The sequence below is a fragment of the Mustela nivalis genome (assembly GCF_964662115.1).
Source record: "Mustela nivalis genome assembly, chromosome: 3".
Taxonomy (NCBI): domain Eukaryota; kingdom Metazoa; phylum Chordata; class Mammalia; order Carnivora; family Mustelidae; genus Mustela; species Mustela nivalis.
The window spans coordinates 29,858,565-29,930,653 of NC_139022.1; the positions used below are offsets into that span (position 1 = coordinate 29,858,565).

The window sequence follows — 72,089 nt, forward strand, 5'->3', positions numbered from 1 at the left end:
AAATAGAATTCTATTTACATTAAAAAATCATTCTCACCATTATAAAGTATGATTTATTTACAGATGCAATTGTGGTTTGAAGACACAAATCAATAAATGTGATAAGTCAAAATAAAGAGGATGTTAGCCATATGATCTTCTCAATAGATGTAGAGAAAAATATTTGAGGAAATACAGCATTCATCCATGTAAAAACTCTCAACAAATTCAGTTTTGAGGAGCATGCCTCCACATAAAATGGTCACATTTGAAAAATCCATGGTTAACAAAATACTCAATGGTGAAAAACTGAGATCTTTTCCTCTCTGATCAGGAAAAGACAAAGATGTTCATTTTCACCTCTTTCATTTAACATAATCCCGGAAATTCTAGCCACAGCAAACAAGTAGAAGAAATAAAAAGCATCCAAATTGGTAAGGAAGAAGTAAAATTGTCACCCTATAAAGATGACATGTTTCTGTATATAAAAACCCTAAAGACTCCAACAAAACATTATTAGAACAGGTAAATAAATTCAGTAAAGTTCAGAATGTAAAAGTTATAGAAATGTTTTATTTCTATACAGTAATAACAAAGTAACAGAAAGAAAAAATAAGAAAGCAATCACATTTATAGTCACACCAAACTATCTAGGAATTTTTAAAAATATTTTATTCATTTTGAGAGACAGAGAGAGAACATGGGAAGGTACAGAGGGATAATCAGGCTCCCTGACTGACACAGGGTTCAGTCCCAAGACCCCAAGATCATAACCTGAGCTGAAGGCAGATGCTTAACTGACAGAGCCACCTGTATACCCCAATCTAAAAATAAATTTACCAACAAAGTGAATGACCTATACTCTGAAAAATATAAAACATAGATGACAGAAATTGAGGATGACACAAATGACATATTTCATGTTAAAGGGCTGAAATAATTAATATTGTTAAAATGTCCATAGAACCCAAAGCAATATACATATTCAATTCAATACCCATCAAATTCATTTTTCACAGAACTAGAACAATTCATTCTCAGATTTATGTGGACCAACAAAAGACTTCAAACAGCCAGATCAATCTGAACAGAGAACAAAGCTGGAGAATTCACAATCCCAGATTTGATGCTATACTACAAAGCCATAGTAACCAGAACAATATGGTAGTGGAACAAAAAATAGACATATAGATCAAGAGAACAATATAGGGATCCCAGAAATAAACTCACATCTATGACAAAAGAAGCAAAATAAAGAATGGACGAAAAAGAGTCTTTTCTATAAATGGTGCTGGGAAAACTGATCAACTAAATGCAAAGGAATGAAACTGGGCTACTTTCTTGCACCATACTCTAAAATAAACTCAAAATGGATTAAAGACCTAAATGTGAGATGAGTAACCATAGGTATCTAAAAGTTGTAATCTCTTGAACATCAGCCTTAGCAACATATTTTTGGATGTGTCCTCAAGCAAGAGAAACAAAAGGCCAGATAAGCTGAACAATGTTCTAACAAACTAAATTAAAACTAAACAATGATAAAAAATATTTTGCAGAATTGAGGAAACTATCAACACAATGAAAAGGCAACCCACTAAATGGGAGAAGATATTTTCAAATGATATATCCAATGAGGGGTTAATATCCGAAGTGCATAAAGAATTTATACACCTCAACATTAAAAAAGAAATAAACTGGTTAAAAATGAGTAGAGGACTTGAACAATTTTTCCAAAGAAGACATACAGATGGCTAACATACAGATGAAAGGATGTTCAACATCACTAATCATCAGGGAAATGCAAATCAAAACCAAAATATAATAATATATTAGCCCTATTGGCTAATACCAAAAATCAAAGAATAAAAAGTGTTGATAATGATGTGAAGAAATGGAGCACTTACTCACCGTTGGTGGAAATGTAAATTGGTGAAACAGCTATGGAAACATTATGAAAATTCCTCAAAAAACTAAAAATGGAAATACCATATGATCTAGTAATTCCATTACTGGATATTTAACCAAAGAAAACCAAAACACTAATTTGAAACTACATTCACTTACATGTTTCCTACAGCATTATTTATGATAGCTAAATTTTGTAAGCAACCTAAGTGTCCATTAATAAATGAGTAGAAAAATAAAATATGCACACACACACACATAATGTAACATTACTCAGCCATAAAAGAAATCTTATGTAATCTTGTTTTTCATGACTGTGCAGTGATCTCAACATGGATTATGATGAGTGAAATAAATATGCCTAGAAAAGACAAATGCTGTATGATTTCATTTACATGCAGATTCCTGAAAAAAAAAAAAGAAACAGAAAACAAAGAAACAAACAAACAAGGAACATTTATAAATATAGAAATTAGTGGTTGCCAGAGGGGAGATGACTGGGGGTTGGGTGAAATTGGTGAATGGGATTAAAATGTACAAACTTTCTGTTATAAAGTAAATACATTATGGGAGTGTAAAGTACAGTGTAGGGGATATAGTTAATAATATTGTAATAACATTGAATGGTAACTACACATATCCTGGTGACCAATGTGTAATGCATAGAATTTTTAAATCACTCTATATACACCTCAAACTAATGTGACATTGCACGTCAACTGTGCTTTAATAACAGCAATGAAAAGACAGGCAATGGGTTTTAAAAGCCTCTTCAAAATAACTCAAATGTTAATTTTACATCGTATATGTTTTATCAGTATAATAAAATATATTAATATAAAAACTGATTTTACATCCCTGTTTGAAGAAAGACCCCTTACATTTTATTAATTCTTTAAATTTACAATTCTTATAGAAATAATGACTATAATGGATAAAAAATTATTCTATGGTTTGTCTCCCTCCCAATCCCATCTTCTTTCATTTATTCTTCTCGTACCCACTTAAGCCCCCATGTTGCATCACCACTTCCTCATATTAGGGAGATCATATGATAGTTGTCTTTCTCCGCTTGACTTATTTCGCTAAGCATGATACGCTCTAGTTCCATCCATGTTGTCACAAATGGCAAGATTTCATTTCTTTTGATGGCTGCATAGTATTCCGAGACAAACCATAAGTGACTCTTAATCTCACAAAACAAACTGAGGGTTGCTGGGGGGAGGGGGTTTGGGAGAAGGGGGTGGTATTATGGACATTGGGGAGGGTATGTGTTTTGGTGAGTGCTGTGAAGTGTGTAAACCCGGTGATTCACAGACCTGTACCCCTGGGGATAAAAATATATGTTTACAAAAAATAAAAAATTATATTAAAAAAAAATTATTCTATAAAAATGCAGTTATTGTTTTTATAAAAACTTCGAGTTCTTTCACATACTTAAAAAATTAATTAATTAAATGGCATCATACTTCCAGACAAAAATAAATAATACATTTTTCATATCCTGATTCAATATAATCTTTATTTTTTTTAATTATTTTCCTTCATGTGGGAGGGCCTGGTGGTGGACATTGAGGAGGGCACGTGTTGCATGGAGCACTGGGTGTGCTGCATAAACAGTGAATCTTGGAACACTGAGAAAATAAAATAAAATAATTTTTTTATTGCTTTCAAATCTCAACTTTCCTTTTCAGTTTAATTCCTTTATTTATATAATAAATTGCAGTTTTTAATTTCCCACTTCAAAATTTTTGTTGGCAGGATTAACATATGTAATAATTGTTAATTAAACATTTGAAAATTTTTGAAATACATTGAAAAAATTTAAATTGCATATTCTGTTTATGAGAATTTTATTGTGGGTATTTTGGTCAGTTGGATAGTAAGATTTTTTTTTTTTAATATGAAGTGATCTCAAGACCGTAATTCTCTATTGAATCTCTCTAAGTTTAATTGGTGGGTTGGGATCATAGTCCCTGTGGTGTAACCAGTATAAATAAGTCATACCCTAAATCTAGCCACATTATCCCTATAGGGAGACCCTTTTCTACTCCATTTCCTTTCATATTTTCTCATTGCTTTTGATTTAAAATGTAGAACTTGTATCATTCTGTCAGTTTTACTATTCTGACTCCTAAATACAAAAAAGTAGGTGAAGAAGCCAAACCTTGGCATATTACTAAGGGGGTATATGCTTCCTTTTCTTCTTCAATTGGCATTTTCACATTGCTTTTTCCAGGAATTTTCATTTTTTTTCTATTTGAATTATCCAAAATTTATAGCTGGAATCACACAAAAATTCAAGCCAAAAGGGATCATCCAAGAAGAGGCTGGATCACTGATCAAAAAGGCTGGATCATATACCTGGATTATCAGGTATTATGATATATACTCTATGAATTATAATTGTTTAAAGAAAAAAATAGCAGGATTCTGTATGTAACATTTACATAAATTTTAACTATTAGAAATAACAATCACATTGAAATTTAGATGTGAACTTGATGACGTATTGCAGCTACAAATTATACTGGAATTTAAATATGTCCCTAAACCTGACTCATCTGCAATGCAAGTCAATACATGTTCATGACCATGTCAGTCTGAAGCATCAAAACATAATTTTCTTTTCCAAGTTTCCTCCAGATAAAATGACTAGATGGGATCATGTCAAGTAAACTGAGCCACTACAATCCCTTATTTTAAAGAGCAGACTTTAGTATACCTGAACTAGTAGATTTTATACCAATTGATTAATTTAACATTGTATAAATATTCTCTATAAGCCAGATAATGAAGCATAATACAATAACAACTCCTTTTGTGCCCAGTATGATTGTGCTGTAAAGAAGGATTTTATATTATTAAGATAATTATTATTGTAGCAAAATATCTAAAGCTTCATTGTTTCTATGTCTGATTTTGGTCATCACAGTGTCTCCATGGGGCCGCTTAGTGCCCCCCACATGATGAATTTTTGCTGATTGTAGATCATGAAAAGCAATATAGTGACATAATTGTATAAGAGCTAAAATATGGACAAAGAAAACTACTTTTGATATCAGAAGATTGGTTATTCTTCTGAGTTCTGCCATTATGTTTACCTTTTTATACCACAGGATTAATCAACAAAGCTAACTGGCTACAGGCAAATTAAAGTCCTCAATATGTCTAGAGACTTTAAGACTCTTGAATAAAGATGCATGGCCTCGTAGAATTCTTTCATTCACTCTCGTAACATGACTACCACTCAGCAGAGCTTTGCAATGAGTTCTAGACAAAGAGTTTCAAGCTTAAAGGACAAGCAGCTCTTGAACGGTGGGAAGAGATTAGGAGCTTCAAATATTGGGACATAGAAAGATTGTTGTTATTTCAAGTGTGATTGTCAGATTTTATTCTGAACAAATTACCTGGACTTGACATCATACAAAATGTTAAACTGATATAAATCAGAATGTTTATTTTTTAGAATTCCACTTAAATCAAAAGTACACATATAGTCATTTTTTTTTAAATGGCAAAGGACTTTATTTTGGTTTTGGCTTTGTTTTTTTTGTTTGTTTGTTTTTTGGGTTTTTTTGAGCAAAAACATTTTTTTAATATAATTTTTTATTTTTTATAAACATATATTTTTATCTCCAGGGGTACAGGTCTGTGAATCACCAGGTTTACACACTTCACAGCACTCACCAAAACACATCATTTTAAAGATAAATGAAGTAAATGCAGCCATGAAATAAAGCAATAGCCCACTTACCTGAACAGACACATCACAGTGTAAAATTGACATAAAAATACACCTTCATATATTCAAAAGACATTACATAGAACTTCATGCATAATTTGAGTCTTTCATTCTCATTTTTCTTACTTATATAAAAGTGTGTGTGTGTGTGTGTGTGTGTGTGTGTGTGTTAGGAAAAGAAAGAGTGAGAGATCTTAGTGGCTGGAAAATGGAGCATTTCTGTTTAAAGTTAATACTTTATAAATGACAGGAGGTAGCAATAGAAGAAAGGGTCAAATGGCTGAGAACAATTTACACAATATCCATAGCCGTAATTTCTTAACATAAAATGGAAGGATGACCTGAAACAAATAATACATTATATGTTAATAAAAAATAATAAAAAATAAAAATAAAAAAAACAAAATAAAACAAAACAAAAACAGTTAAACCTGAAGATTGTAGAGAGTACCAACTATGCTCTGCTGAAAACAAGCCTGAAACCTTTTAAGGCTGATTGTATAAAAATATTTCAATTTATTTTGCATATTTAAAAAGCTATTCTTATAACTATACTTCATAATGTTATTTAAAGTTTATAAAATTTAAAAAATGGGAGAATTATTTTACATCACCTTGTTAATAATATAGTCACTATTTCCCTTCAAAATGATTACTTGAAATTTTAAAGAAATTAAAAATTAAAAGAAAACTAAAGAAATTAGTTACCCAAGAAATTAATTTACATAGAAATTTGTTTCCAACCAGAATTGGGTAAATGTTTTTGTGATGGTATGTTTTAATTACTTTCACTTTATATTCTGCAGATTTACCCTTTCTGATTGTAATGAGACTTCATAAAACATAATATAGTTTAACATATAGTTAAACATCATATAGTTAAACATCATATAGTTTAAGCTGATTACAATTTAAATTTGATCAAATACAAAAAGTCTATAATTTTACTTTTCTTCCTTACATTTGACATTATTGTTGCAATTTACACTTTTAATACTGTGTAACATATATGTAGGTTATCATATATGTAAGTATTTTAATGTTTGTCTTTTAACTTTGTACTAAAGGTTATAGTTTATTACAATATTAGAAAATTCAGAATTTTACTGCATATTTACCTTTACCAGTGAGTTTTATATGTTCATATACTTTATGTTGTTAATTAGCATATTTTATATTGACTTGAAGAACTCTCTTCAGCATTTCTTATAGTGAAATTCTAGTGACAATCAATTCTCTTCACTTTCTTTTTGGTAAGGGTGGAGTTTTTAAATTCTCTTTCATTTCTGAAGGGCAGTTTTCCAGGTAGATTACTATTTTAATATATCATTTCATTATATCTTGGCCTACCAGGCCCCTGTTGAAAAATCTGCTGATAGTTTTATAGGGGTTTCTTTGTATGTGATGAGTCTCTTTTATCTTATTTATTTCAAAATTTTGTTTTTCTCTTGTCACATTTATTTTTATTATATTGTATCTCACTGAACATTCAACATGACTTAAATCTCCTTGGGAATCTTTGGACTTCTTACACCTGAATGTCCATATCCTTACTCAAATTTTGGAGGTTTTCAGTCATTTTTCTCTAAAAAGAATGTTCTCCTTTGCCCTCTGAGACTCCTATTATTATATTCATATTGTGTACTTTAATGTAGAAACTTTGCACTTTTTCTTTTTTTTTTTTTTTCAATTTTTACTCCTCTGGTTAATTTCAAATGACTTGTTTTCGGGTTAATAATTTATCCTTCTTGATCAAATCTCTTTTTGAAGCTTGCTATTCAATTTTCCAGTCAATCATTGTACTCTTTAGTTATAGATTTCTTTTTATTTTTGTTTATGATCTCTTTTTCTTTGTTAAACATCTCATTTTGTTCATTTACTACTATTTTCCTAATTTAATTTAGTCATCTATCTGGGTTTTCTTTTAGTGTACTGAACTTATTTAAAAGAATTATTCTGAATTCTTTGTCAATCAGTTCATAGATCTTTCTTTAGGATGGGTTATTGAAGCTGAGTTAGTTTCCATGAGTAGTGTCATGTTTCCCATCATCTTCATGATCCTTGCATCTTTATGTTGGTATCTACACATTTGAGAAAGTGGCCATTTGTTACATGATTCACATGTTCATTTTGACAGAAAAAGATCTTTACCAGTCATCTCAAACTGGTGTTCCAGTCAGGCTAAATTATAGTATAGAAAAGAGGGGCATTCTATAGTATAGAAAGAGGGGCATTCTACTAAAGTCTCTGGTTTGGTGAAGACAGTGAATCTTGAGATTAGCTAAGAACTCTATCTAAATTATGGTTCAGCAGATCAGCTGGCTGGGTTCTGTGATCTGGCACGTCTACTACCAAGGTTTATGGCTAGGCCCTCTGGATGGGAGAGATCACTGGCTAGTCACGTGGGCTTTCCAGTTAGACTCTATAGTACACCATAGCAGTTGGCTGGGCTTTGCACTCAGGCGGGACTACTGACTGGACTCCCTGGACAGGCAGGGATGTATGCTGTGATTCTTGCCCAGGCAATGCCACTGGCTACATTCTGCAATTTCTTGGGAACTCAGGCTGAGCTATTTAAGAATCAGTGTGACTGGTTAAATTCTGTGATCATACTGAGCCACAGCCTGGATTCTGTAATCATCCCTGGTCAGGCAATATCCCAGGTTTGACCCCCATAATAGGTGATGTCACTGGCTGGGCTATGTTTTCACAAAGACTACATTTGAACATAGCTACAGATGGACTAAATTATCAGGTAGGTCCACTGGTTGTAATTGGTGGTCCCAGGAAAAATGAGGTTTCAGGCTATGTCCCACATTTGGGTGAAACTATAGACTGGAATAAGTAGTGTTGTCCTCTCTCCTCTGTAGTCAAAGACAGTCACAAGGCTTGGAGCCACAAATGGACAGGACCACTGATTAAGGACCTTAGTCAGAGAGAACTGCTGATTGTACACATTGACCATATATGGGATTGTAGTTTAGCTTCATAGATGGTTGAAGCTGCTGCCTGGGATTTTTGTCTAGGTAAGGTTGCCAGCAATTAGATGGTTTAATCACAAATTCATATGCACCAGTTGGTGGGTTTTACACCTTTTGTGTGTGTGTGTGTGTGCGTGCGCGCATACAAGGGATATACTAGCTAATCTAGCCCTACCAATTCCCTCAGCATTCTCAATGACATGAGAAAGAAATGGGGCAGGTGACAAACGCTCCAGAACTCCAAGGAAGTTTAATTTCTGCCTTGAAATCTCTATTCTCTTTCTTTTTTTTTTAATTATTTTTTATTTATTTACACCAAAACAGTATTCATTATTTTTGCACCACACCCAGTGCTCCATGCAATCCATACCCTCTCTAAAACCCACACCCTGTTACCCCAACCTCTCACACCACCGCCACTTCAAACCCCTCAGATTGTTTTTCAGAGTCCATATTCTCTCATGGTTCATCTTCCCTTCCAATTTCTCCCCACTCCCTTCTCCTCTCTATCTCCCCATGTCCTCCATGCTATTTGCTGGGCTCCACAAATAAATGAAACCACATGATAATTAACTCTCTCTGCTTGACTGATTTCACTCAGCATAATCTCTTACAGTCCCGTCCATGTTGCTACAAAAGTTGGCTCTTCATCCTTTCTGATGGAGGCATAATACTCCGTAGTGTATATGGACCACATCTTCCTTATCCATTTCTCCATTGAAGGGCATCTTGGTTCTTTCCACAGATTGGAGACCGTGGCCAAGGCTGTTATAAACATTGGGGTAGAGATGGCCCTTCTTTTCACTACATCTGTATCTTTGGGGTAAATACACAGAAATGCAATTGCAGGGTCATAGAGAAGTTCTATTTTAATTTCTTGACGAATCTCCACAATGTTCTTCAAAGAGGTTGAACCAACTTGCATTCCCACCAACAGTGTAAGAGGGTTCCCCTTTCTCCACATCCCCTCCAACACATGTTGTTTCCTGACTTGCTAATTTGGGCCATTCTAACTGGTGTAAGGTGATATCTCAATGTGGTTTTAATTTAAATCTCCCTGAGGGCTAGTGATGATGAACATTTTTTCATGTGTCTGATAGCCATTTGTATGTCTTCATTGGAGAAGTGTATGTTTATATCTTCTGCCCATTTTTTGATATGATTGTCTGTTTTGTGTGTGTTGAGTTTGAGGAGTTCTTGATAGATCCTGGATATCAACCTATTGTCTGTACTGTCATTTGCAAATACCTTCTCCCATTCTATGGGTGGCCTCTTTGTTTATTGATTGTTTCCTTTGCTGTGCAGAAGCTTTTGATTTGGATGAAGTCCCAAAACTTTACTTTGGCTTTTGTTTCCTTTGTCTTTGGAGACGTAACTTGAAAGAAGTTGCTGGGACTGATATCAAAGAGGTTACTGCCTATATTCTCCTCCAGGATTCTGATGGATTCCTGTCTCACATTGAGGTTTTTATCCATTTTGAGTTTATCTTTGTGTATGGTGTAAGAGAATGGTCGAGTTTCATTCTTCTACATATAGCTGCCCAGTTTTCCCAGCACCATTTATTGAAGAGACTGTCTTTTTTCCACTGTATATTTTTTCCTGTTTTGTCAAAGATTACTTGCGCATATAGTAGAGCATCCATATATGGGCGCTAGACTGTGTTCCACTGGTCTATGTGTCTGTTTTTATCCCAGTACCATGCTGTCTTGGTGATCACAGCTTTGTAGTAAAGCTTGAAATCAGGTAGCATGATGCCAACTCCTTTATTTTTGTTTTTCAACATTTCCTTAGCGATTTGGGTCCTTTCTGATTCCATACAAATTTTAGGATTATTTGCTCCAGCTCTTTGAAAATTACTGGTGGAATTTTGATTGAATGACATTAAAAGTATAGATTGCTCTAGGCAGTATAGACATTTTAATAATGTTTATTCTTCCGATCAAAGAGCATGGAATGGTCTTCCATCTTTTGGTGTCTTCTTCAATTTTTTTTTTCATGAGTGTTCTGCAGTTCCTTGAGTACAGATCCTTTACCTCTTTGGTTAGGTTTATTCCCAGGTATCTTATGGTTCTTGGTGCTATAGTAAATGGAATCGATTCTCTAAATTCCCTTTTTGTACTTTCACTGTTAGTGTATAAGAAAGCCACTGATTTCTGTACGTTGGCTTTGTATACTGCCACATTGCTGAATTGCTGTATGAGTTCTAGTAGTTTGGGGGTGGAGTCTTTTGGATTTTCCATATAAAGAATCATGTCATCTGCGAAGAGAGAGTGTTTGCCTTCTTCATTACCAATTTGGATACCTTTTCTTTCTCTTTGTTGTCTGATTGCTGTTGCTAGGACTTCTAATACTATGTTGAACAAGAGTGATGAGAGTGGGCATCCTTGTTGTGTTCCTGATCTCAACAGAAAGGATGCAAGCTTTTTCCCATTCAGGATGATATTTGCTGTGGGTCTTTCATAGATAGATTTGATGAAGTTCAGGAATGTTGCTTCTATCCCTATACTTTGAATTGTTTTAATCAGGAATGGGTGCTGAATTTTGTCAAAAGCTTTTTCTGCATCAATTGAGAGGACCATTTGATTCTTCACTCTTCTCTTATTAATTTGTTCTATCACACTGATTGATTTGCGAATGTTGAACCATCCTTGTAGCCCAGGGATGAATCCCACCTGATCATGGTGGATAATCTTTTTAATGTGCTGTTCGATCCTGTTTGCTAGGATCTTGTTGAGAAACTTAGCATCCAAATTCATCAGTGATATTGGTCTGAAATTCTCCTTTTTGGTAGGTTCTTTGCCTGGTTTGCGGATCAGGGTAATGCTGGCTTCATAGAAAGAGTCTGGAAGTTTTCCTTCTGCTTCCATTTTTTGAAACAGCTTCAGGAGAATAGGTGTTATTTCTTCTTTGAAAGTTTGGTTGAATTCCCCAGGGAATCCATCAGGTCCTGGGCTCTTGTATTTTGGGAGGTTTTTGATCATTGCTTCAATCTCGTTACTAGATATTGGTCTGTTCAGGTTGTAAATTTCATCCTGGTTCAATTTGGGGAGTTTATAGTTTTCCAGGAATGTGTCCATTTCATATAGTTTGCTTAGCTTATTGGCATATGACTATTGATAATAACTTCTGATGATTGTTTCTCCTTCCTTGGTGTTAGTTGTGAGCTCTCCCTTTTCATTCATAATTGTATGAATTTGGGATTTCTCTTCTTTCTTTTGGATTAGTGTTGCCAATGGTTTATCTATCTTATTGAAGCTTTAAAAAACCAGCTTCTAGTTTCATTTATACGTTGTACTGTATCTCTGCTTTCTACCTTTTGACCTCAGCTATCATCTTGATTATTTCCCTTCTTATGTGTGGAGTTTGTTTGATTTGTTGTTGATTCTCTCATTATTTAATGTGTAGAGACAGCTGCTGTGTTCTGGATTTTTTAATTTTTTGAGAGAGGCTTGGATGACTATGTATTTCCCCCTTAAGACCGCCTTTGCTGTATCCATAGGTTTTGGACTGAAGTGTCTTCATTTTCATTCGTTTCCATGAATTGTTTCAGTTCTTCTTTGATTTCCTGGTTGATCCAAGCATTCCTAAGCAAGGTGGTCTTTAGCTTCCTGGTGTTTGAGTTGCTTCCAAACTTTTCCTTGTGATTGAGCTCCTGTGTCAAAGCATTCTGATCTGAGAATATGCAGGGAATCATCTCAGTCTTTTGGTATCAGATGAGTCCTGATTTGTGACCCAGTATGTGGTCTATTCTGGAGAAGGTTCCATGTGCACTTGAGAATAATGAGTATTCTGTTATTTTAGGGTGGAATGTTCTGTATATATCTATGAGGTCCATCTGGTCCAATGTGTCATTGAATGCTCTTGTTTCATTATTGATATTCTGCTTTGATGATCTGTCTATTTCTGAGAGAGGTGTGTTAAGATCTCCTACTATTAATGTATTCATATCAATATGATTCTTTATCTTGATTAACAGTTTTCTTATGTAATTGGCTGCTCCCATATTGGGGGCATAGATATTTACAATTGTTAGATCATCTTGGTGGATAGTCCCTTTAAGAATGATGTAGTGTCCTTCTGGATCTCTGACTACAGTCTTTAGTTTAAAATCTAATTTATCTGATATGAGAATCGCTACCCCAGCCTTCTTTTGAGGCCCATTGGCATGAAAGATGCTTTTCTATCCCTTCCCTTTCAGTCTGGGTGTATCTTTAGGTTCAAAATGAGTCTCTTGTAGACACCATATTGATGGGTCCTGTCATTTTATCCCATCTGCATCCCTTTGCTGTTTTATGGGTGCATTTAGGCCATTCACATTGAGAGTGATTATTGATCGATACATTTTTATTGACATTGTGTTATCTTTGAAGTCTGTCTTTCTGTAGATTGTCTCTATATTTCTGTCAATTCTATTCTTAGGATTTTTCCTCTTTTATATAACCCCCCCCCTTAATATTTCCTGCAGTTTCGCCTTGGTGGTTGCATAGTCTTTTAAGCCTTGCCGTTCGTGGAAACTCTTTATCTCTCCATCCATTTTGAATGTCAGTCTTGCTGGATAAAGTATTATTGGCTGCATGTTCTTCTCATTTAATGCCCTGAATATATCTTGCCAGCCCTTTCTGGCTTGACAGGTCTCTATGGACAGGTCTGACATTATTCTGTTGGGCTTTCCTCTGTAAGTAAGGAGCCTCTTTGTCCTAGTTGTTTTCAAGAGATTATACTTACAATTATGATTCCTCAATTTGACTATTAGGTGCCTTGATGACTTTTTGGAATGTATAAGCTTGGGTGGAGACCTTTCAACTTAGTACATAAACGCTGGTTCTATTCGCGAAATTGGAAAAATTATCATGAAGAACTTGTTCCACTATATCTTCTAGACTACTTTCTCCTCCCCTTCAGGGATTCATATAATTGTGACGTTGGAACGTTTCATGGCATCATTTATTTCCCTGATTCTGTTTTCGTGGTTTCTAAGCTGTTTGTTCCAGGCTTACTCCTGATCCTTTCTCTCTATCTGTTTGTCCTCCAGATCACTAATTCTATCTTCTCTCTCAGTTACCCTAGCTTTGAGAGAATTTAGATTAGATTGGAACTCATTGAGAGTATTGTGAAGTTCATCCCTGGTAGCTTTCAGTTCAGCCCTAATGTTGTGAACATCCTGTCTGGTCACTTTCAGTTCTGCCCTAATCAATTCCGTTTGGTCATCCATGGCTTTCTCCAACCTTTCATCCTGTCTGGTCGCTTTCAGTTCTGCCCTAATCAATTCCTTTTGGTCATCCATGGCTTTCTCCAACCTAGCTATTGCCTGGATAATTGTTAGCCCGAATTCTCTTTCTGACATATTATCTATGTTGATAGCTGTTAGCTCTGTTGCAGAAGACTCATCCCTGTATTTTTCTTCTGTTGGGCATTCCTTCTCCTAGTCATTTTGGTGAGAGATGACTGAACAGATGTAGGTGGATGTATCGACCATGGTGCAGTCAAGGTGCACCCTGGAACGCTTCTGAGCAATCAGGACTCCCCACCCAAATGAAAGAAGAAAGAAAAGAAAAAGAAAAAGAAAAGTGAGAAAGAGAGAGACAGAAGAAAAAAGGGATGGTAAAAGAGAAGTTTCAGCCCAAATGTGCCCCAAGGTAAGATTTATGAAGTATACAAACAAAACAGACAAACAAAAAGACTGATAAAAGTATATGACAAAAGAAAAAAAAATATATATATATATATGCAAATAAAGGAATCACCTCGTCTAAAGGACGAACCCCAAGTTCGTCCCAAGTGTAAAGATTTATATACTATCAGGACAAACACAAAAACACAGAAACAGTGGTGGAGGAAAAAGTGGTTATAAATTCTCGGTGTTGCGAGGAAGGTTGTTTTGATTCTTCCCGGATGTATCTTGATATCTTTGTTGAAGGAATCAACTTTCCTAAGATAAAGGGGGATAAAAATTGGTTTACCTATAGGGATAGCATTGATTGGGGAAAGGGGATTACTTTGAAGTTTAACTCTATATGAATATTAGAAAATAAAAATAAAAAGGAATAAACTAGACTAAACTAAACTAAATTTTTAAAAAAATGAAATTCAAAATATAGAAATGCAAAAGGAAAACACAGGTGTATGTATCAAAAAGTTCAGGTTAGAATATTATTATGGAATTTGATGTGCTGGACATTTCACTGTGACGGCAAATACGTTAAAAAAAAATCTATATAAAAAAAAATGAACCAGAATAGTGGGAACAAGTTAAAAATAAAAGTTGTCCTATGAAGTAGTGGTGGTTGTTCTCTTGTAGTCTTTTTTTTTTTTTTTTCCTTTTTTGGTTGGATTTCTGGGGGAGGGGCCTGCCACGTGGGTTTTCAGTCAATGATGTTCCCTGAGTTAAGTCCTCCTGCCCCCCTCAAGGGAGTGGGCTCTGAGGAAACTGGTTTTTTTTTTTTTTCCAGGCTTTTGTTCTCTGGCAGTTTTTATGTTTTTTCACTTTTTTTTTCCTCTCACCTTGACCGCTTTTGATGGTTTTTTAGTTTTAGAGGAAGACAAACTGCACCCTGACATCCCTCTCAGAGAGAAGGCTCAGTCTGGCTACCGAGCCCAAATGAGTTCCCCCTTGGCTGCTGACAGAGCAGGTCCTGAGTCATGGTCCCTGGGGACGCAGGATCTTTTGCTTGTACCCAAAACCACGGCAGCGGAGGCTGTCTGGGTAGCTCCAGAGTGCCAGAGACATTCCAAGCAGCAATTGCACACTGAGATTTACCACTGGACCCGGCTGGGAGTGCCTGGTCTTTCTGGGTCTAAAAGCGCCCGGCTTGCACGCACCAATTTCAGGGGAGGCTGTGGGTCGCGCTCGCATTTCAGGCTCTGAGGATGGGGCCCAGGTCCGAAAGCACCAGGCTGGGCCTTCGTGCACCTCTTTCAGGGGAGAGTTTGGGGCACAAGTCTTAGGGTCTGAAACAATGGCGTGGGTCAACAATGTGCAGGCCGAGCCTTTGTCTACCTCTTTCAGGGGAGAATGAGGGGTGCGCGCATCTCAGGCTGTATATAGCAGGGCTTGTGCGTTCTGTCATCTGGCGAAGCTCCCAGCCCCTCACAGGAGCTGGACCCCTCGCGTTCTCGGGCGCGCTGTTGGCTTAGGGACCAAGACCTGGTTTCTCCGCTGCCCTCTCTCTGGCTCAGCACCAGGGGAGGCTGTCCTGGGACTGGGGCCTTAAACCTCTGTCCCTAGCCGCCCCAATTCCCACAATTTCCCCCCGCCCCATGATTCTTTGCTCTTTTGGAGTGCTTTCAACCAGTCTCCAAGTTAATGCTGGTCCCAAGATGCAGGATACTCTGGCTCATATTAGGAGTATTACTATCCAACTGATCATCTCTGGTGGCTCCCTCCCCCTTTTGTTTATCTTCTGATATCAATCTGATATCAGTCTGTTCCCACAGTTCCACTCTGCTTTACCTGCCCACTGGCGTCTTTTGCCCCTGTAGAGATCCAGATGTGTATAATTCTGATCTCAGGCTGATTTCATGGTTGATCGGAGTTCTTTGGTAGGTAATCAGCTCACTTTAGGGTACAGGTTTCAAATGCACCTCCTCCTACTTCCCCGCCATCTTGTCCCCCCCCCCGAAATCTCTTTTCTTGACTATAGAAATCATAGGCCAAACAGTAGTGTTTACTGGGGAGGAATGGCAGAAAGTTAAACTTCTACTCTTCTTTTTTTTTTATTTTTAAATTAAATTTATTTATTTTCAGCATAAGAGTATTCATTATTTTTTCACCACACCCAGTGCTCCATGCAATCAGTGCCCTCTATAATACTGACCACCTGGTACCCCAACCTCCCACCCCCCGCCACTTCAAACCCCTCAGATTGTTTTTCAGAGTCCATAGTCTCTCATGATTTACCTCCCCTTCCAATTTCCCCAACTCCCTTCTCCTCTCTAACTCCCGATATCCTCCATGCCATTTGTTATGCTCCACAAATAAGTGAAACCATATAAAAATCTAGTGTAGATGGTTTTGGTTTGCATGCTTTAGGGGGCTGTTTCAGTCTCACTCCTGGGTTTTGAGTTTTTTATGGCTGTGTTGTTGTCTGTGGATAGTTGTTAATTCATATTTCTGTAAGGGAGACTAAACTCTGGTGTCAACTATTCCATCACCTTGCTGATGTCACTTCTAAATGATTTTGTATATCCCTTTAAAAAATTATTTTTTAACTTCTACATTGGTGTGGGCATTGTGTCAAAAATTGGGGAAATACCAGTGATAAAAATAGGTAAAATGCCACAATTCTTATATTTACATCCTATTATGGAGAAGAGATAATAAAGTCATGATAAAAATATGAGAAATGGTTAATGTGAATAAAAATAAAACAGGGTAAGGAGCATATGACAATTTAACATTAACTTATAAAATAAAACTTCTCTAATAATCAAATAATGGAGAAGAGACCTAAATGAATTGAAAAAATAAAAAAGACCACAATTTATCTGGTGAAAGAGACTGCCAGAGAGAGAGAATAGTAATATTTTCTCTTTACTAAGTATGTTAAACCCAATGATACTTATTGATATATCTAATAAATTTATATTGTATTCTCTTGCATTATACTAATTTATATCATTTTATTGCTTTATTTTAAAGACTTTTTTTTACTATGGGGTTCTATGTCCATATAACTAATTTTATATATTTGTTCAGTTTTCTTTTAACAACACATTCATAGGGTATAAATTATACTTTATAAAGAGTAACATGCCCTTTGTTTTATTTCTCTTTATGCGGTTTGTACTGGTTCCCTAATATAAACAAGATAAACTACCTTTCAAATATCTTTTCTCTTTTTTTATCATCCAATCCTGGCTCATATTTCCTAGTGTTTGTTACTCTCTATCTTTAAATATGCTTCGTCTTTCACTACTTGATTTATTAACCCTAAAATTTTTTTTACTGCCAAATATTAACCGTGAAGCAACCATTCAGTTTAATCTTCATTATTTTTTTCAAATTCTTTCCTGACTCAAGCTAATTCCCATTTTACATTTCTCTGTTTTCTGACGATGACCTCTTCTGGACAAGTCATCAAATCTCTGACTCTTATATTTCAGCCTTATGATGTTTTCCCATTGTCAAAACTACTTTATTTAGAAATTTTTTTCTGGTTGTAAATAAAGTTTCAGTATTGTATTAGGATTTAAATCAGGCTTGTGACAACAAATTTCAGATCAATCTACTTGTTCTCCTAAAAAGTTTGCTAATTATTTTTTGTTGATGTTTCCTTTTCCCTATAGTATTTTTGGTAAGAAAATGCATTTTCATATGTTATTATTTAAAGATTTAATTTGCTTTTACCATTGTTACCAGTTAGATTCCATAAAGTTGCTGTCATGGGGGAATCCTTTCCACATTTCTCAAGCTCTACTGCTTTGTCATATTCACTCCCACAATTTTCTCCATGTCTTATATCTTTCTAATTTCTTGTTCTTAAATTTAAGTGTAGTTTACACACTAAATTACATTGGTTTCATGTGTAAAATATAGTGATTCCACAGATTTATACATTATACTATGCTGATCACAAATATAACTATTATCTGTCATTTTACAATGTTATTACAATATCATTCACTGTATTCCTTATGCTGTCCCTTATGCTGTCTCCTGTCTTACTCATTTCACAACTGGAAGAATGTTTATCTCCCATTCTTCTTCACTCACTTTGCCAATTCCTTATGTCCTTGCCTTCTCGTAACTATGTTTCTTTCTTCTCTGTATTAAGGTCTGATTCTGGTGTTTTTTTTGTTTGTTTGTTTAATAATGTATTGTTTATTAATTTATTTTAGAGTACACCCACATATGAGTGAAATTGTATGGTATTAGTCTTTCTCAGTTTGAGTTATTTCACTTACCATGATGCCCTCCAGGTTTATTCGTGGTGATGCAAATGACATGATTTCTTCTTTTTATGGCTGCATACTATTCCTGTGTGTGTGTGTGTGTGTGTGTGTGTGTGTGCACTATATCATCCATACCCATGTCTCTATTGATGGACACTTAGTTTGCCTCTGTATCTTGGCTATTTGAAATAATGTTGCATTTAGCACACTGTTTTCCATACTGGCTACACCCATTTGCATTACCATCAGTGGTGTACAAGGATCCCTTTTACTCCACATTTTTACCCACACTTGTTTGTTCTCTGTTTAACACTAGCCAGTTTGACTGGTTTGAGGTGATAGCTAACTGTGGTTTTGATTTTCATTTTGGGATGATTAATAATGTGGAGCATCTTTGTATATGTCTATTGGTCATCTGTATGTCTTCTTCAGAAAAATATCTATTCAGGTTCTCCGCCATTTTTTAATCAGAATTTTTTCATTTTGAGTTGGATAAGTTCTTTACATATTTTGGATATTAATTCCCTATGAGATATACCATTTGCAAATATCTTCTATTCAATAGGTTGCTTTTTTGTTTTGTTTTGTTGGTTTCCTTTGCTGTGCAAAAGCTTTTCATTATGGCAGCTGGGTGAACCTGGTGGTGGGTATTATGGAGGGCACATAATCCATGGAGCACTGGGTGTGGTGCATAAACAATGAATCTTGGAACTCTGAAAATAAATTAAATTAAATTTTTAAAAAACTTTTCATTTTGATGTAGTCTCACTAGATCATTTGTGCTTTTGCTTACCTTGCCTCAGGAGACTTATCTAGAAAAATGTCATGACCAATTTCAAGGAAATTACTGCCTATTACTTCTTCTAGGATTTTTATGATTTTAGGTCTCACATTTAATCTATTCAGATCTCACATATTTCATCCATTTTGAGGTTATTTTCTGTGTATGGTATTAGAAAGTGGTCCAGTTTCATTATTTTGCATATAGCTTTCCAGTTTTCCCAGACCATTTATTGAAGAGTCTTTTTCTGATTGTATATTCTTGTCTACTTTGGTCATAGAATAGCTAACTATATAATTGCATGTTTACTTCTGGGCTCTTTATTCTGTGCCATTGATGTATGTGTCCATTCTTTATGCAGCACCATACTGTATTGATTACTATACCTTTGTAGTATAAACTGATTTGTGAACTTAAGATATTTCCAGCTTTGTTTTTCTTCCTCAAGATTGTTTTGACTATTTGTGGTCTTTTTGTTTCCATACAAAGTTTAGTTTTATTTGTTCTAGTTTCTGAAAAGTGTTGGTATTTTGATAGGGATTGCTTTGTTAGGCAATATGGACATTTTAACAATATTAATTCTTCCAGTCTATGAGCATGGAATCTCTTTCCATTTATTTGTGTCATATTTGATTTCTTTTACCAGTGCTTTATAGTTTTCAGAGTACAGGTCTTTCACTGTCTTGGTTATTTGTTTTAGGTATTCTATTATTTTGGGGGCTATTATAAATTGAGTTCTTTTCTTAATTTCTCTTTCTGCTATTTTGATATTGGTGTATAGAACCACTATCATTTTCTGGGTATTAATTTTGTTTCCTGCAAATACACTGAATTCATTTCCAGTAGTTGTGTTTTTTGGGGATTTTTCTATATATAATATCATATCATCTGCAAATAGTGACAGTTTAACTTTTTCCTTACTAATGTGGATACCTTTAATTTTTTTCTTGTTTGATTGCTGTGCCTAAGACTGCCAGTATTATGTTGAATAAGTCATGTCTCACTTCTCATTACTTTATTATCCCTGGCCATGACTGGTAAGGTGATCTCCTCAGTTTTGACAATCCTTCCTCTTAGCTCCACCATCTCCTTCCCAGGCTCTCTCCAAGCCTTTCTTTTGATGTATCTTCTGATTGCTCTTTGCATTTTGCCTATCAGACTTCTGCACAGGTATTCACATTAATGGAAAAAAAAACCTCTTCTTATTAGGAAAAATAGTTTCTGATATTTTTGGAGTGCTGCTTCTGTCAGTGACCTTGAATGTTGCTCTTCTTCTTTTCTGGAACTTCTGTTCCCATTTTTGCTTTTCAGCACAGGTTTTTATGAATCACAGTACCTTTTTTTCTCTATTACATGTCATTTGCATTTGGTCAGTTTTATTTGTCTCCTGATTATAATGAAGATGTCATTTGCACTTTCTTTTGTAACTCCTTGTCGTGAATGTTTGGTATATATTTAAAAATTAAAATAGAATGAGTAAGATTATAATCTTATAATTTTATGAGATTATAAAATTAATTAAAGTTGTGTACTAGCAACCTCCTTACTTATATTAGAAAAGTTTTACTGTTTGCCTCTGTGAAGAAGGAGCTGATTGAAATTAGGGGGCACCTTGGTGTCTCAATAAGTTACGCATCTGCCTTCAACTCAGGTCATGATCTCAGGGTCCTAGGATTGAGCCCCGTATCACACTCTCTTTTCAGCAGGAAACCTGCTTCTCCTTCTCCCTTTGTCTGATGTTCCCACTGCTTGTGTGCTCTCTGCCTTTCTGCAAATCAATAAATAAAATAAATGAAATAAGAATTTTAAAAGAATACTTTTCTTTATTATGTTCAATCAGCCAGCATATAGTAATACTTTTTTAAAAAGTGTACAAAAGATTTTCACTAGGTACTTCTGCAGAGTTCCAAATAGTAGAAAACGATGGTGACTGGGAGAGAGAAGTAGTGCATATGACAAGGAAACATTGAAAAAATACATATTTATACACCCACACATATGTGTATATGTATATAATTAAAAGAAAAAATTTTCTGAGTATATGATTAGTTAGTATGTATATCCCTCATTTTATTAGCAAAACTAATAACTAATATGATAAGACATAAACAAAATGCCTGTAAGATCAAAGATTTTTTCACTTTTTCCTCTAAATTATTCCATCTCAAATAAAAACTTTTTTTTGATAGCTACTCTAACACAGGAGAATTTTTTACTATTTGTGCCTTACCTTAAGAAGGAAAATTATGTTACATAGTTCTGAACTCAGATAAATTTCTATATTGCTGTAATAAGACAGTTATATAAACTATATAGGTTTAACATTTCATCATTTCATCTTGATTAACAAAGATATACACAAATAAACATTTCTTCTTTTTTTTTAATTTTTTTTCAGCATAACAGTATTCATTGTTTTTGAACCACACCCAGTGCCTCATGCAATCCGTGCCCTCTCCAATACCCACCATCAGGTTCCCCCAACCTCCCACCCCCAGCCCCTTCAAAACCCTAAGATTGTTTTTCAGAGTCCATAGTCTCTCATGGTTCACCTCCCCCTCCAATTTCTCTCAACTCCCTTCTCTCCATCTCCCCTTGTCCTCCATGCTATTTGTTATTGAGAGCACCAGAACTAGAGTAGGTTTCATTTTGAATTCCATTTTCTCCTCTTTTGCATGAAAGTCTATAGCTTTGCTCTTAATGATGCCATGCATCAAATGTTAAGCCCCTAATGTCCATTGACCAGCTTTGGCTAAATATGTGTAAGTCTTCATTTTAACTAAATTTTCTCATTGATTTTCACTTGGATTATGATGTAATTTTATGCATGCATGCAATTATAGATATGGAATAATATTTGGCAATATAACTTTGATAGTAGTCTGAATATTGATCAAGATATTTGATTACATCTTAAAGTAAAATATTTGCATAAAAAGAAAACAGGAGGTGAATTATTCTCCTGCATAAGTAATTTTAATATTCAAACATATCACTTAAAAATTAACAAAATATGCAAATACATTTAAAAAATGCAAATAACAAACAACTTCCACTTAAAAATAAATATTAAAGCAATTATTTTCACAAATCACATTAGAAGCTAAAAATAATAAAATATAATTTGTTCATGGTAAGTTGACATGAATAGTTTTCAATCATGTCTGGAAGAAACATTGATTATACTACATACATAAGATTGGCAAGCTTAATTAATGTCATACATTTTGTCAACTAGTTCTATTAGGGAAAACTTTAAAGTAAATAAATAATACTTTAAAGTAAATAAAGTATAAGTAATTGTATTTTTTTACAATGTTATCATTTATGGTAATAAATAATAACCAACTTCAATTACATTTAACAAAATAATTGCTAAACAAGTTGTTTCTTCAGTGTACTCGGCAGTTAACAATGATATTTGGATAAAGATAGTATAAGTCAATGTTATTTTTAAAATTTAAATATATTATTTTTCAAATATTATGTACTAAAACATAATGTGTTCAAAATAAATTATAAACAAAAATAATAAATACTGGGTGACTATAAATACCATTGAAATATTTCAAAAATTAATACTCAACATTTGTTTTTTGTTTGTCTGGGCAATTCATTTATTATTTATTTATTTGTTTGTTTATTTTAATTTTTATTTGACAGAGTGAGTGAGTGAGTGAGAATGAGAGAGAACACAAGTAGGGGGAGAAGAAGCAGACTATACACTGAGAAGGGAGCCTGATGTAGGGCTCAATTGTTTTGGTAACTCTATCTCTCCTTCTTTCTGAATGATATCTTTGCTGGATAGAATACTCTTGGATGCAGATTTTTCCCATTCTGCACTTTGAATATATGATGTCACTCTCTTGTGGCTTGCTAAACTTCTGTTGAGAAATCTCCAGCTTCCCTTGTAAGTTAGGACTTCTTTTTTCTTGTTGCTTTTAAGATTTTTTTCTTTAGCACAATATTTTGCAAATTTAATTGCAATATGTCATGGTGTTGGCCTGGTTTTGTTGAGTTTGATGGGAATTCTCTATGCCTCTCAGATCTGGATGTCTGTTTCCTTCCCCAGATTAAGGAAGTTTTCATCTCATTTCTTTACTTAAATTTTCTGCCCCTCTTCTCTCTTCTTCTTCTTTGGGACTCCTATAATATGAGTTTTACTATGTTTTATGGAGTCACTGAATTCCTTAAGTCTATTCTCATGTTGCAGAATTCCTCTGTCACTCTTTTGTTTAGCTTCATTATTTTCCGTTTTGTCTTCTGTATCATTAATTCATTCATCTGCTTTTTCCAGCTTGCTGTTCATTGCATGAAACCTGTTTCCAAGAGAAAGTATTGTGATGGTGTTTTCATTAGTGCTGTTCCCATTTGAAAGAGGGATACATGCTCAAGGAAACAGATGGAGGAGGAATTTTCCATCAAACAACACACATTGAGAAAAGTACTATCAGTCTTTACAATATGAATGCTATAAAAGGAAGATAATTATATTAGATAAACAGTACAGTTTACCGTTGTTTACCTTATTATCGTCTTTCCCTAAAATATTAATCCTTTTATAAATTGAAGTCTACAGGACAATGGAGGAAAGCAACAACAGTTCTGAAAAGGGATTTCTTCTTCTGGGGTTTTCAGATGAGCCCCAACTAGAAAGGATCCTTTTTGTCATAATTTTGCTTTTCTACATCTTGAACATCCTGGGGAACACTGCCATCATTTTGGTATCTTGTTTAGCCCCCAAACTCCACACCCCAATGTACTTTTTCCTCAGCAATCTCTCTTGTGTGGACATTTGCTTTACCACCAGTGTTGCCCCACAGTTGCTGGTTACCATGAATAAGAAAGAAAAAAACATGAGCTATGGTGGATGTGTGGCCCAGCTCTATGTGGCCATGGGGTTGGGCTCCTCTGAGTGTATTCTCCTGGCAGTCATGGCTTATGACCGATATGCTGCTGTCTGTCAGCCTCTGCAATACACAACTATAATGCATCCTCAGCTCTGTGCATCCCTGGCCAGTGTAGCATGGCTCAGTGGACTCATAACCTCCTTAATTCAATGCTCCCTTACTGTGCAACTGCCCCTTTGTGGTCATCACAAACTGAACCATATTTTCTGTGAGGTTCCTGTGCTCATTAAGCTGGCCTGTGTGGACACAACTTTCAATGAAATAGAACTCTTTGTGGCTAGTATAATTTTTCTAATTGTACCTGTGTCACTCATCTTAGTCTCCTATGGCTTTATAACAAAAGCCATGCTGAGGATAAAATCAGCAAAAGGGCGCTGGAAGGCCTTTGGGACTTGTTCTTCCCACCTGATTGTGGTCATTATTTTCTATGGAACCATCATCTTTATGTACCTTCAACCAGCCAAAAGTAGCTCAAAAAACCAGGGAAAATTTGTCTCTCTTTTCTACACCATAGTCACCCCACTCTTAAACCCCATTATCTATACCTTGAGAAACAAAGATGTGAAAGGGGCCTTGAGAACACTGGTAATGAGAAATGTTCTTGTTTTAGAAAATATATGACTGTAGATATAACATTAGTGGGCTATTCTTAGCTCACAGATTATTTGTTCTAAGTACTGGGTTGTTTTTAAACATTGCCATAAGGAATAGTAACAGACACAGAATTCTGTAAGAAGCTAAAATACTCAAGTCACCGTGGTTTTTCATTCTTTCCAAACATTCTTTGAATGAATCCAAGATCTTATGTTCTATCAACTTTTCTCTTCTTCAACCATGTTATCAAATCAATTTTCATGCACAGATTGTTTTACGCTGGAGTCCATGTATAGCTTGTAAACCTCTGCTTATTCCTAAAAGCTCAACTGAAATGTTACTGGCACTCCCTAGCTTTCTGGAATTATCATTCACCTTACCTTTAAAAAAATTATCATAATATATGTTCCCATGAAATATGAAATATACTTTATTTCTATATTTTCAAACACTGTGTGTACATATAAACACACATAATATATATGTTGTATATCATGTGTATATATGTATTTTTCCAAGTTTATAACATATTTATGCATATATATGACATAATCTATAACATACATATTATATATATGTGTGTGCATATATATATAATATTTATATATATACATATATATAAAGTAAACTTGGAAATTATATATAATATGTAACTGTTTCACCATTAGTTTAAACTAGAGAATGGACAAATTTCACTATGTTGGCTTATTTGTATTATAAAAAACATAAACCTAATTCAGAATTGTGATACATTGATTACATTTGTAATGTAAATTATGACTTTTTTATTAAAAAAGTGAAATGAGTAAGCTTTTATTAAGTTGATCAGTTCACATATTATTTATTCCCCTTCTCTTAAAAAATTTAGAAATTGAGTGAAAGTGAAAGAAAAGTGTGCCATTCTTTCTGTCTTTCAGTCCAAAGAGAGTGAAATTTGTTAACTTGCCAAATCAAGTACTTTAACAGAATTGTGCAGCTATAGGAAAATTAATTTAATCTACAATCTTTTACTTTCTTTTTTTATTATGACACAGCAAGGCAAAAAGAAGCATAAAAATATCAATGAAAATAAAAAGCATAATTCATACAGAATTTGTGTGGGCTTTCATATGATTTAAACTTGCAATGACAAAAAAGAAAACAGGATCATTTAAAATTCTTCATATCAAAATGACGTTGTCAGTCTACAAGAGCTGAAGAGAAAATTTTGACCTGTCTCTACATCCAAAGACAAGTTTAAAGACAAAAACGCTGCACACATAAGAAAAAAAATCAGAAAAATTTTCTAAATAAATTAGTTAAGACCTTTATAAAGATACGTTGTGAAATTTATACCCTTTAAACACCTTGATGGCAACAAAAATAATGAATATTAAATTTATGAGAAAGAAAAATCATAAAAGACTAGTTGAATTTGCCTTCTAGAATTTTCAAATATGAGTAACACACACACTAATGGGAGTAACCTAGTGGGAACAGAGTGGGACATGTTAAGGGACACAATCTTTCATTTATAATACTCAAGATGAGAAGAAGTTGTATAAATGACCTTTTTTATAGAGTCATTACTTCTTTATATCCAGAAAAGCATGGCAAAAGAAAACACAACCCACATGTCAAAGTTTGTGGGAATGCAAGCTGGTGCAACCACTCTGGAAAACAGCATGGAGGTTCCTCAAAAAGTTGAAAATAGACCTACCCTATGACCCAGAAATTACACTACTAGGTATTTACTCTAAAGACACAAATGTAGTGATCCAAAAGGACATATGCACCCGAATGTTTATAGCAGTAATGTCCACAGATGAAAGGATAAAGAAGATGTGGTATGTGTGTGTGTGTATATATATATATATATATATATATATATATATATATAATGGAATACTATGCAATCATCAAAATAAATGAAATCTTGCCATTTGTGATGATGTGGATGGAACTAGAGGGTATTATGCTTAGCGAAATAGGTCAGTCATAGAAATACAACTATATGATCTCCCTGATATGAGAAAGTGGAGATGCAATATGGGGGGTTTAGGGGGTAGGAAAAGAATAAAAGAAACAAGATGGGATTGGGAGGGAGACATACCATAAGAGACTCTTACTCTCACAAAACAAACTGAAGGTTTCCAGGGAGAGGGTGGTGGGGTTATGGACATTGGGGAGGGTATGTGCTATGGTGAGTGCTGTGAAGTGTGTAAACCTGGCAATTCACAGACCTGTACCCCTGGGGCTAATAATACATTATATATTAATAAATATATATATATAAATAAAAAAATTCTACTTAGAAGACAAGATGGCAGAGAAGTAGGAGAAGGCCCTGTTTCAACCTGTACCCTAAAGTGAGCTGATTACCAACCAAAGAACTCTGATCACCCATGAAATCAGCTTGAGATTAGAATTATACACTTTTGGATCTCCACCAGGGCAGAAGATGGCAGTGGACAGGTAAAGCGGAGTGGGAACATCGGACTGATATCAGAATATAAACAAAAGGGGGAGGGAGCCACCAGAAGTGACCCATTGGAAAGTAATACCCCAACACAAAAGTGCCCTGTTATTAGGGACCAGCACTAACTTGGAGTCTGGTTGAAAGTACTCAAAATGAGCAAAAGATCTTAAGGGGAAATTGGTGGAATTGGGCGGTTAGGGACAGGGACATAAGCCCATGGACCCAGGACAGCCACCACTGGCAAGGAGCCAGAGAGTGCAGCGAGAAGCCAAGTCTTGGTCCCTGAGCTGCCAGCCTGCCTGAGAGCCTCGGGTGGCAGTGCCCGTGAGGGTGAGGAAGCCTGCGGTGGATGCCAGCTGGCAGAACGACAGCTTTTTGCACTCTGCATGTGTGCTGTTAGGCAGGGTCTGAGTCATGGCCCACAGCCTCCCCTGAGAGAGGTTCATGCAGGTGCCAGCTAGCTGGTGCTCTCTAGGATGCAGAGAGTCTGAGCACTCTCAGCCCTGGCCAGCATGAAAATAGTGCACTGTCTCTGCTTCAGACCTCTCTGGTGGACTGGAGCTGCCCAGACAGCCAAGGCTAGTATTTCTCATGGTTTTGGGTACAAGCGAGAGTTCCTGTGACCCCAGAGACCTTGATGGGGGACGTGTTGTGCCAACAGCAAAGGGGGAATTTATGTGCTCTGGAGCACCCAGAGGGGAACAGACTGAGGCTTCTCTCTGAGATAGAAGTCTGGGTACAGTTTGCTTTCCTCTAAATCTCTTAAGAACTGACAAAAGCCACCACAGGGAGAAAAAATAAACAAACAAGCAAAAAACCAAAAAACCCTCCAGAGATCAAAATGCTTAAAAACCGGTTTCCTCAGAGCCCAGGACTCAACTCTAGCAAGAATCCCTGAAAAACCATGTGGCAGGCCCCTCCCCCAGAGAGCCAGTCAAAAAAACAAAAGACAGGAGGAAAACCACCACTACTTCATAGACACAACTTTTGTTTTTAATTAATTCCCACTATTCTGGTTCTTTTCATTTTTTAATAATTTTTAACCTATTTACCATCACAATGAGATGCTTAGTACATGAAATTCCATAATAACCTTTTAACCTGAACTTTCTTTTCTTTTTTTTTTTTTTAACGATTCATCAGTTGTTTATTACACCCAGTTCTCATCACATCACATGCCCTCTTTAATGGCCATTGCCCATTTATTCCCTTCCCCTAAACCCCTCCCCTTCTGTAACCCTCAGTTGTTTCCCAGAGTCAAAAGAGTTTCTCATGGTTTATCTCCATCTCTGATTTTTTTCCCTTTCAATTTTCCCTCTCTTCCCCTATGATCCTCTGCAGTATTCCTTATATTCCACATATGAGTGAACCCATGTGATAATTGTCTTTCTCTGATTGATTACTTCACTTAGCATAATCCCCTCCATTACATCCATGTCAATGTAAATGGTAAGTGGTCATCCTTGTTGGCTCAGTAATATTTCATGTTTTTGCAAGGATGTGGAGAAATGGGAAACTTCTTACACTGTTGGTGGGAATGCAAGCTAGTACAGCTACTCTGGAAAACAGTATGGAGGTTCCTAAAGAAGTAAAAATTAGAGCTACCCTATTACCTAACAATTGCACTACTGGGTATTTACCCCAAAGATATTCAGGTAGTATATAAATGTAGTGAAAAGAAGGACATATGTTCTCCAATGTTCATAGCAGCAATATCCACAATAACAAAACTGTGGAAGGAGCTGAGATAGCCTTCAATAGAAGAATGGATAAAGAGGATGTGATTCATATTTACCATGGAATATTAACCTGAACTTTCTTGATACATATACCTCTGTTTTGCTTTTGCTTTTCTATTTTTTAATTTTTTTAATTTAATTTAATTTTTTTTAATATTCATATAGAGATAAGCTTCTAGGTGATGCCCTTTTTCCAATCAATGCTATTCCTATAGGTAAACCAGTCTTAATCCCCCTTGATCTCAGGAAAGTTGAGTCCATTAACAATGATATCAAAATACATCCAGGAAGAAACAAAATAACCCTGCTCACAAACACTGAGAACTTACAACCATGCTCCCATCATTTTTTTCTGTCAGTGTTTCTGTGTATATGTTTTTATTCTGGTAGTATATAAATCTTATACTTCAGGTTCATTTTGATGGGGTTCTTTTATTTATTTATTTATTTATTTATTTTTATTTTTTCCCTTCTCAACTACTTTTGTCAGACTTTTAGTTTCTCTGTTTTTGTTTGCATATTTCAAAAAACTTACCTTTGGGGCCCATTTGGGCTGGGCTTTCTCTTTTGTTTTATCTTTTTTTTTTCCCATCTCTCTCCCTTTTTATCTTTTTTTCTTTCTTTTTGGTGGGGCCTCCTGATTGCTCAGAAGCAATCCAGGGTGCACTGTGCCTGCATCACAGTTGACACATTCAGTTACACATCCATTCAGACATCTCTCACCAAAATGATTAGGAGGAGGAATGCCCAACAGAAGAAAAATTCAGAGACTGGGACCTCTCCATCAGGGCTGCTGGATATGGACATGCATATTATGTCAGAAATGGAATTCAGGCTAACAATTATCCAGGCAATAGCTATATTGGAGAAAGTCTTTGATGACGCCATCAGGGATGATGTTCACAATTATCTCAATGAGTTACAACCTAATCTAAATTCTCCAAAAGCAAGGGTAACTGAGACAGAGTAGAATTAGTGATCTAAAGGAAAAAGTGATAGAGAAAAAGGATCAGGAGGAAGCCTGGAACAAACAGCTTAGAAGCTATGAAAACAGAATTAGGGAAATAAGTGATGTCATGATATGTTCCAACATGAGAATTATTAGAACTCCTGAGGATGAGGAAAGAGAAAGAAGACTAGAGGATATTGTTGAAGAAATTCTCCATGAATATTTCCCCAATCTGGCGATTGGAACCAGCATTCTTATGCTAGAGGCGAAAACGCTGCCCCCAAGATCATAGAACCTAGAAAGAACTCAAGACAGCTGATTGTGAAAATGATGAATCATAATAGTAGACAGGAGCTCTTGAAAGCACCTAGAGGATAGAAATCCCTTATGTATAGAGGAAAACCCATCAGAATAATGTCAGACCTGTCCACAGAAACCTGGCAAGCCAGAAACAGCTGGCAAAACATATTCAGGGCACTAAATGAGAAAAACATGCAGCCAAGAATATTTTATTCAGCAAGACTGACATTCACAATGGATGGAGAGATAAAGAGGATCCAATACCAGCAAGGTTTAAGAGTATGGGACCACCAAGCTGACACTGCAGAAATATTAAGGGAGGTTATATAAAAGAGAAAAAATTCTAAGAATATCATTAAACAGAAATATATGGAGACAATCTATAGAAACCAAAATTCACAGATAACATGATATCAATAAAAATATATCTTTCAATAAGCACTCTCAATGTGAATGGGGAAAAAAATGTGCCCATAAAACGACATATGGTTGCAGATTCAATAAAACTACAGGACCCATCCATATGTTGTCTACAAGAACCCATTTTGAACATAAGGATACATGTAGACTAAAAGTGAAGGGATGAAGAAGCATCTTTCATGCCAAAGGGCCTCAGAAGTAGGCTGGGGTAGCAATTCTCATATTAGATAAATTACATGTTATACTAAAGACTGTAGGAAGAGATACAGAAGGACACTACATAATTCTTAAAGGGTCTATCAACAAAGAAGATCTAACAATTATATATATTTATGCCCCAAATATGGGAGGATCCAATTACAGAAGAAAACTTTTAATCAAAGAGTCATATTGATATGAATACATTGATAGTAGGAGGTTTTAACATGCCACTCTCAGTAATAGACAGATCATCAAAGCAGAAAATCAATAAAGAAACAAGAGCATTGAATGACACATTGGACCAGATGGACCTCATAGATATATAGACAACATTCCACCCAGAATGGTGGAATGCAACAGAATACTCATTCTTCTCGGGTGCACGTGGAACCTTCTCCAGAACAGACCATATACGGGGTCACAAATCAGGACTCAACTGATACCAAAAGACTGAGATGATTTTCTGCATACTCTCAGATCAAAATGCTTTGGAACTGGAGTTCAACCACAAGGGAAAGTATGGAAGAAATTCAAACACCTAGAAGGTAAATACCACCTTGTTTAAGAATGCTTGAATCAATCAGGAAATCAAATAATAACTTAAACAATTCATGAAAACCAAGGAGAATAAAGACACTTCAGTCCAAATCCTATGGGATACAGTAAAGGCAGTCCTAAGGGGGAAATACATAGCCATCCAAGCCTCCCTCAAAAAAATTGAAAAATCCAGAATACACCAGCTGTGTCTACACCTTAAAGAACTGGAGAATCAACAACAATTTAAGCCAACTCCACACACAAGAAGGGAATAAGATGAGAGCGGAGATCAATGAGATAGAAACTAGAGATACAGTAGAATGCAATAATGAAACTAGAAGCTCGTTTTTGGAAAGAATCAGTAAGATCAATTAACCATTGGCCACACTAATCCCAAAGATAAGAGAGAAAGTCCAAAATAATAAAATTATGAATAAAAGGGGGATATCACAACTAACACCAAGGAAGTAGAAAGAATCATCAGAAGTTATTACCAACAGTTATATGCCACTAAATTAAGAAACTTAGATAAAATGGATGCATTCCTGGAAAACTATAAACTCCCAAAATTGAACCAGGAAGAAATTGACAACCTGAATAGACCAATATCTAGTAACGAGATTGAAGCAGTGATCAAAAACCTCCCAAAAAACAAGAGCCCAGGACCTGATGGATTTCCCGGGGAATTCTACCTATTCTTCTGAAGCTGTTTCAAAAAAATGAAGCAAAAGGAAAACTTCCAGAAGGAAAAAGTTCCAGAAGGAAAACTTGAAGCAGAAGGAAAACAAAACTAGTGGAATACATTCTTTTTATGAAGTCAGCATTACCCTGATCCCCAAACAGGTAAAGACCCCACCAAAAAGGAGAATTTCAGACCAATATCCCTGATGAATATGGATGCTAAGATTCTCAACAAGGTCTTAGCAAATAGGATCCACCAGCACATTAAAAAGATTATCCACCATCACCAGGTAGGATTCATCCCTGGGTTGCAAGGATGATTCAACATTCTCAAATCAATCAATGTGATAAAACAAATCAATAAGACAAGAGAGAAGAAACACATGGTCCTCTCAATTGATGCAGAAAAAGCATTTGACAAAATCCAGCATCCGTTCCTGATTAAAACGCTTCAAAGTATAGGGATAGAGGGAACATTCCTGAACTTCATCAAACCTATGTATGAAAGACCCACAGCAAATATCATCCTCAATGGGAAAAAGCTCAGAGACTTCCTGTCGAGATCAGGAGCACTAGAAGGATGCCCACTCTCACCACTCTTGTTCAACATAGCATCAGAAGTCCTAGCAACAGCAATCAGACAACAAAGAGAAAGAAATGGTATCCACATTGGCAAATAAGAAGTCAATCTCTCTCTTCATGCAGATAACATGACATTTTATATAGAAAACCCAAAAGACTCCATCCCCAAACTACTAGAGTTCACAGCGATTCAGTAATGTGACAGGATACAAAGTCAATGTGAAGAAATCAGTGGCTTCCTTATACACTAACAATGAAAACACAGAAAGGGAAATTAGAGATCTGAATCCATTTATAATAGCACCAAGAACCATAAGATACCTGGGAATAAACCTAACTAAAGAGGTAAAGGATCTGTATTCAAGGAACTACAGAACACGCATGAAAGAAATTGAAGAAGATACAAAAAGATGGAAGACAATTCCATGCTCACAGATCGGGAGAATAAACATTATTAAAATGTATATACTGCCTAGAGCAATCTGTACTTTTAATGCCATTCCAATAAAAATTCCACTGGTATTTTTCAAAAAGCTAGAGCAAATAATCCTATAATTTGTATAGAATTAGAAGAGACCCCGAATTGCTAAAGAAATGTTGAAAAACAAAAATAAAACTGGGGGCATCACATTACCTGATTTCAAGCTTTACTACAAAGCTGTAATCACCAAGACAGCATAGTACTGGCATAAAAACAGACACATACGCCAGTGGAACAGAGTAGAGAGCCCAGATATGGACCCTCAACTCTATGGTCGACAACTCTAATGTTCGACAAAACAGGAAAAAATATATAGTGGAAAAAAGACAGTCTCTTCAATAAATGGTGCTGTAAAAATTGGACAGCTATATGTAGAAGAATGAAACTCAACCAGTCTCTTACACCATACACAAAGATAAACTCAAAATGGATAAAATACCTCAACGTGACACAAGAATCCATCAGAATCTTAGAGGAGAACATGAGCAGTAACCTCTTCGATATCAGCCACAGCAACTTCTCAAGATATGTCTCCAAAGACATAAGGAAACAAAAGCAAAAATGAACTTGGGACGTCATCAAGATAAAAAGTTTCTGCACAGCAAAGGAAACAGCCAACGAAACAAAGAGGCAGCCAACGGAATGGGAGAAGATATTTGTAGAGGACAGTACAAACAAAAGGTTGATATCCAGTATCTATAAAGAACTTCTCAAACTCACACACACAAAACAGATAATCATTGCCAAAAAATGAGCAGAAGACATGAACAGACCCTACTCCAATGAAGACACACAAATGGCTATCAGACACATGAAAAAATCTTCATCATCACTAGCCATTCAGGGAGATTCAAATTAAAACCACATTGAGATACCACCTTACACCAGTTAGAATGGCCGAAATTAACAAAACAGGAAACGACATGTGTTGGAGAGGATGTGGAGAAAGGGGAACCCTCTTACACTGTTGGTGAGAATGTAAGTTAGTGCAGCCACTTTGGAGAACAGTGTGGCGATTCCTCAAGAAATTAAAAATAGAGCTTCCCTAGGACCCTGGAATTGCACTACTGGGTGTTTAATCCAAAGATATAGATGTAGTGAAAAGAAGGGCCATCTGTACCCCAATGTTTATAGCAGCAATGGCCATGGTCGCCAAACTGTGGAAAGAACCCAGATGCCCTTCAACGGACAAATGAATAAGGAAGATGTGGTCCATATACACTATGGAGTATTACGCCTCCATCAGAAAGGATGAATACCCAACTTTTGTGCAACATGGACGGGAGTGGGACAGATTCTGCTGAGTGAAATCAGTCAAGCAGAGAGAGTCAATTATCATATGGTTTCACCTATTTGAGGATCATTACAAATAACATGGAGGACATAGGCAGATGGAGAGGAGATGGGAGTTGAGGGAAATTGGAAGGGGAGGTGAATCATGAGAGACTATGAACTCTGAAAAACAATCTAAGGGTTTTGAAGGGGCAGGGGTAGGAGGTTGGGGAGCCAGGTGCTGGGTATTAAGGAGGACACAGATTGCATGGAGCACTGGGTGTGGAGCAGAAGCAATGAATTCTGTTATGCTGAAAAGAAATTTTTTAAAAAATGGAAAAAAAGAGGATGATGTTCCATCACATTTATGTTCCCATCTTTGTCTTCTAACATAATATTATTGCGAAGAGTTCCAAGGCTCTCTCAATTTTAAATATTTTCTATGTAATGAGCCCTGTTGCATCCAGCGTGACAAATCGACCAGGAAAACGTGAGGGTAAGAGGATGGTGAAAAGAAATTAAGAGACAAAGAGATGGGGACAGGAGGAGCACTGAGGAGTATATCCAACAGTACCTATTTTATTCCACATCTTACAAGCATTTATAAGGCAGAACACAAAAGGAGGAGTAATACATGAGTATCTAGTCAGATGACTGCAAGTTCCTATAACAAGTTTACATTAACTGCAAGCAAATCTCGAGATGCCAGGTAGTCACAGCTAATGCCATTAGCAAGACAATCAACCAGGGAGTGGGTTATGAGAGGTACAGGAACAACAAGGTCCAACTAAGAATTCATGACTCTGACCATATTATTCCCTTCTGTAAGGATAACGTGTGGGAAGTCACTTAGGTGAGCTCACGGCACATAGCACAGACCCTTTCTCAGTGTTACTCAACTTTCCTGATTTTAACCCCTTATCAAGGTGTCCGGACTTTATTTATTTATTTATTAAAAGATTTTATTTATTTATTTGACATAGAAATCACAAATAGGCAGAGAGACAGACAGAGATGCAGAGAGAGAAGGGGAAGCAGGCTCACCACTGAGCAAAGAGCTCAATGCGGGGCTGGATCCCAGGACCCTGGGATCATGACCCAAGCCGAAGGCAGAGGCTTCAATCCTCTGAGGCACCCAGGCACCCAAAGGTGTCTGGACTTTAAAGGAGACACAAGTCAGGGCCTGGTTTGATCCACGACTCCAACAAGGCCGTAGTCTCCAACATCTCCCCCTTCTTTTTTAAAATAAATCAAGCATATAAATTTGTGCCTGAGTATGCAGTCATTGTTGTCCTGTATTAAACAAGGAAACTCGCCATCCTATAATCAATATAGCCAAGACTATGAATATAATGATAAAAATCCCAAAGGGATATTTCATTATATTTCCAGGATTAAACACGTGCAACCCATCCAAAACCTGAGATACTATAGTACCAGGATTTTGTACATCTAGTTGTGATGCCCTATATTAGCAATTTCCTTTTTCAACTCTGCAAGATCTAGACTTACATTACTATGAAACCATATTCCTTGCAAATGATGTTTAACAGCATCAGAATAATTCAAGGCTTTCAAGGAAGTGACACAAATATGTTGAAATCCTCCATGGCATATTAAAGACATTTGAGTTCTTAACACCAATAATTGCCCCCCCCCAAAATTCTACCGCTTCTTCTAATCCTTCCAACCGGCTGAAAACTTTTTGGTCTGGGGGACAAGATGGCGTGGGAGTAGGAGGAAGCGCCTTTTCAGCCAGTACCCCAAAGTGAGCTGATTACTTACCAAAGAACTCCGATCACCCATGATATCAGCCTGAGATCAGAATTATACACGTCTGGATCTCTACAGGGGCAGAAGATGCCAGTGGGCAGGTAAAGCAGAGTGGAAACTGCGGACTGATATGAGAAGATAAACAAAAGCGGGAGGGAGCCACCAGAGGTGACCGGTTGGAAAGTAATACCCCAATACGAGTGAGAGTGCCCTGCATCTGGGGACCAGCATTAACTTGGAAACTGGTTGAAAGCACTACAAAGAGCAAAGGATCATGGGGGGAAATTGTGGGAATCAGGGAGGCTAGGGACAGGGGCTTATGTCCCCGGTACTAGGACAGCCTCCCGGGCGCTGAGGCAGAGAGAGTGCAGCAGAGAAACCAGCTCTTGGTCTCTAAGCTGCCAGTACGCCCCGAGAATGCATGGGTTCTGGCTCTTGTCAGGGGATGGGAGCTAAGCCAGTCGGCAGAACGCGCGAGCACTACCACAAAGCTTGAGATACGCACACATGTCCCTCAAGCTCCCCTGAGTTACAAAGGCCCAGCCGGCGCTCTTTGACCCGCGCAATTGTTTCAAAGCCTAAGCCATGCGCCCCAAACTCTCTCCTGACAGTGGTGTGCAAAAGCCCAGCCTGGTGCTTATGGCCTTGCACGCCGTTCTCAGTGCCTGAGATGTGTGCGGGAACAATAGCCACCTCTGAAAGAGGTGCGCACAAGCCGGGCACTCCCAGCCCGGGCCAGCAGCAAAATCTCAGTGTTTGATCACTGTTTGGAACCTCTCTGGTGGTGGGGAGCTCCCAGACAGCTGCCACTGCCTTGGCTTTGGGTACAGGCAAAAGCTCCTGTGCCCCCAGGATCTGCAAATTGGAACCTGCTCTGCCAGCGGCCAAGGGGGAACTTATTTAGGCTCTGCACCCAGGTTGAGGCTTCTCTCTGAGAGGGAGATCAGGGTGCGGTTTGTTTTCCTCTAAAACTACAAAAACCATCAAAAGCGGTCAAGATGAGAGGAAAAAAAAGTGAACAAGCATAAAAACCGCCAGAGAACAAAAGCCTGAAAAAAAATGAGTTTCCTCAGAGCCCACCCCCTTGAGGGGGGGCGGGAGGACTTAACTCAGGAATCATTGACTGACAACCGACGTGGCAAGCCCCTCTCCCAGAAAACAAACCAAGAAAGAAAAAAAAAAAAAAGGACTACAAGAGAACAACCACTACTTCATGGGAAAACTTGTATTGTTCACTCGTTCCCACCATTACGGTTCTTTTTTTTTTTTTTTTTTTTTTACACATAGGTAATTTTTTTAACCTATTTACCATCACAGTGAGCTGTAAGTACATCAAATTCCATAATACCTTTCTACATGAACTTTTTAATACATACACCCCCTTTTTCTTTTGCATTTTTATTTTTTGAATTCCTTTTTTTAAATTAAATTTAGTCTAGTTTATTCCTTTTTATTTTTATCCTCTAATATTCATATAGAGTTAAACGTCAAAGTAATCCCCTTTCCCCAATCAATACTACCCCTATAGGTAAACCAATTTTAATCCCCTTTATCTTAGGAAAGTTGAGTCCTTAACAAAGATATCAATATACATCCAGGAAGAATCAAAAAAAACTTCCTTGCACACACTAAGAATTTATAAGAACTCTCCCATCTTCTTGCAACAGTGTATCTGTGTTTTTTGTGTTTGTCCTGATAGCATATAAATTTTATACGTGGGGTTCTTTTTGACGAGGTTCTTTCTTTATTTGCATATATATTTTTTTTCTCTTGTCATATACTTGTATATCAGTCTTTTTATCTCTTTTTGTTTGTCTACTTCATAAACCTTACCTTGGGGCCCATCTGGGCTGCACCTTCTTTTTCATCTTCCCTTTCTTTCCTGTCTCTCTCACTCTCCTTTTTTCTTTCTTCTTTTCCTTTTTTTTTTTTTTTGTTTTTTTTTTTTTTGTTTTTCATTTTCTTTTCTTTTGTATCTCGTTTGGGTGGGGAATCCTGATTGCTCAGAAGTGTTCCAGGGTGTACCGTAACTGCACCACAGTTGATACATCCAGCTACATCTGTTCAGTCATCCCCCACCAAAATGACTAGAAGTAGGAATGCCCAACAGAAGAAAAATACAAAGGATGGACCTTCTGCAACAGAGCTAACAGCTATCAACATAGACAATATGTCAGAAAGAGAATTCAGGCTAACAATTATCCAGGCAATAGCTACATTGGAGAAAGTCATGGATGACCAAACAGAATTGATTAGGGCCCAACTGAAAGCGACCAGACAGGATGTTCACAATGTTAGGGGGGAGCTTAAAGCTACAAGGGAGGGGGTTCATAACGATCTAAATGAGTTCCAATCTAATCTAAACTCTCTCAAAGCTAGGGTAACTGAGACAGAAGATAGAATTAGTGATCTGGAGGACAAACAGAGAGAAAGGATCAGGAGGAAGCCTGGAACAAACAGCTTAGAAACCACGAAAACAGAATCAGGGAAATAAATGATGCCATGAAGCGTTCCAATGTCAGAATTATTAGAATCCCTGAAGGGGAGGAGAAAGAAAGAAGTCTAGAAGATATATTGGAAAAAGTCCTTCATGAAAATTTTCCCAATCTCGGGAATGGAACCAGTGTTCATGTACTAGAGGCTGAACGGTCTCCACCCAAGATTATACATTCCAAAAAAACATCACGACACCTGATAGTCAAATTGAGGATTATAATTGTAGGTATAATCTCTTGAAAGCCGCCAAGGCAAAGAGGCTCCATACTTACAGAGAGAAGCCCATCAGAATAATGTCAGACCTGTCCACAGAGACCTGACAAGCCAGAAGAGGCTGGCAAGATATATTCAGGGGACTAAATGAGAAGAACATGCAGCCAAGAATACTTTATCCAGCAAGACTGACATTCAAAATGGATGGAGAGATAAAGAGTTTCCAAGAACAGAAAGGGTTAAAAGACTATGCAACCACCAAGCTGACACTGCAGGAAATATTAAGGGGGGTTCTATAAAAGAGGAAAAATCCCAAGAATAGCATTGAACAGAAATATAGAGACAGTGTACAGAAAGAAAGACTTCAAAGGTAACTCGATATCAATAAAAACGTATCTATCAATAATCACTCTCAATGTGAATGGCCTAAATGCACAGGGATGCAGATTGAATAAAACGACAGGACTCATCCATATGTTGTCTACAAGAGACCCATTTTGAACCTAAAGATACACCCAGACTGAAAGGGAAGGGATGGAGAAGCATCTTTCATGCCAATGGGCCTCAAAAGAAGGCTGGGGTAGTGATTCTCATATCAGATTAATTAGACTTCAAACTAAAGACTGTAGTCAGAGATACAGAAGGACACTACTAAATCCTTAAAGGGACTATCCACCAAGATGATCTAACAATTGTAAATATCTATGCTCCCAATATGGGAGTAGCCAATTACTTAAGAAAACTATTAAGGAAAAGAGTCATATTGATATAAATACACTAATCGTAGGAGATCTTAACACGCCTCTCTCAGAAATAGACAGATGATCGAAGCAGAAAATCAATAAAGAAACAAGAGCATTGAATGACACATTGGACCCGATGGACCTCATAGATATATACGGAACATTCCACCCTAAAACAACAGAATACTCATTCTTCTCAAGTGCACACAGAACCTTCTCCAGAATTGACCACATACTAGGTCACAAATCAGGACTCAACGTATACCAAAAGACCGAGATGATTCCCTGCATATTCTCAGACCACAATGCTTTGAAACTGGAGCTCAGTCACAAAGAAAAGTTCACAAGGAGCTCAAACACCTGGAAAATAAAGACCACCTTGTTTAAGAATGCTTGGATCAACCAGGAGATCAAAGAAGAACTGAAACAATTCATAGAAACCAATGAAAATGAAGACACTTAGGTCCAAAAACTATGGGGTACAGCAAAGGCGGTCCTAAGGGGGAAATACATAGCCATCCAAGCTTCCCTCAAAAAAAGTGAAAAATCCAGAATACACCAGCTGTCTCTACACCTTGAAGAACTGGAGAATCAACAACAAATCAAACCAACTCCACACATAAGAATGGAAATCATCAAGATTAAAGCTGAGATCAATGAGGTAGAAACAGAGATACAGTAAAACGTATCAATGAAACTAGAAGCTGGTTTTTTGAAATAATCAATAGGATTGATAAACCATTGGCCACACTAATCCAAAAGAGAAGAGAGAAAGCCCAAATTCATAAAATTATGAATGAAAAGGGAGAGATCACAACTAACACCAAGGAAGTAGAAAGAATCATCAGAAGTTCTTATCAACAGTTATATGCCAATAAGATTAGCAACCTAGATGAAATGGATGCATTCCTGGAAAACTATAAACTACCAAAATTGAACCAGGAAGAAATCAACAACCTGAATAGACCGAAATCTAATAACGACATTGAAGCAGTGATCAAAAACCTCCCAAAAAACAAGAGCCCAGGACCTGACAGATTCCCTGGGGAATTCTACCAAACATTCAAAGAAGAAATAACACCTACTCTCCTGAAGCTGTTTCAAAAAATTGAAGGAGAAGGAAGACTTCCAGACTCTTTCTATGAAGCCAGCATTACCCTGATCCCCAAACCAGGCAAAGACCTTACCAAAAAGAATTTTAGACCAATATCATTGATGAATCTGGATGCTAAAATTCTCAACAAGATTCTAGCCAACAGGATCCAACAGCACATTAAAAATATCCACCATGATCAGGTGGGATTCATCCCTGGGCTACAAGGATGGTTCAACATTCACAAATCAATCAATGTGATACCACAAATTAATATGAGAAGAGAGAAGAACCACATGGTCCTCTCAATTGATGCAGAAAAAGCATTTGACAAAATCCAGCATCCATTCCTGATTAAAATGTTTCAAAGTATAGGGATAGAGGGAACATTCCTAAACTTCATCAAATCTATCTATGAAAGACCCATAGAAAATATCATCCTCAATGGGAAAAAGCTTGCAGCCTTCCCATTGAGATCAGGAATGAGACAAGGATGCCCACTTCCACCACTCTTGTTCAACATAATATCAGAAGTCCTAGCAACAGCAATCAGACAACAAAAAGAAATAAAAGGTATCCAAATTGGTAATGAAGAAGGCAAACACTCTCTCTTCGCAGATGACATGATTCTTTATATGGAAAACCCAAAAGACTCCACCCCCAAACTACTAGAACTCATACAGCAATTCAGCAACGTGGCAGGATACAAAGCCAACGTACAGAAATCAGTGGCTTTCTTATACACCAACAATGAAAATACAGAGGGAAACAGAGAATCGATTCTATTTACTATAGCACCAAGAACCATAAGATACCTGGGAATAAACCTAACCAAAGAGGTAAATGATCTGTACTCGAGGAATTACAGAACACTCATAAAAGAAATTGAAGAAGACACAAAAAGATGGAAGACCGTTCCATGCTCTTGGATCAGAAGAATAAACATTGTTAAAATGTCTATACTGCCTAGAACAATCTATACTTTTAATGCCATTCTAATCAAAATTCGACCGGTATTTAAAGAGCTGGAGCAAATAATCCAAAAATTTGTATGGAATTAGAAGAGACCCCAAATCACTAAGGAAATGTTGAAAAAAAAAAAAAAAAGCTGGAGGCAACACGTTACCTGATTTCAAGCTATATTACAAAGCTGTGATCACCAAGACAGCATGGTACTGGCATAAAAACAGACACATACACCAGTGGAACAGAGTAGAGAGCTCAGATATGGACCCTCACTCTATGGTCAATTAATCTTCGACAAAACGGGAAAAAATATACAGTGGGAAAAAGACAGTCTCTTCAATAAATGGTGCTGGGAAAACTGGGCACCTATATGTAGAAGAATAAAACTCGACCATTCTCTTACACCGTACACAAAGATCAACTCAAAATGGATAAAAGACCTCAACGTGAGACAGGAATATATCAGAATTCTAGAGAACATAGGCAGTAACCTCTTCGATATCAGCCACAGCAACTTCTTTGAAGATATGTCTCCAAAGGCAAAGGAAACAAAAGCGAAGATGAACTTTGGGGACTTCATCAAAATCAAAAGCTTCTGCACAGCGAAGGAAACAGTCAAGAAAACAAAGAGGCAACCCACAGAAAGGAGAAGATATTCACAAATGACAGTACAGACAAAAGGTTGATATCCAGGATCTATAATGAACTCCTCAAACTCAACACACACGAAACAGGCAATCATATAAAAAAATGGGAAGAAGATATGAACAGACACTTCTCCAATCAAGACATACAAATGGCTATCAGACACATGAAAAAATGTTCATCATCACTAGCCCTCAGGGAGATTCAAATTAAAACCACATCGAGATACCACCTTACACCAGTTAGAATGGCCAAAATTAACAAAACAGGAAACAACATGTGTTGGAGAGAATGTGGAAAAAGGGGAACCCTCTTCTACTGTTGGTGCGAATGCAAGTAGGTGCAGCCTCTTTGGAGAACAGTGTGGAGATTCCTCAAGAAATTAAAAATAGAACTTCCCTATGACCCTGCCATTGCACTCCTTGGTGTTTACCCCAAAGATACAGATGTAGTGAAAAGAAGGGCCATCTGTACCCCAATGTTTATAGCAGCAATGGTCAGGGTCGCCAAACTGTGGAAAGAACCAAGATGCCCTTCAATGGATGAATGGATAAGGAAGATGTGTTCCATATACACTATGGAGTATTATGCTTCCATCAGAAAAGACGAATACCCAACTTTTGTAGCAACATGGACGGGACTGGAAGAGATTATGCTGAGTGAAATCAGTCAAGCAGAGAGAGTCAATTATCATATGGTTTCACTTATTTGTGGAGCATAACAAATAGCATGGAGGACAAGGGGTGTTAGAGAGGAGAAGGGAGCGGGGGTAAATTGGAATCAAGAGATACTATGGACTCTGAAAAACAATCTGAGGGGTTTGAAGTGGCCGGGGTGTGTGAGGTTGGTTACCAGGTGGTGGGTACTATAGAGGGCACAGATTGCATGGAGCACTGGGTGTGGTGAAAAAATAATGCATACTGTTTTTCTTAAAATAAATAAATTGAATAAATAAATAAATAAATAAATAAATAAATAAAACCTTTATATTGAAATGCCTGGGTGGCTCAGTTGGTTGGAGGACTGCCTTCGGCTCAGGTCATCATCCTGGATTTCGGGATCACGTTTCACATCGGGCTTCCAGTTCCATGGGGAGTCTGCTTCTCTCTCTCACCTTCTCCTCGCTCATGCTCTCTCTCACTGTCTCTCTCTCAAATAAATAAATAAAATATTTTTTAAAATTTTAAAAAATAAAAATAAAACCCTTATATTAAAAGGTATAAAAAGTTAGGTATTGGATTAATTTGTTAAATATTGTTACAATAAACCTTAGAGTTAAATGATTACACATCTTCAGAATTTTTGTGTTAATATGTAACAGGGATAGTCTGAAGGAAGCTACAATCTATTTAGATCTAAAATAAACATATTTATTAATTAAATCTACTAGGGACAACAGTGAAAATGTCTAATGCTATAATCTCTTAAAAACAGGAGAGACAGAGGAAATATAGAAAGAAATGAGAACAAGAGGCAAATATATGTGTTCTGATCAACATTTGGGTAAGTTTGGGCCAAAATCATGAAAATGAAATGTGTGCTTCTTACTCAACCCTGATTCGTCAATTACTCTGCTACCACCAAAGTTTATAGAAAGCATAGGTAACAAAATCATCTTTGGGATTCATTGAAGAGATAATATTTCTGTAACATTCTCTGAAAATTTAATAACATATTAGTAATAATTTTACTGTTTTTATATTTATAAAATGAAACCGATTGAAGGTTAGATATAAAAAATGAAAAACTAAAATAGGTAGACAAATGTGTACATAAAAGTTTATATGAACAAAGACAATGAAAAAAGTGCCACAGAAAGTAAATTAGAATTTCAAAAAGAAAAAAAGAACTTTAGAAGAAAAAAAGTCATAAACCATACTAAAATATTTTTAATTAGATAATTTATCTGATTATATGACAAAAGCTAAAGATCAGTAATATATAAATCTCTTACATATTTAGCAGAAAAAATAGAAACATTCCAGGTTTGAAAAGTGGAACAAACATTTTTACGAAGAAACAATTACAGAAACAAATAAATAGTAATACAAATGCAAATTAAATTGAGATTAGATCCCCACATTTTTTTTCTTGCTGAATTATAGACCAGAAAAATGGATGATGTTGTGATGAAAGTTATAAGACCAGAAATGCTGACTAATATGTAAGGGTAGCTCTTTCATAGGTAGCTACAATATATAATTCTGAAATAAGCAGTATTTTCTTAATAAAAATAATTCATCATATAGAATCTGGGGATTATTTTACATAGATATTTTTCTCAGCATTGTTTTAGGTTAGTAAAAATTTCAAGGAATATTGTATTTAAAATAACATAGAATTACTATGGGAATTATTTTGGTATGGTAAAATAATAGGGATATTTAAAAATGTTCATAAGAATTATATTTTTAACTATTAAAAATGAGAATATGTATACAAATATAAGATTTAGGGAAATATAAAACTATACATAGCATAATTTTATTATATATCCGATATATTTTATATATCTATCTGAGAGCATTTTTTAAAAAGATTTTATTTATTTATTTGACAGATAGAAATCACAAGTAGGCTGAGAGGCAGGCAGAGAGATAGAGGAGGAAGTAGTCTCCCCACTGAGCAGAAAGCCCAATGTGGGGCTCGATCCCAGGACCTTGGGATCATGACCAAAGCCAAAGGTAGAGGCTTAAACCCACTGAGCCACTCTGGTGCCCCTATCTGTGTGCATTATTTATTGAAATATATATTGTAAAGAATAGATGAAACTTTCATAGTAAATATCATATTCATAAATGTATTTTTTAAAAGATGTTATTTGACAGACAGAGATCACAAGTAGACAGAGAGGCAGGCAGAGAGAGTGGGGGAAGCAGGCTCCCCACTGAGCAGAGAGACTGACGTGGGGCTCAATCCCAGTTCCCTGAGATCATGACCTGAGCTAAAGGCAGAGGCTCAATCCCCTGAGCCACCCAGGTGCCCTGTAAAAATCATATTCAATGTTGGGATTAGATGTGCCCCATATTCTTCTTTTGTTCCATATGTGTTAAATTATCTGTAGTGTTCATAATAAATTGTGAAATTAAAATGATATTTTTAAATAATTCAAATTAAATATAACAGAAAAGCACATGATATCATTGACTTGAATTTTTTTTTTTTCATAAAGAAAAACTGAACCCATGAGGTAGTTTCAAAAGAAAAGCCAGATGAGCAATGTGAATGTTCTTCTCCAAATGTCACAGTTTTATATAGTATTGCATTCTGAGCCAGGTGAAGGTAAGTCCATGATAATTCTTAACACTAAGAAAACTATAGAAAAAAGCACTAATAAAACAGAATGGACACTGTGTGGTTAAATCAGAATGTCCTCTTACACTGAAAAAAAAAATTAGATCAGTTCAATTCATGATGATAGAATAGAAAAGCTGAATTTAGCTAACATATCTAGCCACATCCCATAGAGACAGCTCTGTGTTTCCCCAACAGCTGAACTTCTTGGAACTTCTTGAACTTCTTGGAACTTGCATATTTCTTCAGGCATCAGACTTTTTGCTTTTCTTTTTCCCTCATGTAAAATAATCCTCCTCTGCTTCTTACATCCTCTATTGTTATCCTCAATTGCAACACATTATTATTTTTTAGAATTTAACATTGAAATAATTAAATCCTCCTGATTTACTTGCTTATGTATTCTCTGCTGTCTCTCTTGCCCACAGGCTTTGGAGCCTATATATTCTATATAATCTATATAAACTATATATAGTTTATATATATAGATCTATATCTATATTATCAATATATATATAAAATCTCTATATTAAACCTACATATAAATCTATATTATATATTTATATATATCTATATTATATATATAAATCTATATAAAATCTATATAAATATATATAAAATCTATATGCTATATAATCTATATAAATATAGATTCAATTTCTATTGTTCAAATTATATTCCATATCATAGCACAGTGCCTGCATGGCACTGAATATATACCTATGAGGTTGCTTCTGAATAAAAGCAGATCCCTGTAATGTTCTCCAAATTTCTGCATTGTTTAGCTACTTGCAAAATTTAATTTTCACAATCAAATAACTCAATTTTTTCATTTGATAGCTTTTTTTTTGCTATTCTGTGCATCTCACATTTTTGTGTCCTCTGAACTATGGGAGACAGAAAAATAATATCCATAACAGTGTCTTCAAAATTAATATCATACCTTAGTAATTCATAGATAACACCTCTGTACTCTCTTTGCCTTCTGCACTTGAAGTAAATATTTTAAAAAATCATGCATTTCATAATTTTATTAATATTTATTTCTCTTTTACAATACATTTTACAATACATTTCAGTTGTTTCTGATTGAAATGTATTTAGTCTGATTGATGACTGAATAGAACAATAATGACTTGTGAGGCAAAAATTATATAGCATATGTAATGCTTTCTTTTCACCACTTTAATCATGTTTAGCATTTTGTGCTTTAAAGTAGAAGACAGTAATATACTGTCATTTCTATAATTTGTACCCTAATCTACTGATGTGAGAATTATTATAGCCATTTCTTAGATCACAATATAGACTGAAGAGTTTTAACTTATTTACCTAAAGAAATTTGAATTGCTTAAGATAAAAACTTTATTTAATACCATGCATTCAGCTTAGATTTTCTTCCCTTAAAAACTGGTAAGGTGGTTCTTCAGACACTCAGAGAATAAAGGTTAAGGTCTCATTTTTTAGATTCTACACTGATAACAGAAAGATCTTGTTTCTGGGATAATATCCATCTCCTGTGTTTCTTTAAATATCACTGAACAATACAGAGAACTTCACAATACACAGGGGCACTACCTATTTGAAAAATAAAACTTTGTTTTCAACATGTCATCCCAAATATTTTAGAGAGCTACTACATGTATAGCTGAAAAGACAATCTAGAAGAAACATGCACATAATCTAAAGCCATTGTGTCAGAGTGTCTATGGAGAATGTTGTGATTTCAGATTTAGAGATAAATCTCCAGGATAATATCTTATTTATACCTCTTTTGTATACAAAGAACAGAAGAGATGTTGTATGTTGCTTGTCTAGCATAAGAGAAAACACATATATGTCTCCTGTCCTAAGATCCCCTGGAAAACTAATAATGCTTTTTTTCTCTTAAAAAAAATGACAGGATGGCTTTCAAAAATCAACTAATGAAATTTTGTTAAAATTTATTCAAATTCCAATGCCAAAAGCACGAATGATGACCAACAGGAGTTTCCCAATGGGCTTCATTCTTCTTGGTTTCTCTGAATGACCTCATCTAGAAATGGTTCTTTTTTGGATTGTGATCATCTTGTACACCATGATCCTCCTCTCCAACTCAACCATTATATTGCTTTCTTGTGTGGACCCTCTTCTATACACCCCCATGTATTTCTTTCTTAGTAATCTTTCCTTCTTGGATCTCTGCTTTACAACAACTACTGTACCCCATATGTTGTCCAACTTGTGGGGGCCAGGAAAGATCACCTACACAGGTTGTGTCATCCAACTCTGTGTTTTGCTCTGTCTTGGTGCCACAGAATGTGTCATGTTGGTGGTGATGGCCTTTGGCCGCTATATTGCTATCTGCCAGCCCCTGCACTATACAATCATCATGCATTATCAGTTCTGTTGGAAGCTGGTGCTCATAGCCTGTATGTCTGGCCTGATAGAATCTGTTACCCAAATTCCTGTCACACTTAAGCTTCCCTTCTGCACCCACCACCACCTAGATGACTTTCTGTGTGAGGTTCCAGCCCTCATACGCTTGACGTGTGGAGACACATTTGCCAGTGAGTGGCAGATGACAAAATCTGCTGTTCTTTTTACCATTGTGCCACTGGGATTTATCCTGACTTCTTCTGGTTACATAGCTCAAGCTTTAGGTAAAATCCAATCCAAGGATGGAAGGCAGAAAGCCATTACCACCTGCTCCTCCAACATCATTGTGGTCTTCATGTTTTATGGAACAATGGCACCAGTGTATACATACCCTAAGAACCACTTTGCTTCAAAATACAGCAAATTATCTACTTTTCTTCTACACTGTGGTCACACCACTGTTAAACCCTCTCATCTATTCCCTAAGGAACAAAGATGTAAAGGATGCACTGTTACAACTGCTGAGAAGAGGATCATCATAAGGAAAAAGTAGAAATTGATCTTTGAACCAGAAAGGAGGTTGAAAATCATGACATTCACACATTGTTCATAAGAGATAATTTTTGAATCATCATTTTAAAAGTGGAGTTTTGTATTAAAAACAATAATTTATTACTTAACTTTTTTTTTGATTTTTGATTTTTTTTATTTTTTTTTATAAACATATATTTTTATCCCAAGGGGTACAGGTCTGTGAATCACCAGGTTTACACACTTCACAGCACTCACCAAAGGACATACCCTCCCCAATGTCCATAATCCCACCCCCTTCTTTCATACCCCCTCCACCCAGCAACCCTCAGTTTGTTTTGTGAGATTAAGAGTCACTTATGGTTTGTCTCCCTCCCAATCCCATCTTGTTTCATTTATTCTTCTCCTACCCACTTAAGCCTCCATGTTGCATTACCACTACCTCATATCAGGGAGATCATATGATAGTTGTATTTCTCTGCTTGACTTATTTTGCTAAGCATGATACGCTCTAGTTCCATCCATGTTGTCGCAAATGGCAAGATTTCATTTCTTTTGATGGCTGCATAGTATTCCATTGTGTATATATACCACCTCTTCTTGATCCATTCATCTGTTGATGGACATCTAGGTTCTTTCCATAGTTTAGCTATTGTGGACATTGCTGCTATAAACATTCGGGTGCATGTGCCCCTTTGGATCACTACATTGTATCTTTAGGATAAATACCCAATAGTGCAATTGCTGGGTCATAGGGCAAATCTAATTTCAACATTTTGAGGAACCTCCATGCTGTTTTCCAGAGTGGCTGCACCAGCTTGCATTCCCACCAACAGTGTAGGAGGGTTCCCCTTTCTCCGCATCCTCGCCAGCATATCTCATTTCCTGACTTGTTGATTTTAGCCATTCTGACTGGTGTGAGGTGATATCTCATTGTGGTTTTGATTTGTATTTCCCTGATGCCGAGTGATATGGAGCACTTTTTCATGTGTCTGTTGGCCATCTGGATATCTTCTTTGCAGAAATGTGTGTTCATGTCCTCTGCCCATTTCTTGATTGGATTATTTGTTCTTTGGGTGTTGAGTTTGCTAAGTTCTTTATAGATTCTGGACACTAGTCCTTTATCTGATATGTCGTTTGCAAATATCTTCTCCCATTCTGTCAGTTGTCTTTTGATTTTGTTAACTGTTTCCTTGGCTGTGCAAAAGCTTTTGATCTTGATGAAATCCCAGTAGTTCATTTTTGCCCTTGCTTCCCTTGCCTTTTGCGTTGTTCCTAGGAAGATGTTGCTGCCCGTGTTCTCCTCAAGGATTTTGATGGATTCCTTTCGCACATTGAGGTCCTTCATCCATTTTGAGTCTATTTTTGTGTGTGGTGTAAGGAAATGGTCCAATTTCATTTTTCTGCATGTGGCTGTCCAATTTTCCCAGCACCATTTATTGAAGAGGCTTTCTTTTTTCCATTGGACATTCTTTCCTGCTTTGTCGAAGATTAGTTGACCATAGATTTGAGGGTCTATTTCTGGGCTCTCTATTCTGTTCCATTGATCTATGTGTCTGTTTTTGTGCCAGTACCATGCTGTCTTGATGATGACAGCTTTGTAATAGAGCTTGAAATCCGGAATTGTGATGCCACCAACGTTGGCTTTCTTTTTCAATATCCCTTTGGCTATTCGAGGTCTTTTCTGGTTCCATATAAATTTTAGCATTATTTGTTCCATTTCTTTGAAAAAGATGGATAGTACTTTGATAGGAATTGCATTAAATGTGTAGATTGCTTTAGGTAGCATAGACATTTTCACAATATTTATTCTTCCAATCCAGGAGCATGGAACATTTTTCCATTTCTTTGTGTCTTCCTCAATTTCTTTCATGAGTACTTTATAGTTTTCTGAGTATAGATTCTGTGTCTCTTTGGTTAGGTTTATTCCTAGGTATCTTATGGTTTTGGGTGCAATTGTAAATGGGATTGACTCCTTAATATCTCTTTCTTCTGTCTTGCTGTTGAGGTAGAGAAATGCAACTGATTTCTGTGCATTGATTTTATATCCTGACACTTAACTGAATTCCTGTATAAGTTCTAGCAGTTTTGGGAGTGGAGTCTTTTGGGTTTTCCACATATAGTATGATATCATCTGCGAAGAGTTATAATTTGACTTCTTCTTTGCCAATTTGGATGCCTTTAATTTCCTTTTGTTGTCTGATTGCTGAGGCTAGGACCTCTAGTACTATGTTGAATAGCAGTGGTGATAATGGACATCCCTGCCATGTTCCTGACCTTAGCAGAAAAGCTTTCAGTTTTTCTCCATTGAGAATGATATTTGCGGTGGGTTTTTCATAGATGGCTTTGATGATATTGAGGTATGTGCCCTCTATCCCTACACTTTGAAGAGTTTTGATCAGGAAGGGATGCTGTACTTTGTCAAATGCTTTTTCAGCATCTATTGAGAGTATCATATGGTTCTTGTTCTTTCTTTTATTGATGTGTTGTATCACATTGACTGATTTGCGGATGTTAAACCAACCTTGCAGCCCTGGAATAAATCCCACTTAGTCGTGGTGAATAATCTTTTTAATGTACTGTTGAATCCTATTGGCTAGTATTTTGTTGAGTATTTTCGCATCTGTGTTCATCAAGGATATCAGTCTATAGCTCTCTTTTTTGGTGGGATCCTTGTCTGGTTTTGGGACCAAGGTGAGGCTGGCCTCATAAAATGAGTTTGGAAGTTTTCCTTCCATTTCTATTTTTTGGAACAGTTTCAGGAGAATAGGAATGAATTCCTCTTTAAATGTTTGGTAGAATTCCCCCGGGAAGCCATCTGGCCCTGGGCTTTTGTTTGTTTGGAGATTTTTAATGACTGTTTCAATCTCCTTACTGGTTATGGGTCTGTTCAGGCTTTCTATTTCTTCCTGGTTCAGTTGTGGTAGTTTATATGTTTCTAGGAATGCATCCATTTCTTCCAGATTGTCAAATTTATTGCCATAGAGTTGCTCATAGTATGTTCTTATAATCGTTTGTATTTCTTTGGTGTTAGTTGTGATCTCTCCTCTTTCATTCATGATTTTATTTATTTGGGTCCTTTCTCTTTTCTTTTTGATAATTCGGGCCAGGGGTTTATCAATTTTATTAATTCTTTCAAAGAACCAGCTCCTAGTTTCGTTGATTTATTCTATTGTTTTTTTGTTTCTATTTCATTGATTTCTGCTCTGATCGTTATGATTTCTCTTCTCCTGCTGGGCTTAGGGTTTCTTTCTTGTTCTTTCTCCAGCTCCTTTAGGTGTAGGGTTAGGTTGTGTACCTGAGACCTTTCTTGTTTCTTGAGAAAGGCTTGTATCGCTATATATTTTCCTCTCAGGACTGCCTTTGTTGTGTCCCACAGATTTTGAACCGTTGTATATTCATTATCATTTGTTTCCATGATTTTTTTCAATTCTTCTTTAATTTCCCGGTTGACCCATTCATTCTTTAGAAGGATACTATTTAGTCTCCATGTATTTTGGTTCTTTCCAAACTTCCTTTTGTGTTTGAGTTCTAGCTTTAGAGCATTGTGGTCTGAAAATATGCAGGGAATGATCCCAATCTTTTGATACCGGTTGAGTCCTGATTTAGGACCGAGGATGTGATCTATTCTGGAGAATGTTCCATGTGCACTAGAGAAGAAAGTGTATTCTGTTGCTTTGGGATGAAATATTCTGAATATATCTGTGATGTCCATCTGGTCCAGTGTGTCGTTTAAGGCCTTTATTTCCTTGCTGATCTTTTGCTTGGATGACCTGTCCATTTCAGTGAGGGGAGTGTTAAAGTCCCCTACTATTATTGTATTATTGTTGATGTGTTTCTTTGATTTTGTTATTAATTGGTTTATATAGTTGGCTGCTCCCACATTGGGGGCATAGATATTTAAAATTGTTAGATCTTCTTGTTGGACAGACCCTTTGAGTATGATATAGTGTCCTTCCTCATCTCTTATTATAATCTTTGGCTTAAAATCTAATTGATCTGATATAAGGATTGCCACTCCTGCTTTCTTCTGATGTCCATTAGCATGGTAAATTCTTTTCCACCCCCTCACTTTAAATCTGGAGGTGTCTTCGGGCTTAAAATGAGTTTCTTGGAAGCAACATATAGATGGGTTTTGTTTTTTTATCCATTTTGATACCCTGTCTCTTTTGACAGGGGCATTTAGCCCATTAACATTCAGGGTAACTATTGAGAGATATGAATTTAGTGCCATTGTATTGCCTGTAAGGTGACTGTTACTGTATATGGTCTCTGTTCCTTTCTGATCTACCACTTGTAGGCTCTCTCTTTGCTTAGAGGACCCCTTTCAATATTTCCTGTAGAGCTGGTTTGGTATTTGCAAATTGTTTCAGTTTTTGTTTGTCCTGGAAGCTTTTAATCTCTCCTTCTATTTTCAATGATAGCCTAGCTGGATATAGTATTCTTGGCTGCATGTTTTTCTCGTATAGTGCTCTGAAAATATCATGCCAGCTCTTTCTGGCCTGCCAGGTCTCTGTGGATAAGTCAGCTGCCAATCTAATATTTTTACCATTGTATGTTACAGACTTCTTTTCCCGGGCTGCTTTCAGGATTTTCTCTTTGTCACTGAGACTTGTAAATTTTCCTATTAGGTGACGGGGTGTGGGCCTATTCTTATTGATTTTGAGGGGCGTTCTCTGAACCTCCTGAATTTTGATGCTCATTCCCTTTGCCATATTGGGGAAATTCTCCCCAATAATTCTCTCCAGTATACCTTCTGCTCCCCTCTCTCTTTCTTCTTCTTCTGGAATCCCAATTATTCTAATGTTGTTTCGTCTTGTGTCACTTATCTCTTGAATTCTCCCCTCGTGGTCCAGTAGCTGTTTGTCTCTCTTTTGCTCAGCTTCTTTATTCTCTCTCATTTGGTCTTCTATATCACTAATTCTTTCTTCTGCCTCATTTATCCTAGCAGTTAGAGCCTCCATTTTTGATTGCACCTCATTAATAGCTTTTTTGATTTCAACTTGGTTAGATTTTAGTTCTTTTATTTCTCCAGAAAGGGCTTTTATATCTCTCGAGAGGGTTTCTCTAATATCTTCCATGCCTTTTTCGAGCCCGGCTAGAACCTTAAGAATTGTCATTCTGAACTCTAGATCTGACATATTACCGATGTCTGTATTGATTAGGTCCCTAGCCTTCGGTACTGCCTCTTGTTCTTTTTTTTGTGTTGAATTTTTACGTCTTGTCATTTTGTCCAGATAAGAGTAAATGAAGGGGCAAGTAAAATACTAAAAGGGTGGCAACAACCCCAGGAAACTATGCTTTAACCAAATTAGAAGAGATCCAAAATCGTGAGTGGGGAGAAAGGGGATAAAAAGAGGTTCAAAAAGGAAGAAAGAAAAAAAAGAAAATAGAAAAAAAAAATAAAAGAAAAGAATTTTTAAAAAAAGAAAACACCTAAGAAAAATGTAAAAAAGAAAAAATATATATATTAGATAAACTAGTAAAAAATCGTTAAAAAAAAAAAATTTTACCCGAAGGCGAGAAGAAAAAAAAAAAAATGAAAAAGAAAAAATTAAATTAACTGCAAGACTAAAAAAAATCACAGGAAAAAAGCCATGAGTTCCGTGCTTGGCTTTCTCCTCCTCTGGAATTCTGCTTCTCTCCTTGGTATTGAAACCGCACTCCTTGGTAGGTGAACTTGGTCTCGGCTGGATTTCTTGTTGATCTTCTGGGGGAGGGGCCTGTTGTAGTGATTCTCAAGTGTCTTTGCCCCAGGCGGAATTACACCGCCCTTACCCGGGGCCGGGGTGAGTAATCCGCTCGGGTTTGCTTTCAGGAGCTTTTGTTCCCTGAGCGCTTTCCGTAGAGTTCCGGAGGACGGGAATACAAATGGCGGCCTCCTGGTCTCCGGCCGGAGGAGCTGAGAGCCCAGGGCCCCACTCCTCAGTGCGCCCTCAGAGAACAGCACCCAGTTACTCCCGTCTGCCCGACCTCCGGCCGCGCTCCGAGCTCACCGAGCCTGCGACCGGTTCAAGGTAACACCGAGCTGTGAGCTTCCTGTTGGCTCTGTCTCTGCAGCCGGCTTTCCCATTCCAATACCCGCAAGCTCTGCGACACTCAGACACCCCCGATCCTTCTGTGACCCTGCGGGACCTGAGGCCACGCTGACCCCACATGGGCTTCGCCCCGGTTTAGCCTCTGGAGCGATGTCCCTCAGCGGAACAGACTTTTAAAAGTCCTGATTTTGTGCGCGGTTGCTCGGCCGCTTGCTGGGAGCCGGCCCCTCCCCCCGGGGTCTATCTTCCCGTCGCTTTGGATTCACTTCTCCACTGGTCCTACCTTTCAGAAAGTGGTTGATTTTCTGTTTCCAGAATTGCTGTTCTTCTTCTCTTCGATCTGCCGATGGATTTTTAGGTGTTTGCAATCTTTAGATAAGCTATCTAGCTGATCTCCGGCTAGCTGAAGCAGTCTCAGCTTGCTACTTCTCCGCCATCTTGACTCCTCTCCTACTTTTATTTCTATGATTTTACATGTCATTTTGTTAAGGCAATATATCTATATAAATGCAATGCCAGTTTTTGGCACCTGATAGGTGGTAGATATATATTTTCCAATTGAGGAATACTGTTGCAGAGTTGACTTTTCAAGAAAATATGTTAATATTTATTAAGCAACATAAGCACCATGAACTTGACTGTTTTGATTCAGAAAACCAATAAAATATATATTAACTGTTACTTTTGTTTTAATTATTTCTTTTTAAAGGAACTGTATAGGGGATCCTGGGTGGCTCAGTCAGTTAAATATCTCACTCTTGGTTTTGGCTCAAGTTATGATTTCATGGATCCTGAGACTGAGCCCTACTTCAGGGTCCATCCTCAGCAGGGAGTCACCTTGAAGATTCTCTCCATCCACCCCCGCTTATTCTCTCTCTCTCTCTCTCTTTCTCAAAAAATAAAACTGTTAAAAAATAAAAATAAAAAAGAACCATGTATTGTGGATTTTTTTTCATGCAAACCTGAAAAAGGGGGAAATTTTTCCAGAGTTTCCCTAGATCCTCATGCATGTATAGTCTTTCCTTTTTAACTTGAGTATGATAATAAAAATTTGATTATAAAGAAGAAATGTTACATGAATATTCTATGCTATATTATTCCTTTATTTAAAAATTTAGAAGACTATGCCATGACAGTGAAGTGCCTCTGTGTTATTCGAACAGTAAAGATGTACTCATATCATGATCACATATATCCCTAAATTAAATCAAACTTAACTTAGCCTCCATTTTATTACAAATAAGATACATTTTTGCCAAATCTACCTTTCTATGTATATAAATTAAATAACAGTTTAAAATAATATAAGTATTAAAAAACTATGTGCTTCATCTACTTTCTGTGCTTTCTTGTTATAAAATTAAACAATCACAGCTCTGCCTAATCCAAGTGAATTTTTCCTAATGGAACTGTGATATTAAAAGATGGTTCTAGCAATTCAATACTATAATTTGATCTGGAAGTTTGTTTCCTTTTTTCTGAAATGTTTTGGGCGGTTGTGTTGTTAGAAATACCATTTATAACATGTACCTACAAGACTCTGTAACACATAACTCTCCTTTGATTTATGGCAGAATTTTAAGGCAGTTGTCAAATTTTATTACCAAGAATTAGTTAAGTAGGATGTCTGGAAGTTGCACTAATGGCAAAAAATGTGTCTTAGAGTGTGTGGCAAGAATTAATGCTATTCAGAAAAGACTCTTATAACCCTTATAATCAGTAAAGCTAAGAGAATATCAAGGTAACAACAACAGATTGTCAGTGCCTTAACAAACAACATGGGTTTATTTCATTCACTTTCGGAGTCCAGTGTGGGAACATATAACTCTCTGGGGCAGTGAACTGTGCTTGTAGGCTTAATATTCTAAGATGCTTTTTTCTTAAGATGTTTCCATATGCAATCCCATGACAGAAGATAGGGCTATAGGTCCAATCCCACAAAACTAGATATTTTTCCTCCTAGAAATTACACATACTTCTTCCCTCAGATCTCCTGAGTTGCAGCAAGGCAGATGGCCATATAAAATTTCAAGTGAGCAGAGTCTTAAGATTTTCTTATATCTCCAAAAGTGGAACAGAGAGGGGGTGAGTAATACTGAAATGCCTATCACATGCACAATAGATAAAAGAGGGACTCAGCTAAATATGTTTCCTGGAGATGGAAATAGAGAATCAAGTTTATTTGTTAAGCTATAGAAATAGGAGATTCTTTTTCAAACTAGCTGTATAAATTGGGTATTTTTGGAAAACTTAAAGGAAAATTCAGAGAAGGAAGAATTTTAGGAATGACTTCTTGTTTCACTGTTGAGTGGCCTGATGAAGTGTATGTGTTTATGTTTTCTGTTTCTCTTCTAATTTCATTATTTCTTACTCTCTTTTTGTCCCCTCAAAATATAGTTAAGAGTTTTTAAGAGTTTTAAGAGGTTTTTTTAAATCATTTGTTCCATGTCCTTCCATTTTAAAATATTTCTTTCTTTATGAGTAGGTCACACTTTGTCAGCCCTATTTACTACACTGAATAAAGCTGTTGAAATAAATTTGATCACTGTCTCATAGTCAATCAATATTAATAAACATGAAGATAAGAATAAGTATTGGATTAGCTCAACATATGGAATTTTAATTATGATTTTATTTTAGACATAGGCCTAGTTTCCAAATTAAAAATTGGACAGTAGCTTCTGAAAATTGTCACTGACCTTGTCTTCCAGACTCAAAAAGTAAAAAACAATTCCAAATGAAAAATAAAAATTAAAAGGGCAAAGATGGCATTAAGCAGGGTAGAAAACTAACAGAATATTTCACCCAATAAATTGTGATGATAGACAAATATATTTTTCAAAGGCACATAAACATTTATTAAATAGACCACACCCTAGTCCATAAAATAAACCAAATATATATACTATAACTGAAACCCTAATAATGTGTCCTCTTGTAATAATTATATAAGACTGGAAATTTCAGTATTTAAGCACACAAATTTAAGTATTTTAGAGAAATATCTATTCATATGTAAATTAAATGTACTTCTAAATAATCAACGTATAAAGAGGAGGTTTCAGTTGAGAATCCTGAGAAAATAAAACTATTAATACTGAATTCTAAACTTAAGAAAATATTCCTTTAAAAGTAATGGGAAAATAGAATTTATTTTTTGTTCTTTTTCACAATGTAGTGTTAATGAATTAAGCAAATGGCTAGTCCCATATGCATCTACACATATCTTTACAAAAACATATCTTGATGAAAGATGTTACATGAAGCATGCTGTATACATAGTGTAGTTTCACTGAATTGAGAAAATATCTATCCCCACATGCTTTTACACATATGTTAAAAACTCACTGAGATAACTCCTCTGCTTAATGCATAAATACACAAGGATTAGGAGTTTGGAAAAGAAGACAACAGCAATAAAGTTTTAAGAGAAGCACTACAAGCTTAAAGGTGGAGTAACCTGGTATGTCTATCAGTCAGATCTTTCCAAGGAGAATAACCAGAATAGTGATTTTGGGGGGTTCTCAAATAAATGAGTGGTTGAGACCATAGTTTCACAATGCTTACCAATTAAGATATGGTCTTGTTCAGAGAGATTCCCAATAGCAAAAATCCAAGGGTCACCAGATTTTGAAGAAATCTTCCAAAATAGAAGATAGAAATCAAAACAAATGGATATAATAATAAAAAAAAAAAAAAAACAGCTTGTGCAACGAACAAAAAGACTTTTTTTCAAGAGGGAACTCTGATTAACCTGCTCAGAGAGACAAGAACATAATAAGAGATATTAAATTAGAACAAGTGGTTAGAGCTTTGGAGGAATAAAACTTACTTTTTGAACATTTAATATAGGATACCAAAGACCATGAAGTAGAACATAAAAAAAAAGAAAAAGAGAACCTATTGGTACCACCTCAAAATAAAAAACTTATGCACAGCAAAGAAAATTCTCAACAAAACTAAAAGAAAACCTGCTGAATGGGAGAAAATATTTGCATATAACATATGTAATAAAGAGATAGTATTCAAAATAGATAAGGAACTAATGAAAGTAAAACCCCAAAAATAAATAATAAATAATCTAATTACAAAAATGGGAAGAAGACCTAAACAGCCATTTCTCCAAAGAAGATAATACCAACAGACACAAATAAAATACTTAACACCACTTATCATCAGGGAAATGCATATCAAAACCACAATGAGATATCACCTCATGCCTATGAAAGGCTAAAATTAAAAACACAAAGAACAAGAGTGTTGCTGAGGATGCAGAGGAAAATGAATCCTCTTGCACTGTTGGTGGGAAAGCACACTGGTACAGTCAATATGGAAAATAGCTTTGAAATTTCTCAATAAGTTAAACATAGAACTACCATACAATCCAGTAATCATACTACTGAGTATTTACCCAACAGAGACAAAAACACCAGTTCAAGAACCACCTCTATGGTTATTACAGCATTGTTTCCAAAAGCCAAAGTACAGAAGCTTCCAAAATGTCTATTCATGGGTAAAGAAGATGTAGTATATATAATCAATGGAATATTACCCTGCCATTAAAAAGAATGAACTCTTGCCTCCTGCACAGACATGAATGGGACTACATTGTATAATGGTAAACCAAATGTGCCAGTCAGAGAAAGACAAATACCACAGGAAGACACAAACTAAAAAACAGACTCTCAACTAAATATTAGAAACTGATGGTTATCAGAAAGGATGGTGGTAGAGTATATGTGAAAAAAATGATGAGGATTGAGAGTACACTTATCACAATGAGCACTGAGTATTTTATAGAACTGTTGAATCACTATGTTGCATACATGTAACTAATATAACACTATATGTTAACTCTAGTAGGAATTAAAATTTAAAACTTAAAAAAATTCACAGAAAGACAAGAGTATGGAAAGTGAAAAAGGTAATAAAATTTGAGCTTTTGTTTAAGAGAGTCAATGCAAACAAAAAATTTTTGAAGAAAGGATTTGGAAAAAATATGGAAGTGAGAAAAATACTAAAAGTATTTTTTCAATGATATATCCTCCTATTAAATAACTTGGATTTCAAGAGTTACGGCCCATTCAATCCCTAATATAGTTGATTAAAAGAAGCCTGTCTAGAAAAAGCATTATGAAATTTTAATACAAGTGCAAAGAATAGATTAAAACCCTCCAGGGGTGAAACAGTTCACACACAAATATGTACAATTTATATAATATTGGAATTCTCAGTAGATATACTGAATGTTAGAAGGCAAATGGAGTGAAGTTCTTATAATCATGACCCAACTGTAATCAGATAAGCTACCACAAAGCACAGATTAGAGAGAGGATTATAAATTGGGGTGCCAATCAACTGGAATGTTGATTGTACAGAATTTACTTGTCCACATAGACCAATGCATTTAAACAACCAGCTACTGAACAGCTTTAACTGCTCTGCAAAGGCACTCACTGAGTGAAGAGTGCAAGAATTACTGTGACTATGCCCACGTCAGCCTTACCTTTCCTAAAAAAGTAAATGCAACATAGGAACCTATGTTTTCCTCAAGCTCAAAGGCTCAAGCTCATGTCAGTCATAGATCTAGCTAGCCAACAACATTATAAACCTAGCAGTCAGTCCCAAAAAAAGAAATAAAAATCATTGAAATTGACAAAGAAGTCAAACTCTCCCTTCACAGATGACATGATAATTTACGTGGAAAAGCCAAAAGGCTCCACCCCAAGATTGCTAGAACTCAAAGCAATTCAGCAATGTGGTAGGATATAAAATCAATGCACAGAAATCAGTTGCATTTCCATACACTCACAATGTGAGTGAAGAAAGAGAAAGTAAAGAATTGATCTCATTTACAATTGCACCAAAAACCATACGATACCTAGGAATAAACCTAATCAAATGGGTAAAGTATCTTTGCTCTAAAAACTACAGAACACTTATGAAAGAAATTGGGAAGACACAAAGAGATGGAAAACATTCCATGCCCATGGACTGAAAAAACAAATTTTGTTAAAATGTCTATGATACCAGAGCAATATACACATTCAATGCAATACCCATCAAAATACCATGGACACTTTCCACAGACCCAAAGCAAATAATCCTAAAATCTGAATGAAACCAGAAAAGGCTCTGAATAGCCAGAAGAATGTTAGAAAAGAAAACCAAAGCTGTGGAATCACAATGCCTGACTTCAAGCTATATTATAAAGCTGTGATCAATACAGCAAGACAGTATGATACTGACACAAAAACAGACATATGGATCAATGGAACAGAATAGAGAAGCCAGAAATAGGTCCTCACACCAAGGTCAACTAATCTTTGACAAAGCAGAAAAGAATATCCAATGGATAAAAAAAAAAAATCTCTTCAATAAATGGTGCTGGGAAAATTGAACAGGCACATGTAGAAGAATGAAGTGAATCATTTTCTTACAGCATACATGAAGATAAACAAACTGGATAAAAAAAAAACCTCAGTGTGAGACAGGAATCCATCAAAATTCTAGAGGAGAACATAGGCAGCAACTTCTTCCACCTTGGTCACAGCAACTTCCTTCAAGACACATCTCCAAAGGCAAGTGAAACAAAAGCAAAAATGAACTTTTGGGACTTCATCAAGATAAAAACTTCTGCACAGCAAAGGAAACTGTCAACAAAGCTAAAAAGAAATCTACAGAATGGAGAAAATATTTGCAAATGACATGACAGATAAAGGTTAGTATCTAAATTCTATAAAAAAACTTCTCAAACTCAACACCCCAAAAACCAAATAATCCAGTCAAGAAATTGGAACAAAAAATGAACAGACACTTCTCCAAAGAAGACGCACAAATGACCAAAAGATACATGAAAAATGAAAAAATTCTTCATAATCACTTGATGTCAGGGAAATATGAACCAAAACCACAACGAAATACCACCTCACACCAGTCAGAATGGCTAAAATTATTAAGGCAGGAAGCAACAAATGTTGGCAACGATGTGGAGAAAAGGGAACTTTCTTACTCTGTTGGTGGGAATGCAAGGTGGTATAAGCACTCTGGAAAACAGTATGGAAATTCTTCAAGAAGTTAAAATGGAGCTACCCTATGACCCAACAATTGCACTACTAGGTATTTACTACAAAGATATAAACATAGGGATCAAAAGGGGCACTTGTGCCCCAATGTTCATAGCAGCAATGTCCATAATAGTCAAACTGTGGAAGGAATCAAGTGGTTCTCCTTCAACAGATGAATGCATAAGAAGATGTGGTGTATATATATCTATATATATACATAGATATACATAGATATATTCACATAAAATGGAATATTATTCAACCACCAGAAAAGATTAATATTTATCATTAATATGATAATATTAAATATAATACCCTCAACTCTGGAGGGTATTATGCTGAGTGACATAAGTAAATCAGAGAAAGACAGTTATGATACAGTTTCACTCACATTTAGGATATAAGAAACAACTTAGAGGACCATAGGGGAAGGGAGGTAAAACAGAATGGGAAGTCATCAGAGAGGGAGAAAAACCATGATAGACTCTTAATTCTAGGAAACAAACTAAGGGTTACTGGAGGGGATGTGGGTGGGGTGATGGGGTAACTGGGTGATGGGCATTAAGGAGGGCATGTGATCTGATAAGCATAAAATATTGATAAAATATTAAACACTACATCTGAAACTAATAATGTATTATAAATTAGTTAACTGAATTTAAATTAAAAATAAAAATAAAACTAGAAGTCAACCATAAGTAAAATTGTAGAAAGACAACAAATATATGGAGGTTAAACAACAGGCTACTAAATTATAAATGAGAATTCATGGAAATAAGTAAAAATGGAAACACGATTGTCCAAAATCTTTGAAATGTGGCAACAGTAGGGAAATATATAACAATACAGGCCTACCTTAAGAAGGAAGGAAAATCTCAAAGCACTAGTCTTTTACCTAAAGGAGCTAGAAAGAAAAAAGGTCTAAAGCCAGCAGAAGGAATGAAGTAATAAAACTAGAGCAGAGATAAATGATACAGAAACTTTAAAAAAAAAAAAAAGAAAGAAACAGACAAATGAAAAAAGGATCTGGTTCTTTGAAAAAATGAAGTAACTTGAAAAATGCCTGTCCAGACTTATCAAAAAGAAAAGAGAATGGGCTCAAAAAAAAAAAAAATCACAAATGAGGAGAAACAACACCACCACAGAAGTACAATCAAAAGAGAATATTATGAAAAACTATATGTCAACAAGTTGAACAACCTGGAAGAAGGAGATTATTCCTAGAAACATATAAACTACCAAAACTTAGACATAACAAAACCAGCAAAAAAAAAAAAAAAAAAAGAAATTGAATCAATAATCAAAAAACTCCCAAGAAACAGAAGACCAGGACTAGATGACTTTACAGATGAATTCTACTAAACATTTAAAAAACAGTTAAAACCGATTCTTCTCAAACTATCCCAAAAATTAGAAGAGAAAAGAAAACTTTCAAACTAATTCTATGAATCCAAAATTACTTTGATAGCAAAACCAAATAAAGATGCCACCAAAAAAGAAATTATAGGCCAATATCCCCAATGAACATAGATGCCAAAATTCTCAATAAAATACTAGTAAACTATGGAGACTAAACAGCACTCTTCTAAAGAATGAATGGGACAACAAGAAATTATGAAGAATTGAAAAAAATCATGAAAACAGATGATAATGTAAAAAAAAAATGGTTCAAAATCTGTGACACACAGCAAAAACAGTCCTGAGAGGAAAATCTATAGTGATACAAGCCTTTCTCGAGAAAAAAGAAAGGTCTTAAATACACAATCTAACCCTACACCTCAAGGAGCTGGATAAAGAACAACAAAGAAAGCCTAAACCCAGCAAGAGAAGAGGAATCATAAAGATCAGAGCAGAAATCATGAAATAGAAACACACACAAAAAAACACAATAGAACAAATCAATGAAATTAGGAGCTGGTTCTTTGAAAGGATCAATAAGATTGATAAGCCCCTGTCCAGACTTATCAAAAAGAAAAGAGAAAGAAGCCAAATAAATAAAATCATGAATGAAAGAGGAGAAATTACAACCCACACCAATGAAATACAAACAATTATAAAAACATATTATGAGTAACTATATGCCAACAAATTTGACAATCTGGAAGAAATGGATGCATTCCTAGAGACATATAAACTACCACAACTGAACCAGGAAGAAATAGAAAACCTGAAAAAAACCATAACCAGTAAGGAAATTGAAGCAGTCATCAAAAATCTCAAAACAAACAGGAGCCCAGGGCCAGATGTCTTCCCAGGAACTTCTACCAAACATTTTTTTTTTAATTTTTTATTTTTTATAAACATATATTTTTATCCCCAGGGGTACAGGTCTGTGAATCACCAGGTTTACACACTTCACAGCACTCACCAAAGCACATACCCTCCCCAATGTCCATAATCCCACCCCCTTCTCCCAAACCACCTCCCGCCAGCAACCCTCAGTTTGTTTTGTGAGATTAAGAGTCACTTATGGTTTGTCTCCCTCCCATTCCCATCTTGTTTCATTTGTTTTTCTCCTACCCACTTAAGCCCCCATGTTGCATCACCACTTCCTCATATCAGGGAGATCATATGATAGTTGTCTTTCTCTGCTTGACTTATTTTGCTAAGCATGATACGCTCTAGTTCCATCCATGTTGTCGCAAATGGCAAGATTTCATTTCTTTTGATGGCGGCATAGTATTCCATTGTGTATATATACCACATCTTCTTGATCCACTCATCTGTTGATGGACATCTAGGTTCTTTCCATAGTTTGGCTACTGTGGACATTGCTGCTATAAACATTCAGGTGCACGTGCCCCTTTGGATCACTACTTTTGTATCTTTAGGATAAATACCCAATAGTGCAATTGCAGTCTCATAGGGCAGTTCTATTTTCAACATTTTGAGGAACCTCCATGCTGTTTTCCAGAGTGGCCGCACCAGCTTGCATTCCCACCAACAGTGTAGGAGGGTTCCCCTTTCTCCGCATCCTCGCCAGCATCTGTCATTTCCTGACTTGTTGATTTTAGCCATTCTGACTGGTGTGAGATGATATCTCATTGTGGTTTTGATTTGTATTTCCCTGATGCCGAGTGATATGGAGCACGTTTTCATGTGTCTGTTGGCCATCTGGATGTCTTCATTGCAGAAATGTCTGTTCATGTCCTCTGCCCATTTCTTGATTGGATTATTTGTTCTTTGGGTGTTGAGTTTGCTAAGTTCTTTATAGATTCTGGACACTAGTCCTTTATCTGATATGTCGTTTGCAAATATCTTCTCCCATTCTGTCAGTTGTCTTTTGATTTTGTTAACTGTTTCCTTTGCTGTGCAAAAGCTTTTGATCTTGATGAAATCCCAATAGCTCATTTTTGCCCTTGCTTCCCTTGCCTTTGGCGTTGCTCCTAGGAAGATGTTGCTGCGGCTGAGGTCGAAGAGGTTGCTGCCTGTGTTCTCCTCAAGGATTTTGATGGATTTCTTTCGCACATTGAGGTCCTTCATCCATTTTGAGTCTATTTTTGTTTGTGGTGTAAGGAAATGGTCCAATTTCATTTTTCTGCATGTGGTTGTCCAGTTTTCCCAGCACCATTTATTGAAGAGGCTGTCTTTTTTCCACTGGACATTCTTTCCTGCTTTGTCGAAGATTAGTTGACCATAGAGTTGAGGGTCTATTTCTGGGCTCTCTATTCTGTTCCATTGATCTATGTGTCTGTTTTTGTGCCAGTACCATGCTGTCTTGATGATGACCGCTTTGTAATAGAGCTTGAAATCCGGAATTGTGATGCCACCAACGTTGGCTTTCTTTTTCAATATCCCTTTGGCTATTCGAGGTCTTTTCTGGTTCCATATAAATTTTAGCATTATTTGTTCCATTTCTTTGAAAAAGATGGATGGTACTTTGATAGGAATTGCATTAAATGTGTAGATTGCTTTAGGTAGCATAGACATTTTCACAATATTTATTCTTCCAATCCAGGAGCATGGAACATTTTTCCATTTCTTTGTGTCTTCCTCAATTTATTTCATGAGTACTTTATAGTTTTCTGAGTATAGATTCTGTGTCTCTTTGGTTAGGTTTATTCCTAGGTATCTTATGGTTTTGGATGCAATTGTAAATGGGATTGACTCCTTAATTTCTCTTTCTTCTGTCTTGCTGTTGGTGTAGAGAAATGCAACTGATTTCTGTGCATTGATTTTATATCCTGACACTTTATTGAATTCCTGTACAAGTTCTAGCAGTTTTGGAGTGGAGTCTTTTGGGTTTTCCACATATAGTATCATATCATCTGCGAAGAGTTATAATTTGACTTCTTCTTTGCCAATTTGGATGCCTTTAATTTCCTTTTGTTGTCTGATTGCTGAGGCTAGGACCTCTAGTACTATGTTGAATAGCAGTGGTGATAATGGACATCCCTGCCGTGTTCCTGACCTTAGCGGAAAAGCTTTCAGTTTTTCTCCATTGAGAATGATATTTGCAGTGGGTTTTTCATAGGTGGCTTTGATGATATTGAGGTATGTGCCCTCTATCCCTACACTTTGAAGAGTTTTGATCAGGAAGGGATGCTGTACTCTGTCAAATGTTTTTTCAGCATCTATTGAGAGTATCATATGGTTCTTGTTCTTTCTTTTATTGATGTGTTGTATCACATTGACTGATTTGTGGATGTTGAACCAACCTTGTAGCCCTGGAATAAATCCCACTTGGTCGTGGTGAATAATCCTTTTAATGTACTGTCGGATTCTATTGGCTAGTATTTTGGTGAGGCTTGATGTACAGCCTGCCGGTCTCTGGCTAATGTGCGTTGGAGGCCCTTATCCAACGCAGTGCCAGGAGGAGGACAAAGAGCACAATACAGCTGAGTGCAATAGTCCCAAACCAGGATTTCCCAAAAGCCACCACTGCCTGATCACCCATGAAATCAGCTTGAGATTACAACTATACACTTCTGGATCTTTACAGGGGCATAAGACACCAGTGGGCAAGTAAAGCAGAGTGGGAACATTGGAATGATATTGGAAGATAAACAAAAGGGGGCGGGAGCCACGAGAAGTGACCCATTGGAAAGTAATATTCCAATATGAGAGTGCCCTGAGACTGGGGACCAGAATTAACTTGAAGTCTGGTTGAAAGCACTCAAAAAGAGCAAAGAATCATGGGGGGAAATTGTGGGAATTGGGGCGGTTAGGAACAGGGGCTTAAGTCCCCAGACCCAGGACAGCCACCCTTGGGGCTGAGCCAGAGAGAGTGTGGCAAAGAAACCAGGTCTTGGACCCTGAGTCATGAGTGCACCTAAGAGCACCATGGTGGTGGCTCCCGTGAGGGGCTGGGAGCTTCACCATCCATCAGAACCACAGCCTTTTGCACTCTCCATGTGCACGTAGCACTGTGTTATCAGAGTCTGAGTCACACCCCACAACCTCCCCTGAGAGAGGTGCATGCAGGCACCAGACCAGCACTCTCAGACCGAGAAAGTCTGAGCACTCCTAGCGCAGACCAGTGGGAAAATCTCAGTGTGCTATCATTACTTGGGACCTCTCTGGTGGTCTGGAGCTGCCCAGACAGCCACCACTGTCATGGTTTTTGGTACAAATAGGAGTTCCTGCGTCCACAGGGACCGCAACTGGGAACGTGCTCTGCCAGCAGCTGAGGGGGAATTTATGTGCTCTGGAGCACCTAGAGGTATTGGAAGACGGAGGCTTCTCTCTGAGAGGGAGGCCTGGGCGCCTTTTGCTTTCCTCTAAACCTCCAAAAAACATCAAAAGCTGTCAAGGCGAGAGAAAACAAATGAACAAACAAAGAAACAAAAAAACTCCAGAGAACAAAGGCCTGAAAAACCGGTTTCCTCAGAGCCCACCCCCTTGATGGGGGCAGGAGGACTTAACTCAGGGAATACAGCCTGAAAACCCCCATGGCAGGCCCCTCCCCCAGAAAGCCAACCAAAAAAAAAAAAAAAAAAAAAAGGACAAGAGATCAAGCACCACTACTTCATTGATACAACTTTTATTTTTAATTTGTTCCCACGATTCTGGTTCATTTGTATTTATAGATAATTTTTTACCTTATTTACCATCATAGTGAGATGTCCAGTACATCAAATTACATAATACCCATTTAACCTGAACTTTTTTGTCACGCTCTCCCTGCCCGCAGATATAACGCAACACACACACAGGTCGATGCACAAGCTCTTGTTTATTCCCTGGTCGATCTTTCTCCTCCCCTCTCCTTCTTTCTACTTTTTCTGTGGGGAAGTTCCCTTGCCTTATATAGGGCATAACAGCCAATCACAGGGGTGTTCACATGAACAGGGAGTATACAGCCATTCACAGGGCTGTTCACGTGGAGATATCTGGGGCTCGCAGGCAGTGGCGGCATACGGTGCTCATGTGACCAGCATGAAGTCACATGTGGCCAGGGCGGATATTTTTTAGGCTGTCCCTACTGCTCTGGCACCATCTTAGGGGCACGACCGGCGCCATCTTGGGGGCGTGACCCCAACAGCTCCCCCTTCTTTATTTATTTGTATGGATAAGGGACCGTGCCTGTCTTAGGTTGGGACAATCAACTTGCGCCCTTACCCGTCATCAAATACTGCAGAGCATGCTGCAGCTTCTGTCTTAGGTTGGTACACCGTTATCGTCCTCATTACCCGTCATTGACTACTGGTCCAGCATGCTAAGCCATACTTGGGGTGAGCTACCATGCTCTGTGGCTACCAAGGCTTGATGTACAGCCTGCGGGTCTCTGGCTAATGTGCGTTGGAGGGCCCTTATCCAACGCAGTGCCAGGAGGAGGACAAAGAGCACAATACAGCTGAGTGCAATAGTCCCAAACCAGGATTTCCCAAAAGCCACCACTGCCTGCATAGTTTGTAGGAATTGGGAGGCCGTGAGAGGGTTGACTCTCGTGGCATTGATCTGCAGAATCTCCAACTGGAGGGAGGCTGTCAGGTTGTGGAATTTGGCTGACCAGGTGCCGTTGAGCATCTGAGATAATTCTCCGGAGAGGTTCGCTGCTCGGGAGAGATTAGAATACAAGTTAGATGTGATGTATATGCCTGATAAGGGCTGGATACAACTGGTGGAGAGAATTTGGATGTACTCATCGTGTCAGGCGTTCTGGAACCCAAACCGGAGTCGGCTGGTCCTGAGGGGAAACACAAACGGAACCACGGACCCATCGTAGGACTGGGTCCGGACCCTTCCATAGTCCTGTCAGAATGTCTTTCCATTTTACCCAATCATTGAGATTGACCTCCTGACGGGAGTGGCGATCTGCTGCCGATCGTCCTATTGTGTCCATGACCGAAAAATTTAAAGTAAAGAGAGTGGTATTGAGTTTGTCCTTAGGGGACTGGTAGGTGGCCCTTATTCCCCCTTTTTGTTTTATTAATTGATTTTTCAGGGTCAAGTGTGCACGTTCGACAATTCCTTGCCCTTGAGGGTTGTAGGGTATGCCTGTGACTAGATGTATGTGAAATGTATCAGCAAAATTTTTAAAGCTGTGTGATGTGTAAGCAGGCCCGTTGTCAGTTTTGATTTGTTTTGGGATGCCCCAAGAGGCAAAGTTTTTCAAGCAATGTTGAATGACATCTCTGACCTTTTCTCCTGTATGTAAGGAGGCCATAATGACCCCCAAGTATGTGTCTACTGAGACATGTACATATTTTAAGTTGCCGAATTCAGGGATGTGTGTAATATCCATTTGCCACACATGATTGGGTAGTATTCCACGTGGATTTACTCCAAGGGAGGGTCCTGGGATGAGAGGGGCACAGTGCCAGCAAGATTTAACAATCTGTTGAGCAAGGGTTTTCGGTATTTGAAATTTTCTGTGGAGTATAGTGGAATTTAACAAATATGGGTGTATTCCAAGGGGATGTCGAAGGGCGAAGATGCCCAGCATTCAGTTGTTCCTTTATTAAACCTTTGGCTGCCTCTAATTTTTCTTTAGTTAGGGGCCACTGAGGAATCCAGCGAGGCCTATCGTCTTTCCATTTTAAAGGTATGGCATGTTCAGTGGCCCCTATTAAAAACCCAGACCTTGATTCTTCTGGAAGTGCTCTGAGAGTGGTATCGGTTGAGTTATGCCTTGCTCTTGTTTCCCTAACCCTCGGCCCATTGACTGCATCATTCCCTTGACAGGACCGTTGAACAAATTCTCCGTGGTTAGTTTTAAATCCATTTGTGCTAGGATATCGCGCCCCCAAAGTGATATAGGTAGGGCACAAATGTATGGTTGGAACAGTCCGGTATGGCCCTCTCTGTCCTTCCATTGCAATGTTGCTGCACTTTGGTCGGGGCTTTGTGCAACTCCCAGGCCCTGTAGTGTTTGGTTGGCTTTGACTATAGGCCAATCTTTAGGCCAGTCAAGGGACCTTATAATGCTTTTGTCAGCTCCTGTATCGAGCAGACCCAGGAAGTCCCTTCCTCGAATGGTTAGGGTTAATAACAGCCTGTCCTGTAATCCCAGGGTTAAACAAGCGAGAGGCTCTCTGGAGGAACCAAAACCTTTAGTTCCTCGGGGGGTGTTCTTATATGCATAAAGATCATGTTGGCTAGGTAGAATAAGCATTTGAGCTATCTTATTTCCCGGGGTTATGACCCTTATGCCTTTTGGGGAGGATACCATAATTTTCACTTGTCCTTGAAAATCAGAATCAATAACACCTGGGTGCACAATTAATCCCTTCAAGGTAGTGGAACTCCTTCCTAACAGGAGGCCGACTGTCCCTTGGGGTATTGGTCCCTACCAATCTGATTCCACCGTCTGCACCCCCATGTCAAGAGTTAAGACCAATCTGGAGGTGGCACAAATGTCCAATCCTGCGCTTCCTACTGTGGCCCTCCTTGGCTCGTAAGTGGATGCCAGCTCATGGGCACTTGTTGTATCACTCCGTACATTTGTTGTGGGCCCCGGAGTGAAGGGCCCGAATTCCTGTTTTTTTGTAGCTTAGGATTAGGACCTAGGAAATTTCCCTCCCTATCTCTTACGGAGGTGCAAGTATTACTCCAATGATTCCCTTTCTTACATCTAGGACAGAGCTTGGGTTTTTGGCTTTGTTCGGCTTGTTCAGAGTGCCGTTTGTTTGGCCATTGTGCTTTCCTGTGGCTGAATTGCCCACAGGAAAAGCAGGCACCCGGATTAGACCGAGATGGCTTCTGAAAACCATAACTGGAAAGGCCCTGGGTAATGGCTGCTGCAAGGACCTGCCCTTGTATGACTAGGGGCATGGCTTGTTCCGCATCCCAGAAAATGCGGGAAGCTGTCTGGAGTAGACGATCTACAAAATCGGCATATGGCTCATTATTGCCTTGAATGACTTTTGATAATTGTCCCTGTAAAACTCCAGTACTCTGTAGGGTTTTCCAAGCTTTTGTAGCTGCAGTGGCTATTTGTAGGTAGATGGCAGGGTGGTATTGGGCTTGAGCCTAAACAGTGACATAATTTCCTAAGCCCATTAGCATGTCTACATTCCAGTCTGGGTGGCCGACGGCTGCATTGCGCCTGGCAGTGTCCGTGCTGTATTCCTGCCAGGCTGTTTTCCACATCAGATATTGGCACCCTGATAAGGTCGCTCTAGCCAAGTTTGTCCAGTCCCCTGGGCTCAAATTGAGCCCCGCTAGGGACTCTAATAAGGATACTGTGAAGGCGGCCTGAGGACCATATGTGTTAACTGCTTCCTTTCATTGTTTCACAAGCTTAAAGTCTAAGGGCTGATGAAACCTTTGGTTTTGAGCGTCCTCCAGAATGGGGAAGCAAGCCGTTGAGAGATCTGCCCAAGGAGAGGAGGTTTGACAGAAGCATGCACCCTTACAGGAACCTGAATAGGGAGAGGGTGGCGCTATGGGCTTGATCCTATCAGGAAGGGTTGCATGACCTATTTTTAGTTCTTTTACCTTCCTTTCTAATTCTTCCCCACTGAACTCCTCCTCTTCACCATTTTCACTGTCAGTTTCAGAGGAACTAGAAATTTCCGACCCCATTATCTTTACCTTTACAGTTGCGATCCGCGAATATACAGCTGCTGTCCCTTTGTGGTTGCTCTTCAGCAAACTTCTAACCTTTCCTTTGTGGTCATCCTAGTGACGAACGTGCAATATGACGAGGGGGAAAAAGTACTCATGTATTGCCTTCTCTCTAAAACGCTAAGTTTAAAAGGCTGCACAACTTCTATTCCATGGAATATTCCTGTTAGAACTACCACTTCTAAAAATCAAGTAAACAATGGAAACATTGTATTTCACTCTGACAAAACTGTTCAATGTGAGATTAATGCACATAAGATTAAAAAGTTAAATATGCCTCAACATTATCAGTAAATAAGAACATATCTCAACCAGTATCAGAATTTCTACCTTCACTGTATCTTTGCTATTTTTAAATATACTCACAGTTCCTGGGTGCCGGCACCAAATGTAGCACTCTTCCTGCCCGCAGAGATGATGCAACACACACACAGGTCGATGCAAAACTCTTGTTT

The 72,089-nt window shown here is 37.1% G+C and overlaps 1 protein-coding gene and 1 pseudogene across 3 annotated transcripts; both read left to right on the forward strand.

The window, feature by feature from the left end:
- Positions 1–3,851: 3,851 nt before the first annotated feature.
- On the forward strand, positions 3,852–26,180 carry LOC309861049 (olfactory receptor 2G6). Of its 2 annotated transcripts, none has more exons than XR_014309745.1 (2): positions 3,852–4,260; positions 25,821–26,180. XR_014309745.1 is itself a non-coding variant. In XM_082723495.1 (2 exons), the coding sequence occupies exon 2, from the start codon at positions 23,866–23,868 to the stop codon at positions 24,811–24,813; it is 948 nt and encodes a 315-aa protein (XP_082579621.1). In that variant the 5' UTR covers positions 3,852–4,260; positions 23,580–23,865; the 3' UTR covers positions 24,814–25,599. The 2 variants fall into 2 exon arrangements, 1 of the variants encoding a protein (XP_082579621.1); XM_082723495.1 differs by lacking the exon at positions 25,821–26,180 and adding an exon at positions 23,580–25,599.
- A 21,406-nt stretch (positions 26,181–47,586) lies between these two features.
- LOC309861899 (olfactory receptor 2H1-like) lies at positions 47,587–48,529 on the forward strand (annotated as a pseudogene). Its single transcript has one exon. The product of its transcript is annotated as an olfactory receptor 2H1-like (transcript).
- The last annotated feature ends 23,560 nt before the right edge of the window (positions 48,530–72,089 follow it).

Excerpts from the sequence above, each read along its gene's own strand:
- LOC309861049 (XM_082723495.1), top strand. The coding sequence starts at position 23,866 with ATGGAGGAAAGCAACAACAGTTCTGAAAAGGGATTTCTTCTTCTGGGG.